General features: G+C 27.9%; 3 protein-coding genes across 4 annotated transcripts; all 3 read left to right on the top strand.

Moving 5' to 3' along the window:
• Positions 1-2,573: 2,573 nt before the first annotated feature.
• Positions 2,574-4,567, top strand: LOC119683814 (DNA primase large subunit-like). The gene is made up of 2 exons (XM_038097678.1): positions 2,574-3,092; positions 3,154-4,567. The coding sequence occupies exons 1-2, from the start codon at positions 2,689-2,691 to the stop codon at positions 4,358-4,360; spliced, it is 1,611 nt and encodes a 536-aa protein (XP_037953606.1). The 5' UTR covers positions 2,574-2,688; the 3' UTR covers positions 4,361-4,567.
• Positions 4,568-9,951: 5,384 nt separating this feature from the next.
• Positions 9,952-17,853, top strand: LOC119679254 (protein PAT1 homolog 1). Of its 2 annotated transcripts, XM_038091499.1 has the most exons (6): positions 9,952-10,104; positions 10,359-11,277; positions 12,708-14,257; positions 14,321-14,566; positions 14,639-14,908; positions 17,755-17,853. In XM_038091499.1, the coding sequence occupies exons 1-6, from the start codon at positions 10,063-10,065 to the stop codon at positions 17,836-17,838; spliced, it is 3,111 nt and encodes a 1,036-aa protein (XP_037947427.1). In that variant the 5' UTR covers positions 9,952-10,062; the 3' UTR covers positions 17,839-17,853. The 2 variants fall into 2 exon arrangements, with proteins under 2 accessions (XP_037947427.1, XP_037947428.1); XM_038091500.1 differs by lacking the exon at positions 17,755-17,853 and having other exon boundaries at positions 9,954-10,104; positions 14,639-14,924.
• Positions 17,854-49,861: 32,008 nt separating this feature from the next.
• Positions 49,862-60,041, top strand: LOC119681696 (GATA zinc finger domain-containing protein 5-like). Its single transcript, XM_038094954.1, has 2 exons — positions 49,862-51,228; positions 59,574-60,041. The coding sequence occupies exons 1-2, from the start codon at positions 50,046-50,048 to the stop codon at positions 59,648-59,650; spliced, it is 1,260 nt and encodes a 419-aa protein (XP_037950882.1). The 5' UTR covers positions 49,862-50,045; the 3' UTR covers positions 59,651-60,041.
• Positions 60,042-71,609: the final 11,568 nt, after the last annotated feature.

Genomic DNA, 71,609 nt, shown 5'->3' with positions numbered 1-71,609 from the left:
AAAAATGTATCTATATATAAAACCTTTCCCATTATACCTCTGTTCTCCCACCACTCTACCATAGCGCCTATATATATCTATCCTATATATAAAATAATAATTTATTTATATTGTTACATATATGTATATTGAATGTGATATATATGCCAGTATATTTATCCGGTATATATACATATTTTGTCTGTTCTTATAACATCGAAACTGTTTTAAGTTTTATTTATTTGCAATTAATTTTTGTTATTGTAAAATTCTTATTTATTTTTAATAAATATCACATCACATAAGCAGCAACAAAAACGTTAAAAGCTACAACAAATTGAGAAGGTTTTTTAGCATCTATTTTATTTATAAAATTATTCTACTATTTACAAATATCCAATAATTGTTTAAACAAGTATACTTAGTTTATAAAATGTAAATAATTTATTATAAGCCGCAGTTAAAAACAAAACAAAACAAAAAAATAAAACTACATGAGTATGTAAATTTAGTATTTAAGTGGAGATTTTAAATGAGACAATGTGTGAAGTTTCTAATAAGAGTCAACAACAACAACAAAGTTTTATGAATATTAAAAATATACAACAAAACTAAATTCAAAAAGGATCATTTTTGAAACTCAAAAATTATTTGTGTTTTATTTTATAATATAAAATATATTATTTTCTAATATCTAATATAAGATCTGAGATCAATTATTGCTTAGTCTGATGAAGTGATAAACAATAATCCAGTCAAGGCGTAGAGTGGGGTTTTGAAGATACCTCGCAGTTAATAGAGAATAAAAGTGCTCAAGTGCACTGACTTAACTAGCTTCAACATAATAATATATAATCAATCATATATAATACGTATAAGAACGATTGATGACTGTTTTCATCATCGAAAAGGAAAACATTACAGTGGAACCTATAACATATATTGTGCAAAGTAATATATCTAGATAGGTAGAGATATTGATAAATAGAACTAGTTGGCTAAGATCACACATCAACCAAGTAGATTCGTAGCAGTACCATATTAGAGTTGTTGTTATCGTTATCCGAAGTGACCTACTGATATTATACCTTTCGACAGGAGTGGACGGTACGGCATGATAATCACATTTTTCATAAAACAAGATAATAAAAAATGAAATATAAAGTAAATTAATTTTTATTTGCATCCCAGACACAAGAACAGAGTAGCCTAACAAAAAATAAATTTAAAAAAATATAACCTACTGGTCAAAAAACCTCATTATTAAAAAAATTTCCTTTGAATGAGTCTTTTTGGAGGTATCATTCTAATAAGTACCACTGTTAAATATCTCGGTATGCAATTAAATATAAGATTAACATGAGAGAAAGATATGCCGCACAGAAAAAAAAACTTGATCCGACCAATTCAATATTTGCTGGATTCAAGATTAGAATTCAACCTTTATAAAAAGATTTTCTTATGTATAGGTATTATAGCACCATATAAATAAGTAATAAATGATATATTACAAAAAGAAATCCTTGTTTTTTAAATTTTGCAGCAGATCAGCTGCTGTTGTTGTTGTTGTAGCCCGCCGAAATCTGCTTTTGTGAACCGTTTGGAGGATGTTGAACACCATTTGGTTGTCTTCGACGAGTGGCTCATGGCGACTAAAAAAATTCTTTGCCCAAAGTTCAAAATAAATAAATAATATGCTAATTTTTTTTCAACATCAGAATTATTTATTGAATTCTCTTTCTTGCAGACTAACAATTCATATTTAAATCTTAAATCTTTAAGAACTATTTATATATAATAATACATTAGAAAAATTAGACCGTTACAAGTTAACTATTATAAGTAATTTCCATTTTATGGGCCTCAACTATTTATAATTGGGCTGTAAATGTAAAATGGTATATGTTACATGAATAGATTGTTTAGGAATTAAATAATTTCGCTGAAAGAAGGGGCAAGAATTAATGAATAAGAGAGAAAAATGCGTTCTACCAGCAAATTTTCGAGTAAATGACAACATCTAAAAGAGCGTAGCAACCATATTGAAATTTGAAAATGCTACACAGACTTTACTGGTACATTTTATTTCAAGTAAAATTTGTGTTGATGGGTGAATCAGCTGTTTTGGTTTGGATTTAAACTTTTGTATTGTTTATTTGCGCGGCATTGGTGTTCTCATCACACTTTACGCAAAGCTCTTCCATGAAAATATGTATAGAGCGTAATTTAGCACTTTATTTCTGTTACGCTCTCAGTACGTACTTTATTTGTGTTTTACTCGAGTTTTACTATGAATAGCTGGTGGAACAGACCTAATAAGTTTTAATATGACTTTTGACGGGCGATTAATATATTAATGATTTTAAAAAGTTGATATTAATATGCATTATATATTACATATTATATTAAAAATAAATACAAAATTTACACTATTTAAAATAAAATTAAATATATAATATTGTAATAATAATATTAAATATTATTAAATTAATAATATGATATATAATAGTATTTTAATAATAATATTAATATTATAATAATATTAAATACTTTTTCTTATCAGATAATTGGTAACGCTATTGTGGCTATTGTGGATTGTAATTTAGGAATGTGGAATGCAAAACGAACTTCACAACTGTCAAAATAACCGCCAAAATACATAAGCAAAACAATTTCGTGCTTAGACACAAGGGAAGTAAATATATTGAAATGGATTTTCGACGTAAAACTCGGCAACGTGTGGAAAGAAAAGCAGAATATGAAAACTTGGAACAAAAGTATCCACTTAATGTCACAATATATAAACTACCACCAACTGAAGATATTAAAATACAGGAATTCGAAGATTTGGCGCTGGAACGTTTAAAGGTCTTGCGTATTTTTGATCTGGCCGGAAAGAAAGGTTTTCGTTTACTTTCAGATGAATGGAAAGAGTTTATCAATGCTGAATTATTACGTGAAGGCTTAAAAGATTACTTAAGATTATGTGATGGTGGATCGAGTCATACAACTTCAAGCACCAAAAAGGAAGCAGAACTGCAAGCAAGACGCAGGGATTACATATCGCATTTCATATTACGTTTAGTTTATTGTCGCTCCGATGATTTGAGACGGTAATATAATATCAATATTTAAATAACAGTTTATACAGAGATTTTATGTTTCAATTTGCAGTTGGTTTCTATCGCATGAGTTAGAACTTTTTAAATATAAATTTTCATCTCTGAGCAGCAACGATATAAAACAATTTCTTGAACTGAATAAGTTAAATTACGTACCGCTCACAGAAAAACAAAAAGATGAGGTAAAGGATGGTCTGTATGAAAGTACCGCAGGACATAGTGTTGCTAAAATAGAGTTGCTGGATTTCTACAAGGTGCCATTTACGCAGGTGTATGATTTGGTGCGTGGTCGACGTTGTTTCCTTAAGGATGGCTATGCGTATGTGAACACCAACGATTTTGTGTCAATTGTTGCTGTAATGCAATTGAATGAAATTGAACACGGTTTGGAATCAGCACGGAGGCGTATAAAAGAAATTGAAACGGATGAGCGAATCCTTTATTTACTCAAGTCGTTGCATACATCATACACTGGCAAAGACTATACATTGAACAAAGAAGCCAGCGTGCCGATCGAATCACTTGATCAGCTTTCGAAAAAGTCATTTCCACTATGTATGCGCGATTGCCATGATCATATACGAGCTAAGCATCACATAAAATATGGTGGACGTATGCAGTATGGCTTGTTTTTGAAAGGAGCTGGCGTAACACTGGAAGGCTCATTAAGATTTTGGCGTGAAGAATTTACGAAAATAATGGACTGTAATAAATTCGAAAAGAATTATGAGTACAACATATACCACAACTATGGCAAGAAGGGTTCCATGATCAATTATTCACCATATTCGTGCAATAAAATAATACAAGACAGTATTGCTCCCGGTGATGCACATGGTTGTCCATACAAAAAATACGATCCGTCAACGTTAAAAACAAAATTAATTGCCAATGGGGTTTCAGCGGCACACGTCCAAGAGATTATGAGCTATGTGACGAAGGGGCATTATCAGCTCGCATGTGGCAAATACTTTCAGATCGTGCATGAGAGCTTGGTTGATGTGGGTATCAACCATCCGAATCAGTATTTTGAAGAGAGCCAAACGCTAATGGGTAATCGCACAGAAAAGAAAAATGATAAATTAATTCAACGTAAGGCAATTAAACGCAATGCTAATGATAAAAGCATGTTTCCTGCTGCTAATGATGATGATGAGTTGTGGAATATTGCCGAAACGCAGGAAAATCAATATCGAAGCCAGCAAGCTGAGCAAACTGCTTGGGACGAAGACCTGGATCTAACGGCAATTGATTGTTAAATAAGGAAATAAATTATAAATTATTTAAATTATTTAACTTAAGAACATCCTACAATATATAATAAATTATTATCAAGTACTCTTCACTCATTGCAAGTAGAGTGTTCAATATGTTAGCTAAAAGATCAGAGGTACTCTCATTGTAAAAGCGATATTGGGTACGATAATCGGTTATATGTTGTATGGTGAACTAGAATATTTTTTGTTAAGATATGAAATTAATTTTTAAGTTAAAATAAACTTTAAAATACATGTAACAACCCAGTGTTTAAGTGCTAGTTAAAGCTATCTTTCAGTAGTTAGATATGTAAATATTCGCACTAGCCCAATTGGGTCTGAGGTAATTCCGTATGTTTCTTCGTAATAAATGTGTCATGATGACAAATTGTTTCGAAATTTTTACACATTGCGAGAATCTAAACAGATATATATTATTTATTAGGATTGAACAACGTAACATAAGAGGTGGTTATTCCTTATATTTAAAATATATATCTAGGAATTGTATGAAACTATATAACATAACAGTATCATGTAATATATATGTAGAGCAGGTATAATATATATCACAGAAAAATTCATATTTTTTAGCTAATCAGATTTTTGCATTTAAATCTAAATTCGTGTTAGATTTGATTGGAGTGGCGGCCTTGTACACCAAAGCCCACTTGACCTGAAATAATAGCTGGTTACAATACCGTACTTTAGTGTTGTTCGTTTCTACCGATTATGTTTATCTGATTAATGAACTTTTTTTTAAAAATGTTAATATTTGTTTATTTTCTTTTTTTGAAAATGTTAATATTAGCAGAATTTATTTTTTTACTAATTATGCGCAAATTATATCATACAGAAATTATACAAAATTTCACAAAAGCTCCAGCTAATTGATCGTTGAATTTTTAATTTTAAAAGAAATAAATAATTATTTTTGTTTTCTTAACGGAACAACTCTGATCTTCTTTGTAACATTGGCAGCAGAGAATATCTTTTATAGAATGGAAACTCCGCCCACCTCGATCAAAACTAAGAGAAATTGCTTAAGAAAATTCATTTTTTATAACATTTTTGTCACACGTATTATATAAGTGTGATTAAACCACATTTATGCCACTTTTACGCTCTTTCATGCTCTTTCAGGGCTGCTGCATAACTTTTTTTCAACTACTTACTGTACAAGTTTTTATATAAGCAGATATATAAATACTCATTAATGAATGAAAAGCATACATTACATATAATTTGAATATTGTTAAATTAAATGAAATTATTTACAATAACATATAATCATGCAAAAAATTTTTTTGATTGTAATTAAGTATGTTACACAATTATTTATACACTTTTCTTAGCTATTTATATATTTATGATGTGCGGAAAATACTTGAGAAGGGTTTCATATAATATGTTGAAAGCAATTAAAATCTATTTTAGCTTAAAATTGAAAAAATATGTTTTAAAATTAAATTCAGTATAATATCATATTAATAATGTTTTCCATTTAAATAGCTTTTTGGAGTTAAAATATTTGTAAATTGGGTATATTATATAATGAAAATTTAAGTTATATGACATTAATATATACCTATAACTTATTTACTATTGCATGTAGCATAAAATTCACACATCTATGCAAATAAATTATATACTGAAAAATAGAAATAATTAATTTTTATAATAGTAATTCAGTGTTAAACATATCAAAAGTGATATTATAATTTATTTTACTTATTTTCAGAAATAAATAACTGAGTATATAGCATTGTTCACTTCAAGAAGTATAATATTCCAAAATTTATTTAATATATATTGGTTTTCGTTAGAAATTTTAGCAAATTATTTCAAAATTAAATAAATTTTTAAACAATCGCAATTAATACTAATTTTATTGCTTACACGGCCACTCCATCGCAGTGAATGCATTTTTAAAATAGAGCATTGCCTAAGAAATTTTCATTCTTATTAATTCGTAAAACGAATTTTAAAGTCAGTACCGAATAAATAGTTGATGCGTGGGGGTGCGCACGCATGTCAACGAGCATGGTTCAATTTCTGCCTACAAAATTTCATTTTATGATTTCGTAAAACGAATTTTGTAGTCAGTACCGAATAGGTCGTTGATGCGTAGGGGTGTGCGCGCTCATCGTCAATTTTTGTGTTGAGTATTATTAATAAGCATTTCGGATTTATTTATTTATTATTAACTTTACACAGTCATTTAAATAACAAGTAAAGAAAAAAAAATACTTACTGCTATAGCAGTTTGGGCCTTAAGCAACTACGTAGTGATAATTTAATTATTAAATGTACTATTTTAACAGTTTGACTTATTTTATAACTTAAAATATATTTACATTAGTTATATGTTTACTTAATTTTTCCCTAAATAAGATGGTAGAAGTTTGAAAATTTTAAAAACTCTGACATCTTGGGTTAATTAATTGGATATAATAATTTTTTATGTATTTTCCACACCACCTTTGAGGTATACATAGAGGCGCGTTACCGAGTTAAGGTGCCGGTTCCCCAGGAGGCATATATACACCATTTTTATATATTTTATTTTAAAACTATAATATACAAAATATTTACATTGTAATTTAATAAATATAAGTTTTATATTACAAAAATATAAATCAAAAATTTTAAAAAATTATAAATACAAGTTTAAATATTTTATATGTTAATTTAATTGATAATTATTAATTAAAAGTAAATCATTATCATCATATGAATTTACAAGTAATAATAAATAATATAAAATTAAAAGCATAAATTATTGTACAATGTATACCAGAAAATGTATAATTTATTTAAAAAAATGGAATGGAACATTATATATATAAAATATTATTTCTATACAAAAGACAAATAAAAATATATGTAGATGTCATCAAACAAATATATATTTTAAACATAAGAGTCTTAACAAATCTTTTTAATTTTGAAATGCTATTGCGGTATTCACTTTAAAATTAGTGGATTGAAAAGTACATGATAATGCCATAAAAATTGTAAAATCTACAAATGCGTTACACGCAAAACCTTTTGTCAAAATTAGGAACGTTAAGTTCTCTATTAAAAAATTTTAAAATGAAATATATTCGCATCCTTATAAACAGGGTCAAAATACTATGTGGATTGGTCCTATTACAACAGATATAAGGGCGAATATTTTTTAGCTTCTCATATAAAAATTGAGCGATACCAACTTTGTGATAATTTTTATCGAAATATTGGCAAAATTCTTTATCTAATTTTTTAACATAATCAACGAAGGCCTTTGGTGGATGCACTAAATTGCAATCTTTGAATTGTTTCTCAAGAGTGAAAAAATAATCATTTGAAATTTCATTAACTAATGGAAGGCCTGCTTCGCAATTGTGCAACTTAAATATTTTATAGTACATCCATCCACAAACATAAGTGAAGGCATTTGTTTTTAAAAATACTTCTTCACTTATGTTTATGCTAGCATCAAAATCAAAATTTTGAATGAAGGAATGCATTGGTGAACCTGATCTTTGAGGGTCCTGCCAAGATGTGTCTATAACCAATGCATCATTACAAACACTTGCCATATTATTGGACAAATCAGTTAAGTTATTTATATTATTTGAAGGGTCAACAAAAGACGGACAATCAAACTCAACTAATTGTTCGCAATTTCCTTTTCCTCATCTTTTAATTTGAGGAAACGGTCTTTTTCCTCAAATGCCTTCTCTAATGTTTTTAATTTCTTTTTCAAAACTAATGAATCTTCTCTCAATTTTCTTTTTCTAGGAGTTGTTTCAGAAAGACTACTGTCTGTTTGGACCTCTCTTCCACAAACAGAGCTTATACTATTTGAAACTAATGTCCTAACCGATTCACTAGAGAGGTTGAAATTACTACGCTGACTTTCTACATTACTTTTATTGTCTTTTGCATTGTCTAATTTATTAATAAAACTTCTTTCTAAATTTCTGTCTGGATATGCATGTTTACATAGTTTTTTATGCATAATCATTTCTTCTGAAAAATGATTGTTGCATGCATATATAATTTTAGTCTCGCCAACTACTCCTAAACGACTCTTCCATTCAGCTCTAATTTATTAAATTATAATGAAAATAAAATATGATAAGAATAATATAAAAAATTGAAACATAGAACACAAAACACAGAACATTTATTAATTGGCCTCCAATAAATTACAAGAAAACAATTATTAGTTTTGGGGAAATTTTCTTAATACATTAACAAAAGCTGTATTGTAAATTAATTACTTCATACTTTTTTTAAGTTTTTAAAAAATTTGTGTTTTTGAAAACAATTCAATATTCCTTTACTACAAATAAATTCAAACAACATGAAATAAAATATATTAGTATTCTTTTATAGAGACACATCTTAGTTTCGTATAATTCATATAAAATTTGTTCGTTATCTTTTATGAATTAAAAAAATATACACTAAACTCATTTATTTATATATCAATTTATTTTTTATTATAAAATACACTTAATACAATTCATACAACACTCAAATAGTTATAGTTAGACAACTAAAATATAGAATATAGAATAAACATGTATATAAAACTTAATATTAAAAATGAACTAAAACAATACTCATAGTATTTCTTAATATTATTTTCACAGTAATATTAATACAGGAATACAAAAACTTACCAAACAAACATTTCATAAATAACGTACATGCAGGTTTATCTTTTAAAACACAGATTATAACACAACAAATAATAATAACAATTGTATTCTTACCTCCCTTCCCCATCGGTTGCTGGAAATTTGTATAGAGTTTTGTAAGTTGCACAGCCTCTAACACAGTGTCTCACCATCTACAAAACATTAATTTATTAATTATATACTCCACTATTTTTAAATCATAATTATTATTATTTACCTTCTTTATTATTATTTAAAAAAAAATGTATGATTAAACAACTTTGTCACTTTTTGCTTCACAATATTGGGCGCAAATAAATTTTACTACTTTTTAACAATCATTTGCGCGGTAATTATTTTTTAAATATGGCGCAGTACAATCAAATTTTTTGTCAAAAAATCAAAACAGAGAACCAAAATTATGCTCCCTGTTGCACTCATTGCCCATAAAATTTTTCGTAAGAGTAAGTTAAGGTTCGTATTCGGAGCAAGTTAAGGTCCGTATTCGGAGCGAATAAGGACCTAAACTTGCTCAATTTGGAAATAATCGTACGTTTTGAGATGGTATTAGTGCAATTTCTGAAAGTGTGTTTGTTATTTTCTGTTGTGCTCATTTAAGTTTCCGTTCTATATAAAATCTTCTTTGATTGGCAGCTTTGCCTTCAAAAATAATTTATAACAATTTACATTTCGCGCTGCCAACTTTCAATATAAAATATTTATTAATTTAACCGTTGATAATATTGCTCGATATTTTTGTTTGCAATAAAAAATATTTTAATATAATCATGTAATCATGTAATGAATATTATTATTAATCTTATAATTTTTCGTAAATATTTTAACGGTATCAACAGCAAACAGTAAATAAGAATACCATACATTTCATCTAACTGGAAAATGTGCAAATTTAAATAATTACATAGCAACCCTGTCAGCATTCGGCTGCAACTATAATATGGCGGCGGCCATGATTTAAACATATGGGCAAAGTCATGTCAATTTCATATCTAAACCAAACAAAATTTTTAGATGGACGACGACTCATTTTTTGGATTTGATACATCAATACCGGTAAATTTAACAAAAGGCATTAATTTTCTTTGTTTTTCTTATTGATTTAAGTTTTTAAACGCATAAATTTGATATGTGAGAGAAACCCCCACCCAGGGTATAAAAAACTAATTGCGTGTAAAAAAAAAAATTGGTGAAATCGGCCAACGGAGCATTTCGTGGCATTTTGTAAAAAACATACAAATTTATTTCAATAACAATTTGCATATAATTTGTTTAAAGTTTTTAGATTAACAAATTATTTGTATTTACAGTTAGACGATGATGGAGGAGGTCGCATTGAGGAGCCCTCCGAAGAGGAGTATGACGCCCTTAACGATGAAACATTTGGTGCTGCTATTAATGGCGATTGGGAGGAAGCGCATGAATCGCTTGTACGTTTAACCGATAATTTTACCTGTAGCAGCGGTGAACGCTTAAATAGCAAACAACATGGTAATAATGATAATAGACACCGGTTAGCATCGCCTACATCGTCAAGAGGTTCTTCGCCTTTTTATGGCACACGACATCGTAACCCAATTGCTGATTCTGATTTAGAATTAAATTTATCTGGCATGAAATTGGATGATGTCGATATTAATTTCGGTGATGGTGAAAGTTTAAGCGGTGATTTAAGCTCAGGTATAAACCTCGATCCTAGTGTATGGGCATCACAACCTTTGAAACCAACAAATCACACCCATCATTTAGACGCAATAAAAGGAAATAATTCATTATTTTCAAGTATAAACAATAACTCTGACATAAAAGGTTTAAATATAAATCCTGCAGATTTTTTACGCCAACATATCTCTAGCCCTTTTGCACATCAACAACAGCAAAATCATCACTTGCAACAACAACAGCAACAACAACAAATAAAAGTGAACACAAACACCAATGGTGCTTTCGGTTTAAGTCAACTTCCCAACGCTGGTACGAAACCTAAGATTTGTACTGTAGAAGACATTGAACGCAATATTATCATGCAACAAGCCATGCAAAAACAACAACAACAAAAACTAAAAGAACTCGAACAGCAACAGAAACAACAACAAATGCTAAATTCAATGTTTAAACCAGCCACTTCAAAAACACCAACTCCTGTAAATCCTCATCCAAATCAAATAATGCAAACTCAACAACAAATTCAACACCAACAGCAGCAACAACAACAGCAACAAAATAAAGGTTAGTCAGCTGAATGATAAAATTTATATAGTCAGACTATAAATAAATTCTACCATTCATAGATATATATACATAATATATTATATATGCATATATCGCCATTATTTATCTGTAAATTGTTTATTATTTTATTTAGTGTATTAGTTAGTGTATTAATAGCAAATAGTTTATTACGCATTTATATATACTTTATTAGCTAAGATAAATTGTTCCTTAGGAAGAAAAGTATTTATAAATATTTATTCTTAATGAAATGAAATTTTTTTTTTATTTTAATATAAGAGAAATCAATTTTATCATAATTTATAACTGATTATTCTTATTTTGCACTACATCCAGTGTGAACCTTGGTCTCCCTTTATAATTGATTATTCCTTTTTAAATTCGTAAAATTCATTAGCTTTAATGACGACTGTAGTATAGTATTTACAATTAATTCCTTCTTTTTGTAGGTATAAACTTAACTCTATTGGTTTCAATCAAGACTGTAGTATAATTAATAACTTTACTAATTCTTGAAGTCCTAAGTTAACTCTCTATTAGCTTCAAGCGAAATACTTAATTACGACAAGTACATAAATATTTATTTAAGCTAAAATTTGTTTTTTAATATCTCTGAATATATCCTATATTTATTTAAATCATCCTAAACAGTTTGTTTTATATATAATAAACACATATACATATTCATATAATAACTACAATTGAAAAATTGAAAGCAATGAAATTGGTAGAAAATAGTTTAAATAATTATTTTAATTCCCTTTTCCATATGTTTCTTAGATGAAGATACATTTCGAACTAGACACAACCTTCTAGAATCACCCTATAGAAAATAATTGCATTATATTTGATTAATTCATCAATTGCGTTCAACTATTGTTAGAAATAAAAATTGAAGATAATTAAAATTATTTTATATTAATATTTATTTAAATCAATATTTCGGCTTTAATCTAAAGTCGTCTTCAGAAAACTGACAAATAACAAAAAATAGAAATATATATATATATCGAAAATAGAATCAACAGTCTCCTAAATTAATATATAATTATCTTTTATAATAAAGTTAATTGAGATTAATCTAGATTTGTTGTATATACATATTTGATGTTGTTGTAGTCCATGAGGATCTGCTCGTAAAATCCCTTTGAGGAGTGATGAACGGTACTTGGTCTTCGAAATTGACGAGTGCTTCGATGGCTTAGACCTGCCCGTTCTTGGAACCTGCATATATGGTACATATGGTACATATATGTTTTAAGAGAAGAAACATATATAGCTTGTTATAGAATTATGTAATAACTGGCTATTAAATAAATTTCAATTGCAGTTTTTATTTTTGTAAAAACATTATTTCTTTTATGTATTTAAATAATTTCAAAATTATTACATATTATACATTCATTTTCGTATTTATCTTTTTGTAGGACCTCCAGGTTTTATAAATGCCGGTTCACCGCCAAGGCCAGCAAGCAATTTAATTAATAATTTAGCACAACATCCCTTAAATAACATGCTGCAACAACCAACTGCAACTGGTAATCGTTTACCGCCTGGCTTTCCTTTATTTAATCCAGGTATGCCGCCGGGACATATACAACAACGTGGTCATCTTCATATACCACCACATCCCTTGCTAAACCAACATGGCTTACCACCAAATTTTCCGCATGCAGATCCGCGCACACTGCCGAATCCACATCTTCCAATTGCGCTAAACAATTTTGCGATGCATCCTAATTTTAATGCAATGCGTGCCAGTGCTGTAACCGGAATGTATCCACCTGGACTAATTCCTCCTGCTATGGCACAATCTCGTATGCCCACACATCCACCGAATCCCTTACAATTTCTACATCAACAGCAAGCAAACTCCATGTTCAATATGCGACTTGTACAGGAAATTCAGCAAAATCATCCATTACTACAAAATGCCAGTCGACAAATGTTACAACCACAGCAGCAGCAGCAACAACAACAACAACAACAACATGCTAACGCAAATGCTAATCATCAGAATCAACAACGCGCTGGTCTTAAGCAAGCGCATCAGCGACGTGATGGCATTTCTGCAAACGGTAACTTACCACCTGAAGAATATGACGAGTATGCCAATTTAATGAGCATTCGAGATAAACATTGGTTAATAGGCATACAGCTATCCCAACTGAATACAGATACTCCATATATCGATGATTATTACTTTACCGTTTATCGTGAACGAAAATCACAGCTTAGTGGCAATGTGCGTCATAGCAAAGCACATAAGGACAACCAATTGAATCATCCGTTCTCGCAGCCTAAAGGTCATGCACAACTTGTACTGGTACAGTTAGGCAATAAGAACGGCACACGTAATGGTCAACATCGCGAGCGTCATAATTCAGAAACTAGCGGTGGTAATAATTTGAATCAAGAACAGAAAACACCTTACATTTTCACGCCACTCAAGTTTGAAAATTCCTTGGGAAAATTGCAGTATGGCAGCGTCACTGCACCACGTAAAATTATTGATGCGGATATAATGAGTGGAGAGTTGAATGATAACTTAAGCAATAACTTAAGTGCTGCTAAAGCAAGCGGTCAAGGTATTAAATTGCCAAATGTTACAACGGGTAATTTTCATGACATCACCATATCTGCTCAGCGTAAATCGCGCCACATACTACTACACATCGAGACATTATACCGTATAGTGCTTAAGCTTGATGATCTAGAAAATCCTGATGCTATTGCGACAATTATTATGAAAAAGAAGAAGGAAAGTGAACGTATCGCAGCACTGGAACAGCTCGAAAATGCCAATAAGACGCCAGAAGAGCGCGCTGCAGAAGCCACAAATCCACAAACAGTTAATCCTGTGCTTAAGAATAAATTTGCTTATGAAATTGAGACGAAGGAAGCATTAGTTGACAAATTAATTGCAGGTTTAAAACATGAAAAAGTCATGGCTATGATGAATATACGCAAAGGAAAGGTGAGTCTGAATGTGAAATACCTTATTAAACAAATTTTTTAATATATTTTTTTTTATTTCTAGAACTTAATACGTCGCATCATGCCATATTTAGTGGATAATCCGGTACGTTGGAATGTTTGGATTAGCGTATTAGCTTCACTACAAAATGTTTATAAAAAAGATCGTGAAGACACTGAGGGTGTTCTGTACGCGTTATATCCAGAATTTGAAAAGCAGATATTGGAAGCTAATTTTGATACAACAGTTAAAATTGCTAAAGCTATACCATTGAAAGATAAAAAAATCAATGCTGTCTTTTGTAGTCGAGTAAGTACACACGTGCTTTAATTTTTTTACTTATGCCTTTTAATAATTAATTTTTTTCTATAAATCTGTTAGTTTGGAATATCGTCACTGGTTTGTCTGATAATACAAGTCGAGCAGATTTATGTTAAGGGCATCGATCCTACATTAAATGAAGTTAACAAATACAATTGGCGTTCATTTTTAGATGAAGTAGCAACATCACTTAATCGCACTTTACAAAGTCAAACAATAAATGCCACAATCGAATCTTATTCGATTGAAGCTGTTATGCATCATTTTGCACGTTTCAAGGACTTGCAGTTGGACTCACTTCTGGCGCTTATAACTAAGGCAAAAGAACAAGTAAATTAAATTTTGTAATATTTAAACAAAAAACTTGATTTCTTAACATTTTATGACTAGTAAAAATTTAAATTATTTTTGTGTGAAATTATGTACAGTAGCTTTGTTTTCTTTATTTAATTAAATCTTATATGCTTATTTATGTAATATTTAAATGTAATTATACATTGAACTTGTTCAACTTTCTTCATTTAATAGAACAATTAAATTAAGAGAAGCTACTGTACAAAATATTTAAGCAAATAGAAAGAAAGTTAAGCTTTCTTAAGTTTATTTTAAAGTTGATAAAGTAAATATTTAATGCACAATATTTTGTTAGCAGTGCAACTATAACTAAACATTTATTAAAAACAATTTAATTATGTAAAACGTAATTAATTTTTTAATTTAAAAGTTACTATTAATTTTTTAAATTCATCCTTTTTTAAAATTAGTTATAATTTTTTTTTCATCACCAATTACACAAAGTATGCTTAACTCTTCTAGCTGTTAACTAAACTATTAAATAAATGTTTAAATCTGTAGTAAATAAAATAAAGCTAAAAACAAAATATCGTGCATTAAATAATATAAAACATAGACGTTAATTTTTTTTTATAAACATCAAGTTTTATTTTATTTATATATATAATTATTTAATTTAAATTTAACTAAGTTTTAATTATTTTATTTTAATTAATTTCACAATTAAAGGTTATGTTTTTTTCAATGACTTTCATATTTTCATGTAAATAATTGAAATTAACAATATTGATTAAAATTTTTTATACAAAATTTTATGAAATACAGATTAAAATATTATTAAGAGTAAAGAGCAATTTATTAAATATTGATTTTATTGAAAAAAAAAAAATAAAAACAAATTCCCGATTGATTTACATTAATCAACATTTAAAGTAAAAAAAAAACATATAAAAATATAATATAAAAATATTGGGCTTACACTGCTTATATTAAAAAATTAATAATTTGACTTGAATTATTTATTCAAATTTTTCCAAATTATAAAATAACTGTTAATATAATATAAACAATGTTGAATATCTGAAATTTGGACATTAAAAGTTAACTAAAAAAAGTTATTTTCACTAAAATGCAAAGAATATGTAAAGAAATTAATAAATTTTATAATTAAAAATGTAAATTACTAAAATCATTTAAAGTTGTACTGCATACTTGACTATTTTTAGTTAACAAAACTATATATTATTATATATATTAATATATTTATGTAACAGATATAATAATTAAAACTTATCTATTATATACCTAACTATGCGTCAAAAAAATGATTTTTTTCTATTGAATATAATAGATACTCTGTATGAAATTATCGCTTATAAAAATTATGTTTTAATTTTTGTTTTTAATTTTTATATATGTACGTATGCATTAAAATTTTTATTTTAAACTTAATATAACTAAAAAAATATAAAAAAAAACAATTTTTAAAATTAGTAATAACTGGTAAAAAGCATAAAATAAAAAATGTCAGTAAATACCGCCTTAGGCATATATGTAATGGTTTTTATTTTATAGTTTAACAATTATGTAAGCAAACAAAAAAAAAAGAAACTTAAGTATATATAAAAAAATTTTGTTAACCTTTTAATAACTTAAAAAGTTTGTTAAATAAAAAATGTAATAAGAAAAGAAAATGATTTTGTCAAACTAAAAATGATATATATGCTACAAGGATGAATATATGTTTCAAAAATCCAAGTGCATTTTTAAATATTAAAATGTTGTTACAAAATATAAAAATATTTAAAAAAATAAATAAATAAATTAAATAAGAACAAATTAAGTTTAAATTTATATAATTGTTTTGCGCAAATTCAAGTGTTTTTATATATAATATATATAGCGTTTTGATATGCTTGTCATCGTCATTCATTATCATTTTTATTATTAATTAATTTTTAATTAGTTTTTTTCTTTTTTAGTAATCATATAAAAACTAAAAAATTTTAAATAAAATGAATATATGAGAATTTACAGCAAAAATATATAAATATAAATATTTTGCAATATTTTTACGCACTTTTAAAGCTTAAACAATATAGCATATTTAAAAATATTAACGCATAAAAATATGTGCTTTTATTTTACTTAAATAATTTTAAATAAGTTTTCAAATATTTTCTATGGTAAAACTTTTTTAATTTTATATCTAATTTATGTAGCTTGTTTTTTTATTTATTAAATATATTTTAATAGTGTTTCGTTAACACAAAATTTAAATTATTTTGTTGGTTTCCATTTTGTAATTTATTTTTGTTCTTTTTTTATTTAAACAAAAAAATTAAAATTCTTTATAAAAATAATTATCTCAACAAATTACAAATATAACTAAGAGCAAAGCAATATATAATAATTTTGTAACTAAAAACTTGCAATTGTAATAAAGTGGTTTAAAATTTTTTGGCGCCAATATTTTAATATGAAAAAAAAACAATATAAAATATAAAAAATATTTAGTTAATAGTTTTATATTAGACACAAATTGCTATTGTATAATTCAACTATTTTGGCATAAAATAGAAAAACAAAAAACATGTATAATAAATTTCAACTTTCTTTTTACAAAACAAAAAAAAAAATATATATATATATATATATATATATAAAAAATTTAAAAACAAATATATGTATTTGCATATATTATATACATATATTTCAAATATATAAAAACAAAGTGTAAAATCATAAAGCATCAATATTTTAAATTTGAAAACTTTCAGTAAATAAATTATACTCACCTGCAAATATGTGTTTTAAATAAAATTTGTGTTCATTTCATTATATAAAAATATTTAAAGAAATATCTTGTCTTCTTGTTACAGCTGTTCACTGATATATCGATCCTTGGCAAACGCTCTTTGGGTTTAAAGCTCATTACTTATTTCCAGTGCTTCGAATCGATCTGAATGGTAAAAGAAAAGTTTTTCTTCTCTTTATTATTATAGACTAGCAATGGACTAGCTCTACCGTTTGTAGGGCTGTAGAAAAGTAACAAGAACGAGACACTGCTACAAGTACTTTATAAACATTGGAATACCTAAGGTAAGACAAAGTTAATATAAGAAAGTGATAACGATATTCAAAAAGCTGAGGAGGGAACTTGAGGTGCTTTTCTCGCAAGTATTATATATTGTTACTATAATCTAATATTTTTAACTTTAATATTACTTAGATAATAAAATCGGTCAATAAGATACACATTTTAGGTAGAAAAGAAGATTCCTCCTTCTCTCGATCACTCGACATACTCGATTCTGAAAATTTAAGTTCTGCAGTCAGGTGATATCTGCAAAATTTCTGTGATTTCTGCCAGGTTGCTTAAGTCATAGACGTTCTGGAGATTCTTTCAAATTTTCCTTAATCTTGCCAGGTTTCTAATTCTTCTTCCAATCTGCAGCTACTGATTTTCGGTTTGAAAAGGATGTAGAAAAAATCTAAACGGTTAGATTGTTGTATAAAATAAAATTTTAAGAATTTAGATTACACTATAAGGAGTTTTGGAATAATGAAATAATAATTTTGATTAGTCTTTTATAATCTTCGTTCATAGTTTTTAGAATAATAAATTGATAGCTTTTAACTACATATTAGAAATAAAATAAAAGTATTATATTTAAAGTTTTATGTATAGAATAAAAGTATTGATATAATCCATTTCAATAAGAGAGGCCACAGGTTTTATTATATATTTTATTGTTGTATTTTTCTCTGCTGAAACACAGAGTAGAAAAGAGTGAATTGCTGGAGGAGGCTACTGAACCTGAACCAGGATTTAAGTAAGTAAAGAAAAATAACATTAAGCTTTTACAAAGATAGAAAAGAAAGTGGTCAACAATACTACAAATCTTTTTTATTTGTTTATTTCTATTTGAGCCAGTGCACTTGAGCACTCTTACCCTTCGACTCACTTATCACTTCATCAGACTAAGCAATAATTGACCTCAGATCTGCATACTTTCCCGAAGAACCTGTAACCATTCTGAGATTTGATAACGTGGTATTGGTAAGTCTGTCAGTTTTCGCAAATAATTTCACGGCTCTATCCTTTATGTATTTTTTGATGGGATCAATCTTGAGATCCCTGAGGATGTCATTCGTCCTAATTTACCATGGTACTTTGAAAAGTCTTCTTAGAGCCTGACTTTGTGCAATTTCTAGCTGGCGAATAGTATTGTTTAAAGCTTTACTAAACAATGCACATCCATATAGAAATGACGGACGAATTATTTGGTTATATATCAGTTTCCTGTTCTTAGCATAGAGATTTTCATTTTTGAATAGCGGTTGAAAAATTATTATTAAATTTATTATGCTATTATTAAGTAAGAAAGAAGAGTTAATAAAGTAAGTGATATTGCTGTAATATACAGAAAAAGGTTTTCAATTGTTTAAAAATTCTTTTCTATTTGAATTTGTATATTGTATATTCATATTTTAAGGATCAATATCTTAAATTTATTTATTTTTTATTTCAGAGAGTGAAACATTTGATGTGTATATGAAAACAAGGATCTTGAGCAAGTAATCTGTGACCCATTGTGATATAAACAAAAAAAAAATTTTATGGCACACTAATTAGATTAAGAAATTTAATTAAAGCTATTATTTTTTGTTTACATATATAATTTAATATGTATATATATATATTATAATGTTTGTTATGTATTGTACACTATTATTAAAAAAAAGTTAATAAATATAAGTATTTAATGTAATAAATATGCATTAGAACCAATCAAATTTCTAAGATAGGCTGGGTCTTCAACGGCAACTGGTTTATTCCGACAACTAATCGGCTTAAAGCGCTCACCACTTCTAAAAAGCAGTCTGTCAACAGATCTTCATGGACTGCCACAATAACAGTATATAATATTTAATATTGCAGGTAAGTATTTATTCTTTTAATTGGAAAATTTCTTGAACTTCTGATATTAAAATATATTAGTAAATAACTTGCTTATATACTAACTCAAATTTCATTTTTAATGTACTATAAAAAGTTCTGGATTAATAAAAAATTTTTCACATACATATGGTAGTACTAAATTAGATGTTTCCTTCAATCTATCGAATGCACAGACATTTAAGAACTATTTTGGTTCCAAGAACAGCCGGTTCTACGTCCCGGAGTTTGTTCGACACCTACCAAAAGGACTTTACAAACTGTTTACTTCTGTAAACAGAACTAATTGTTTAGATAGAAACTTAATTGGCGCTAAGGCCATGTCACTAAGGTCTTCTTTTTAGCTTATACCTTAATACTTCGGAATTTCGGAATGATATTATTTTTTTAATTAATAGGTTTGCTTGCTTTAATCACAATATTTGCAGTGAATACTATGCGATGCTCTGCAACTTTTCTCGGAATAAAGTTATTTTGGTTGTTGTAGTCCATTAAGGTATTGCATCATTATAAAGTGACGCATGAATAATATAAGTATGTTGACATAATGTGGAGTCCATGGTATGATAGGTTCCCGGTCTCTGTTCGCTATGACATCAACTACTATTGTCTATTAAACCAAAGGACTGGAAGAAGAATAATGTGATATGTGAATAAAGAGGGTTAAGAGGATGTAGTTTGGGATTCGGTGAGGATTATATAAAATAATTTAAAAAGATAAATGTGGGAATTGGAAGAAGCGTGTTGCAGAGAGAAGGTTAAGAAACATGCTTTTCTTAATTAAATTAATGTTTGCAAAAAATCAAGATCAATTTTTTTAACTACGTTTATAAAAGTTATATATCCGAAATTAATTGAAAGAATTGTCTTAGTAGTAATGAAATTTTTATTTTGAAACTCAAAGAATAGAAAATAGACGTTGGACTCGTACCACATCATTGAAAGAAACCAACTTTTGTGCGATTTTGGCCCCATTTTGCGTTTTATATTTTAATTTTATTAGTTGACGGTATTTCCCCTTATCCACTGTCTAGTGTATAACGAACCCTTTTATTCCCACCACTTTCACGAGTTGTTTGTTTGGTTTTTATATGTTCAAAAGAAAAACATTAAAATTATGAACCGTTTTCATTTCAGTTTACGATTTGCGACGATTAGTCGCGACTGGGTGGTTTGATTGTGCACGAATCAGAGTGCTGGCGGCCCACTTCGCAGCCTGTGGAACTCATCCAAAAGCACGAAGCTCTCCTATTGTAATTGGGTAGAATTTTTATTCTTCAACTGTGCCAAAATACAAAGAAAGGCGCCAAATGCGTAACAAGTGGCGGCGACTCATTAAAAATTGTTGCGAGTTACCGCGTCGTCGTTGACGTGATTCTGAATGAAAATAAATAAAAAATGCGAATTAAATGAAACAAAACAAAAAGCTAAGATATCTCAGAGAAAGCACATGCAGGGCGACACTCCTGAAGTATCAGGCGACAGTGAGAGTCTCGTCTGCTTATTTTATGGAGACATAGAAGTTAGAAGCACACCAGCACGGAGACAAACTAATACAATTGGGAAAACGTAAATTCAAATTATACGCAGGACTTTGACTTAAATTGTGTACAATTGTGTGGTTGTTGGTTTTTCAGACGGTGAAATGAGTCTCTTGGACGCCGTCATCTTAGTTGTCGATGAATGTTGGTCGCCATTATTGCCGCCAGCGAATATAGTCGATGATGACAAGTAGCGGCTCTCATTGACAAATTATCGCGGAATGGGCGGTTGGGGTTTATGTACTTAGCTTTTTATTCAAGCTCATCGGAATACACTCTAAAAATAATAATTAGTTTAGTTGCTTTAAAATTTAAACATATTATACAACAATGAAGATATTAATATTTTTTTATAATAACACATGATATAACGTCATGATATAGTTAATATATAATTATAGTTTATTGATTTTATCCATATGTAGGCTTAATCGGCCTGAAGTCTTGAAGTCTTGATCTCAATGGATCAGAGTTTGAATTTCCGAGTGTGAGAATATATAAGATCAATACTAACTTAAAAGTCCTACTGGTAATATATAACTGCTTTACAATATGGGGACACTATGTACCAATGCAAGAAGTTGTTTTCTGAAAGCGATTACAAAGTTGGACCAAATTAATTTCAATTTTCACAGAAAATCTATAGAAACCAAATGTATGTGTCCCAGTATAGATAGAAGATATTTGTGTATCTTTTAGAATTATAGTTACAGTAGCTACGACATCAATTTAACTCTCAATCTCCGGACACAGAAACAGTTTACTACAATCTATAAAATTATAATAAGACTATTTGAAAACTCTTCTCAGTCAAAAGCCCATGAAACTCATTATATATCGTCTAAGTGACTCTAAATATCTGTTGGTACCAAAACTAATAGTTGAAAAACAAATAAAACTATTGATGCAAGAGTTTTCGACATCGGAATCAATTAAGTGCATTACATTTTTTCACCTAATCAGTCCATATTGCAGTTGGAGCGGCCGTTGGGTTTTACTGTCAGCGATAATAAAACCGGGGAGGTATGGTGGTACCGAATCCTCTCGAAGTGAATCGAAGGAGTGTACAAAAATATATATTTCTTCTCAATATTAACGCATCACGACAGGACTAAATAGTACATGCAGCGTGTTATGTGAAACCTTTGGAATAATAATTTACCACAAAACTCTTTTATATAGCTCTCATACGGTCAGGCTAAGTTCTTTCACAGTTCTCGATTCTTCGACTGGGTTGATGCTTTTTAAAAGGATTTTGAATTTTTAAACAACTATTTACATGTGCAGTGATTAAACAGCTCTACTGTAGTTCAGTTGAAGAGTATTGTCACAAAACTTTATTACTTTAAGCTTCAAATTGGCTAAATCGGTTAATGTTTAATCATAACCCAAAACATTAGATGTTCTTCTATAAGCTCTTATTTTCATCTCCCCTGATTTTAACTTTCACTCTCATTCCAAAGAGGTGGATTAGTGGGTTCAGGTCTCACACGGTGGCTTTCGACGCTTCCAGCTACTGCAGAAAAAAAAAAATAGATGTTCTTGTGAGAATCTAATTTTAGACAGGAAAATATTTTTTGAGTGATGGAATAATTTTTAAAAGATCTTGTTTTCTATTTATTTTATAAATTTTTAAATATTAAAAACCCATTTTCTCATTGTTCGTTTTCTAAACTCTTATTTTTATCATTTTTTCAATATTTTGATGCTGTTAGCTGGCACTACTAACTTTTTTACTTTAATGTATGTTCAGTTGAGTGTTCTGTACATAAATGAGTAAAGTACAGGAGTTTAGTTCGTATTTAGTGTGATGTTTTTAATGTAGGACTTAGTTTTTTATAAAAATTTGTTCAAGTGTATCGTTGGTTCATTTTTTCGACATTTACCGATTTGTTGTGCTTGATTGTTTTTAATCGCTTTGAAATTGGCGAAAATGCAGGAACCATATTTATAATATGATTATGTGATGCCTTTAGACTCTGCGCCAAAGAAAGGAGCAGAGAATATTGGCTGATGATGGCACTTGGCTTTTGGCTGTTGCCTGATAGCTGCTGGCTGCTGGCTGATGCTACCGTTAACATTTCTAATATGGCATTTTCCATTTTTGTTTATTAGTGGCTGTTGTTGGTGTGATGGTTGTTGCTATTATTGGCGGTGGTGTTGTTATTATTATTATTGTTATTTAGATTTGGTGTCTCCACTTGTTCATACTGAATTGTTTGGCTCCAAGTTGTATGACGAACAATATGCGACGGACGACAGACGTCGTTTACTTACAATTTTATTGAGATTTTTGGGGGAACATTGAGGTTTGTTAGCCGCTATATGTCGGAGACGCAGCAGCCGCCGTCGCCGTCATTTGCGTTGCCGCTGTTTGTTGTTATGATTATGTTCCGAATTGAGCGCGAAACGGTTTGGACAGAGACAGTCAGGCAGCCAACATTTGAAACTGCGAAACTGGGTAGCTGCTTCAATACTACGGAATAGATTTCGTTTCGCTCGACACCATGGGGACTAGACGGCAAATGTCGCCAAGTGAGGAATTTTTTGGTGCGGATGGTACATAATAGTTGCCATAATTATTTCAACTACCAATGCTTGTAATGTCTTGTTTATACATTTTGTGGCTGTTTCTCCCATTGTTGTTGTTGTTGCTTTTTTGTTTGTTAATTTGTTCTTAGCTGTTTTTGTTGTTATTGTTTTTGTTGTTGTTGTAAATTTTATACAAAAGAAATGAATGGCGACTATTTTTGTTTTGCACGACTCTGTTATTCTTATTCAATAGACAATTGGGGTTGACTCAATTTATCCGTCCGTCCGTCTGTCTGTTCGTCTGGGTATATGATAACGTGTGAAGAAAATCGTACACACAATAGACGTATTCAAATGGTATGGGAGAGATTCTCTAATGAAAAACTAACCCGCCGTCCATTCGCTAAAATAGTTTCTTTACTATTTTTTGTAATCATTTGTGATGAATGAAATATTGTATTGCGATTGTAAAAAAAGTAACCGAATTTCTAGATGTAAAAGACACAAAAAAGGTTTATGATTTTTTAAAAAATAACATAATGTAAACAATGTGAATAAAATCGGGTAATATATTTGTATAATCTTAAGAACTAAGCACCAGTAATAAAGATGATATTACCGGACGGAGTATATTAAACAATAACGTTTAATAAACTAACAGCTTTTTTGCTCTATCAGTTCTTTACACCCAAGAGACCCATTACTGCTTCCTATGAAAAATCGTTAATCAAAATGAATACTTAAGTAAACATAATAGATTCATATGTAAAAAGAATATATATAGTGAATATAGAGAAAAGTGTAACGGTGAAAAGAAAAAGTGATCCACTTAGGCCTATAGACCTATTGTGCTACCGTATTATTAAAAACCAAAGGATTAAAACCATCTAGAACCTCTGCCAAAGCTTATGATGCTATTCTAAAGGAAGTTCTGAAGTTCCTCAAGATCCTTAAAAAAGAAAACTCCTAAAGTGTTAAGGCGGCGCCGTGCATGTCCCGAACAGAAGCAAAGCAGGTGGGTGGCACTTTCATCGTCGTCGCCACAACTGTGGCAGATATGGTTGCAAGAGAGATTTAGTCTCCTAGCATGGATACCTAGAATACAATGATCTGTAAGTAAACCTACTGCAAGACTAATATTTCTATGGGGCGTCTTTGTGGGAGAGTTCGATTTTCTTCTATTGGTGTGTAGCTAAATTGCATACAGATGCCTACATATGGTAGAGTCTTCCCATCTTTTATTAATAAGTTTAGCACAGGAAGGATAAAATACCATTTTGCATGATGGCAACGATATGCCCAGATTGTTTATGTGCCGAGTGGTATCCGAAAGCACCCAGTCTAGCTAGCTCGTCTGCTTTGCAATTGCCGTATATATCCATAAGACCTGGAACCTAAATTAGAGAGATATTAAACTGTGTCGACATCTCTCACTTAGAGGTGTGTAGCAGTCAAAGACTGTCCTAGATGAAAATTGGACATACGCATGTTTTTCTAAAGTACAAAATTATTTTTTATTTTATGAGATTTCAGTTTTCAGTTTAGAAGACGGTTTAGAAGACATATCATTTCTCTAAAATCTGCAGATTTTTTTAAGCAGTCGATCAATTTTTTTTCTTATACTTACTGTAGGTCAAAAAACATTCTAAGATATTAATTATTAGACAAAAGTGTTGCTTTTTAAATATTTTTTCAAGTTTCAAATTTCGTCCTTTCTAAAACAAATACCGATTAAATAATTTTATGGTTATTCCAATTAAATAGAATTTTCTCTATTTCTATTCATATTTTTTCTACTCTTGTTTATGACACAAATGCAACAAACAACAGAAATGACAACAACGCGCCAAATTCAGTAGTGTCCTGGCGTCAAAAACATCCTGGCAGCAAGCGAATTTGAGTCAGTTGTAGAAACTCAGGAGTCAGGATGAATGGCGACCGGCGAACCAAATGACTAAAGAGGACTCTCTGTGTACGTTAAGTATTTCTATGGGGAAAAAGTGTGTCTGCGATTTTCCCGCGCATCCAAAGTGTTTTTCCACGAATGGCTTCGGTTCGTGGAGTTCGTATATAAACAGTGGCATATGTGGACACTTGCCTTTAGTTCGTTTCAAAACATGACAGAGATAAGAACGGTCCTTGCTAGGATATTTCATAAACGCAAGAGCACGTGCAACTCAACTAACGAAACTTCAAATTTGAAATAAACTTTTCTTAAATGAACTGCAGTGTGAATTTTTTAATTATAATTATATAAAAATTTTATAAAAATATATGAATTAAAAAAATGTACTCGAATATAAATTAAAAATTAACAAATAAATTTAAAATTAAAAGAAATTAAATTGTTTTTAAAAATGTTAAAAATTTAAATGTTAATATTATTTTAAGTTTTGAGGGGATTTATTAATTTTTATGAATATAATCTATATAAATACATACAAACATAATAAGACATAATAATTTTATTAAAATCATACAATATATATTTACGTCTATGAATATCTCTTTACAAAGAGGAAGGCTGTTAAAAACTGACAAAAAAATTTCACCTGAAAACCCAAAGGTAAGTATTACCTATCACCTAAATTTAACTACAATGAATCCAGATTTATTACTGCTTACGTACACATATAATTCATTTATATTATTTTAAATATTTATATAATTATTGAATTTAACAACAAATTATTTTAAACCAATTTTAAATATTAAATATAATATATATAAACTAATAGCATAATCTAGTTATACATTATTCTAAATAATTTATAAAATATTAGCGCCATCTTGTAATAGTTTGACTTAATTAAAATATATTTATACATTCAATTTTCTTCAAAATTCTCAAACTAAAACTTATTTCTAAAAGTAACTTTATACTTGTATAAATAAAAAAATATATATACATATGTATATGTATATAATTGAAAACCTAAAAGTCTAAGAAAATATATATATATTTTAAATTAGTTTAAATTAAATTAAATTTAAATTAATAATTTTAAATAAACAAGTTCCAACTAAAAGTTCGTTACCATTTTTTAAAAAATGTTCTAGTTGCTAAGAAGTTACTATTTTGAAGTGAGGTATATATTTATTGTTAATATTCATTTATTAAAACTATATATACTATATCGTCTGAATTATCACATATCTGACTGTTAACATTGCTTCAATGTCAAACTTTTTATATTAAATAATAATAACCGATAATAACCGATTTTAAAATTTTGTTGGATTCTTCCATACTATATAATAAAAATAAAATGAGTAATTTAAAAAAAACACCAATTTTCTGTTAACAATCGTTACATCATGAGAGTAGATGATCCACGGTTATTCGAAATTTTAATTGGAATTTGAAAGATTCAATTATATGTAGATAATCCCACCATGACTAGGGTTAGTCTTGATTCGATTTTAAATATGCTAAAAACCCTAAAGATGGAGAAGAAAGTAAAAAACTTATTAAATATATAATTTACATATATATTATTTAATTTTATAGTATATAATGTATATAATTTATATTTAATTCTATAAATATAATATAGTAGACACTAATGTTCTATGTAAATCCATTTATAAAGCTACTGTCACCTAGCGTTTACCTATACTCCGTTCTTTGATTTGTTCGTTTAGGAGTACCATTGAGATTGCGGACGTCTGTGTAATATTAATTTATACTATCATTTCTTCTAACATAATGTTATGAGGCTTTGTAAGTAGATGTAATACATATTCCTATTTTTAGGATTTTTTAAGTCTTTACATAATTCACTGATTCAATCATTTTATGTCAATATTTTTTTGGAATTTTGTGGAGTCTTTTATAAATTTCCGGAAAATACAGAAAAAAATTAATATCGTTATATATGTTTGTAGTTTCATGAACCATATTGCTTTAAGCATGTATCTGAACGTTTTAGATTGAGATATTTGTATAATCTCGATATTCGATTGGTTTGTTTTACTATAGAAAAGTATTCCATAGGTCTACATTGGTTCACTTGTATTTTATTTGAGATACGAAGCTAAGACTGCTTAGTGAACAATACAGATTTGAGAAATTTATGTTAATATTTAAAAAAATATTTTTAAATAATTAATTTAAATATTTAAATAATAAATCAAATTTACGGAACTACAAAAAGATTTTCCCTATAAATCGTTTTATTCCAAAAAAAAAAATGTTTTTATTCTTAACACTGAACCCCAGTTTAAAAGTCAAAAAAAAAAAAGAAAAAAGCTGAAAAGAGCCATCGGCTTCCCCTTGCTGGATGAGTGGCTTTAAGTGTGCAACTGCTATGCACCATAGAATCAGTGATACTGTGTGAGTTAAGTGACTTTAATAGAACTGCGTTGAGTCACCCAATTCTGAGCTGTTGGCGCCGGTAATTGTCAATCGACAAGCATAAAGTGGAAGCGCACAGGAACGGAAAAAATCGTTGTATCTGCTTCATGGTTATGCAGGAAGGCGAGGTGACCGATAAATACACAACCAACCATATGTATACCTTAAAACAAACAAGTACCGAGACGGACAGACAACGGAGAGATGGACAGACAGATATGCGAGTTGGTATGTTCATTGCAGTAAAAAATGAAAATGTTGATCCGCAAGCGATCTTAGTTAAGCATGCAACAAAAAAAAGACGATCAAGTTCAGAATAACGTAATGGTTTTTAAACACTGCTTCATGTCTCTGATTCCGATCAGCACTTGGTCAGCTCTTCATCAATTTACAAGCTATTTAAAAGCTAAGAACTGCACTTGCTAATTCAACTTTATTTTCAGTAATTGATATATAAGGCTCCTAGTATATGAGCTTTCTTTAACATTTGACTGAAATATTATCATGTCAACAAATTTTGTTAAGTCAAGGGTATTAATGCGAAGGCGGTTTGATAACTCAGTAATAAATAAAAAAAAATTGATTTCTGCTTGTACTCATGTTTAAATTTATTTTTGATATAGTTCCCTCTAAGCTCTATACACTTGCTGCAATTTTTTCTACCTTCTAATAAATAGATCTTCGAGGTTCTTAAAATATTTATTAGTTGTCGAGATAATGGCCAAAATTTCATTGAAATTTCAACAAACCATTTGGTAACGAATAAATATTATTCTTAGGTGATGAGTATTGGACTTTGCTATAGCAATTGACGGGTAATTAATAGCACGTTGTTGTACCATAAGCATCTTCTTTCCTATTGTAAATTAAACCTTTTTTTGCTGAATTCATTATCTTCTCCTAGCTAATAATGGACGCTGACACATGAGATAGAGAACAGAATCCTTCTCATCTGCAGAGCCACAACAAAAGTCGTTAAAGAGTAGACTAAATCTTATTGCATGCTTTGCTTAATCTCACTACCGACCTGTTACTACCGATATTGTACCAATCTATTTTTACAAATAACTGGTACGTGTTTGCTCCAGATGAGTCTTGTATTCTCGCACAAATATACAATTACTCAGGTTTTTCATGTGAACTCCAGGAGTTCATCTTTAATAGCCACTTTATTTATATATTTACAAAAGGATAGATAGCGTAAGTGTTTTGGCAAGTTTATCTACTTTGCAGTTGCCAGATATCTCTCTCCATTTAGGACTAATGAATATGTATATATATGTATAAAAATCGTCTTACGCTTTATTTTTCCCATTGAGGTGCTGAAGCAAACTTTTCCCCCTGGCTATATGCCTATATGGCTTTATCAATTGCAACAAAAAGAACTACATTTTAGGATATAAAAGGTTTTAGTTCTCTTCAAGGGTAGTTCACTGAAATATTGTGCATCGAAGTAGTAATAAATTCTGCTAAGAAAATACAAAAAAGAAGTATGGCTTGAACTCGTAAAGGCAAATGGGATAAGTTTTATTATAAAGATGTTGAATACTCGCCAAATTTGTAGATAATTCAAAGAAAGTGGCAAATGATAGCGAATGTGGTCCAGAAATATTCTGAATATATATTAATAATTATTGAAAAAGAAGGCATAGTGCACTGCGACCTAAAACATCTATTGTGTTATAGATCTATAGTGTTTCTCCAAGTCCGATTTCTTTAATGAAAGACAATATAGAGCTTATCTTTCCTAGTCTTGGATCCTTATGATCCATAAAAAATCCTCTTAGGTGGTTCTTCCACTTGTGCATCAGTATCGGGCACTGAATCTGTAGTCTGAGTTGGATTGAATTCCTAACTTCGATAGGTCATTATTCAATCTACAGTGACCGGTCAATAACCCCGCAATAATTCTTAGGTAGAATATAATATAATAATCATTTTGCAAAAAAACTAAAGAACGCTATGATTCTGAAATTTGACAAGAATTTTAAAAGAAAAATATCATAATAAATTTACTAAAATATATATTATATATAAAACAAAATCGTCGGATAAAGTGTGGCGACTTGAAAGCAATATAGTTATGACAGGCACTTAACAGCAGTTGTCAAAGACAAAGCTCTCTGTGAAAGTTTTCAATCACTCCTAAAAATAGACTGTTATACCGTATATGATTATATCAATTTCACACCATTTATAATTATTTTCTCTGATAAGTTATATTGACTTAATCCATTTTGGACAGTTTATGTGTTCCTAACCTTTTATCGGTTTACAACAGCTAAATTCAAATATATACAATATTACATTTATTATTTTCTGATTAAATTATTATTGAAAACGAAAATGACATCAAATGGAGTAAAGTAAAAATTTCAAAATCTCGTTTGTCTCGAAGTAAAATTGCCATGTGGAAATGTCCATTGTACCTGTGCAACCAGAGGAACATGCTTAGTACGTGAACGTACCTTTGCAACCAGCGTGTAGCAATTTTCAATGCATATTTATTTTTTTCTGCGAAAACAAACAAATACATAAAATTCGTACTTACATACGTACAAGTTAATACATACATACATACATACATACATACAGGTACATGAATATTTATGTTGGTAGTCTCTTCCATAGGCAGAAATCTGTATTCATCGACTTGTTTACGGCGAGTTTTTGTACTGACATTACATGTCTTTTTGCTGTTATTTTGTTGTTGTTGTTGTTTACGGATCGAGTAGTCGTGGTATTACGAGTGTTCTTCAAAGGAAATGCGCTGATGATATCTTATTAGTTTTTGGGTTCCTAATTGTGATCATGTTGGCAGGAATGTGAAGGCCCAAATGAAATATTCAAGCATCATTGCTTTCATTTGACCACCCATAGTGGCTTATATATTAATTTGAAGCGCCAAAAAAGGCTTTAGGGTTGGTGATGATGAAATTAAAATGTTGACTGCTCATAATTTTAATTTTCAATTCTTTTATGGTAATAAACTGTCGATTTAAAAATAGCTTTTAATCATCCATGCCTATTGGGAATGTCGTAAATGAATTTTCGATCCTTGTCAAAAAATTAATTTAAATAAAACTTTTCGCTATAATTAGGTTCTCATTTGGTTTCTTCAATTCACTTTATTGATATCATAAAAGTAAGAAAAAAATCCATATATCTCTCATATATAAAAAGAAAGTTTATATTCTCTAAATTAAAAATAAAATTTTAGAATTTTAATATTTAATACTTCCAAAACTTCGCAAATATAACGAAAAGGTTCTGAATTTACGAAAGAAGTTTATCAGTAACTTTTTACAGTTCGTGAATTAAGACTCAGTAAGTCGGTAACAACTTATATATATATTTGGATCTTCGGCCCCTAAATGCTCAGTTAGTCGGTACGTACCGTAAGAACTTAAGCGAACTTAAACCAAAGCGAAATGCACAACCAACAATAACTGTGTATTTGATAGGAAGAAAATAAACAAAGCTCGCCGCTTTTATTTATTTTATGTCTATCAAATACACAGCTGTGGTTGATTATGCATTCCGCTTTCGCCTCAGTTCGCTTAAGTTCTTACGGTACGTACCGAATAACTGAGCCTTTAAGGACTGAAAATTAAGGATACTTAAAGGCATGTAGACATCCAAATATATATACAAGTTATTACACCATCTTCTAAGACTGTCCTTTAACATATATTTCTATTACTATTACTATAATAGTTGTAATTTAACATTACAACTTCTTACTTGAAAATATAGCATTTATAGTTTCCAAGCCTTGCGCGTTAACAAGCATATAACTATCAATGAACCAAATCAATAACCCAAACAGAAATAATAATCCGTTGTAATATCACTGTACGTACGGTAAACCTAAACGACCTCCTGAAATATAGAAATTTTTAGTATCTAATGTGCGAACATCGTTTCTGTGAAAACACGCGACTCCCCATGCAGGTAAATGGGAACCAATTGAACAAACTTGATTTCGCCCTCGATTTAACCAGTAAAAGTTAATAATCTATGAGGCTCTTTTCTTAACGTTCTGTTAGAACTCTCTTCCTTTAAAATCCGAAACGGAGTTAATTTTATGGACTTATCAAATTGCTTCCTCCTTCACTTGAATGGGGGCATCGCACCATTCCAAGCAAAAACTATTTGTATGCTACTTAATCCGGTTTTTTACTTATAATGGTAAAATGTCAAAAATATAAACAACGTCTATCTATAGTATAACAATGTGCAATTATTTGAGTAATTGTGACGTTTTACTTTTGGGGATGATTTTTCAGGTCAGGATTATAAACAATGTTTATCCATAGTGTGACAATGGGCAAATATTTTGAGTTTTCGATAAATATATTTTACTTTCAGTAATGGTACTTCAAGTTTGGAGTATGAACAATATCTAATCGTGGTATCGCCACGGACCATTGTTTGGGTCTTCATGCACTTTGGTATACACTCCATCTAACCTAACTTGTTACTTAACTTAAACTTGTTACTTTCAAGATTAATTAGATTTCTTACTTAATAACATTTCTAACTCTGGAGCTCTATTTGACTCTACCCAGTTAAAGAGCATTAACTCTAGTAATGTCACAGACTTATTGTTGTGTATATCATCAACACTCTCAACAACTATATGTCAAAAATATGATTTCTTTCTAACTACTCAGGCCCTTTACTGGGGAGACTTTACTGAATACAATTTAATATGCACGATTAAGACAAATACTGGAGAGTTTTAAGAGCATTGTTGTTGTATCACATATTTTTATGTTTAAACATGTTTGAAAAAATGCAACTCTAAAAATGAAAAATTTTTATAATTTAAAAATAAAAATAAAAAAGATTAAGTCTTTCAGACTTAAATTATTTATTTACGGTAATAAAATAAAATATAAAATATTTACGCTCATTTTGCTTAATACAATCTAACATATGTAATCTATATAATTTTATAATCTCTTTAATCATTTTAATCCTGTTAATGTGATGAATGTTAAACGTTATTTCTGACTAAACAAAATAAAATGGATTAGGTTGATCAAAAGATCAATCTGTCGACTTACCTTTTACTCTATTTCACTTAAATATGGTATTAATCGAGTAAACATAATTCTCAGTAGGCATAGATAAAGACATCCTACTAAATTGCCTTAAGGAAATTATCATTATCTGCTTAAGGCTAACTAGAGTTTGATCTGAGGTATATGTACATATTTTCTTAAAGTGCATATGCATCATATACAACCGTTTAATAAAGTCGAACCGCATAATTCTCGGAAATTATAACAAAAACAAATAATGAATACCTTAATGGGAAGCATCTCAAAAATACCAGAGCACACGCATCAACTCTGTAGACACATAACAAGCGCCGCATAATATGACATGGATCGGAATTTAGTCAAGAAGAAGAAGAATAAGACTAAAAAAAATTTAATATGAGAAGAGAAAAAACACGAAGGAGGGAAGCGTCATACAACCACTCGTTCATCACTGAAAACGAAATGAGGGAAAAAATATTATTTAGTTAGTGAAAACGCTGAAAGCCTTCATTGTTAAATTGAATTCACGACTCAGTTGACTCTGGTCTCTGTTACTTGGTTAGTTAGCTGCCTGGCCCAAAATGTCGGATCCAGTTCGTTATGCCTTTTGGCAATGATCTTGCTAATATTAATAACGATGCAACAGAAAGAACAACAGTGATTATGAAGAACAAAGTCATTACTGCCAAAGGAATAAAAACAAATTATCGTAAAAAATACAGCAAACGAAACTTGGTAGTACGAGTAAGTCTCCGGCATGGCGATATTAAGTTAATTTATGTATGAAAGGATGTTTACATAGCATATTAACCATTAAATAAGTATGAAGTTACGGTGAAGGATTTCTTAGTAAACTGAGAAATAAAAATTCAATTTTATTGGTTATAAAAGATAAAACATAGCCAGTTAATGGACCCCATTCCCAGCAAGCAGTTAACTTTCTATTAATATATGGTATAATGTACTCCATATGATACAATTTGAGCGACTCCAAAAGAGTCGGCGAGTGGGTTTAGTTTATATAGTAGTTGAGTTAAGTTTATGACTAAATAAATTAAAAAATCTAACGTTGTTTCAATATACACTTCAGTAGGTTATGGATACGTGTAGAATACTTGTTCTCATAATAAATTTTAATCTTATAGATTTCGTAATTCCTCTGACCGTAGAATATTTACTAGGCCCACCTATGCTCACTTATATGCGCCTCTGCTTTATTACAATATGGGTTTTACTTTATTTATTTATTTTTTAAATAATTGTGGATTATTAAGAACTGGTTTCCCTCTTTCGTATCTGAGAGTTTTGCTCTTGCAATTACGACTACACTTTTTAGCGAACAATCAACAGTTTTGTAGTTGGCGCCCTACCGTGAAGATTCTTCAGACTTGCGCGAATAAACAAAGGAGCCACATTTAAATTGGCAAATCTACCAATTTGTGTTCAGTTTAGTGAAATCTTTACTTTTATATTTGTTTTCTGGGATGTGAAGCTAACCATTGAGATGAGTTGCAAGCCTCTCAAAAATTTAAATTTCACATTTCTTATACTTCTGTATCAGAATCTTTAGATGCTTATTTTTTAATTCAGAAAGAGTACAACAGCTCTGCTCTGTTCACTCGACTTGCTATGTCAACACCTAATCCAAATTTATTTGTCATATCCACAATTCATTAACTAATTAGCGACAAGTAAAGTCAACATTTAAGGAGTTTGAAAATGTGCCCGGTGTATCCAAAAATAAATTTTCCCATTTAAGTAATTATATATATAGACTAAAATCATAAATCTTTGTAACTAGAACAGGTCAATTGAGGACTGCCAATGTAAAAGTATAAAAACCAACAAAAAGCCATTCAAAGCTTAGTGGGTTACAGCTTATTTTAACGACAAAAACTAATTTGCCTCAAGGGATCAACATTAAATCGACACTCACACACGACATTCTTACTAATAATAATCGGCAATAGCTGATTGTGCACAAAGAGGGATCAACCTTTAATTCCATAGGAACAAAGTGGCATTCAAAAACCGGGATCTACAGAAATTGAAAAACTGCTGCTATAACAGATCTAAATTCAGTGAAAAGGTTTTACTATTACAAACACATTCAATCCAAATTCAAACTTTTGTATGGATTTTGTATGAAAAATGACAGTTATAGTGGCACATTTTTGTAGAGTTACGAGTAATTGCGATACTATAAACGTACTAATATGTCTTTTTTTCTTTATTAACATCAGTTAGAAACGTGGTTATGTGAACCGTAATCCTGTCGTTTTAGTAATCATAACAATTGAACAAATAATTTGTGAATAAACAAAAGTTATATCTAGCCCAAATAAATGATCGATATATATGTATATTTTTACAGAGACCAAAAACTTATATTAATACAGGCTTTTCAAATGGATTACTTTAATAAACCCCATTGAGATAATGCTAAGAAAAACGATTCTATTATTGCTAGAAAAAAATTCGTTCAACAATTTTTTTTTATATCTTATCGAGAATTATAACAATAGACAACAGATGTCACCGAGTGAAAATTTTAACAATTATATCAGAAAATGCTTTCTGAATCTCGAAGAAAATTATTTTGAGCTACCAGTTTTGAGGGACTGAACTTCGTTCATGATTTAGGAGTGAACTATTTCGTGAAATTATAAAATGACACAGCGTAGTGTTACTAAGTGCCTTTAAGAACTTTAATCTGGTATCAAAACGGACCAGGCGGGTCAGTGGTCTCAACACGCCAGCACTGCCTAGCTACTTATAATAAACTGACTTCTAATATAGAAAATGAAGGCAAAGAAAAAATTATTAATTAAAAGAGTAGAATAATAAGAGCAAATATTGCATCTCCTTCACTCCTTCTAGAGAATAATCTTAGCTCAATTTGAAAAGGTTTTGATTAGGAAGTCATGCGCACAACTAAAGCGGCCACCATCCTGATCGTCTAACAATATGTCGAAGATAATATTTAATAATGAAATGACTACATTTTGGATTATATAAGCCTACCCAAATGGGACTGATCTATTGTAAAGGTTTACATGGTAAAAATAGATTTCCGATGGCAATGTAATGACATTTTTTTATTTAACAATAGATATTAAATTTTGTGGGCCCTTCCCCTTTGACCCATTCCTTCGTAACGCTCATTTAGGCAGTTTGAATTATAAAAATTTAATTTCGCACAGCAATAAAACCTCCACTTTTTTCAAATTATTCCGCAACTCTATTGGCTACCAGATCGGTTCTTATGATCAATGTGATAACCTAAAACTTATTGATGTGCGCCCAATTAGCCGAATGAAATTTATTTTTTATATTTCAAATAATAGCTCATTTTTAAATCTGTTCATGCAAACGCATTCATAAATTATAGTTATATTTAATTTATTTTTATTTGATTCTATTTATCTGTATTTAATTTAAACAGTAAATTGATTATATTTTTCATTTAGGTGAACTCCATTCCATTTCTATCCTACCAATTTAATTTCCATCTTCCAACATTTCTATACAAATCTATATTTATTTTTCATAATTACAATAAAATAAATTTAATTGAAATATTAAATAAAATATAAATAATTATATTATATTAAACATTATAATATTATAATAAATTTTAATTTAACGATTTTATTTTCTTTTAAATTTGAATTTAAACAATTGAAATCTTCTTAAGTCTACACAAAAACCAATTCTACACTATTGGAACAAAAAGTACTAAAATAGTTGGGAGCAAGTAGTGTTACCATGAGCATAAATTTTCAATGAGATTTGCCTGCAATAGTTCAATGTATATGTGAGCAGAGAAAACCATTGGCACAATACAAACACAAATTGCACGCATTTTTTCATACAAAAGCAATTATGTTCACACATGCAAAGCGATTACACAAAATTTATACAATTATGCGTACGAAATAAATATTGACTTAAATTTCATTATGATGCAATTTTATATACTATAAAATACATAAAATTTAATCTTATATAATCAACATATATTATTCATTTATTTATTTTTCAATAAAAAAAAAATTTTATTATTAGTTTAAAATAAAATAATTGTAAGCATTTATATATTATATAGTACCATATAAACTCTTGGTGTTTATATTGTTATTCAACTTAAAAATGGCAATATTTTTCATATTTTATATTAAAATGTAATAGTAACTAATAGCAGTATCTTTCAATGGAAATAATGCTCACGTAAATCTTTTAAAACATACTCATTATGACACTATAAGTTACAAAGATAGATACGTAATTGCTTAGCCAATTAATTAATCAATTCCGTTTAATATATAACTTAATTAAGTAATTTAACATAAATAAATTGCTACAGTTATTAAACAGGTTAGTCATATTTAATTGTTTTTACAGTCCGATAAAAGTACTCATTATGAATCATTTCGTCCATTATTAAGTTAAAAAGCGTTTATAAAAACTAATATTTATTTCGGCTCGGATATTGAAATTTGATTGGATCTAGTTTAATTTGTATAATTTTTTGGATTAATGTGGTTTTTAACTTATTTTTGTCAACTCTGTGTCTAATCAGATTCAAATAACTTCACAACAAAATATTAACTTTGGTATGATATTATTTTTGGTAAATTTTTGTATTTCTTCTTAATTATATCTATTATAAACTTTTTCGTTAGTGTAAAATACTTTTCACCAGCATAAATTCCTTTTATAACAATGAAGCACCGATTATATTAAGCAAATAGTTATTATTCTTATTGTAAAAAAGGAATTAGCATAAAAAATACAATAGCAAATATGAAACTCATCTATTGGTGAGACTCACGGGGGAAATTTTGTGACGGAAGTAATATATTACAATATTTCATAATGGAAATATTTAGCATGGATAATAAATGGCAAATGACAAAGATTATTTATAGGCAGTTATGTGTAATAATTAAAACCAGATTTCTTATTTGATAACGAGATAAGGATATACATATGTTAATTATTTTAATATAATATGATTTACTCTTGCAACTCCTCCCCAGCCGACTTACTTGTTAATTGTGAACTTCTTAAATTATTGTTCACTTGTACCGGCAGGCTATATTTAGGAATTGACAAGTTTTTTTACTGGTGATGTATGTATTTCAAATCGTATAAAATATAATTTTACTAATTATTTTATTATTATTTATTTATTAATTATACCAATAATATTTTTGTTGTTTCTTTAAATTACTTCAAATCATATTTTTAGTATTTTTTTTTTCTAAAGAAAAATTTTTTTTAGAAAAAAAATTATTACTCATTCATTAATTTTTTTTTTAAACATTACACATTCTATATAATGGATTTACTGAAAAAAATGTAAAAGCTTAATTTTTGTAAACTACTATGTACTAATTATGAACTTTAGTTGAAATATGTCTTGATATGGTATTACTCTAATTTTTATTAGAAATTTTAGTTACCTTTTCATGATTTGCCTATGGTTTTACACATAATTGCAGTGCGTTGAACAAGTTAGCGCACCAAATGAATTTTTGTAAATTTTTGAATGTTGGTAGCCCTACCGGTTTGCATGCTCACGAAAATTTCTTATTGTATGCTTATTCTGTGTTTTCCTTTCGCAGCGGTCGGAGGTGTATCGTTCGTCGTTTGGCGAATGAACGAGAGTTTTAATTTATAGAAATAAAAATAAATATTATTTAATATCTGTTGCTAATTTGTAATTGAAAAATATTTAATAAATTTAGTTTTGCCGTTAATGTGATTTATTAAATAATGTAAAGTGCTATATGTATACGTTAAGAGGAAAATGCATAACAGATGATAAATTAGTTAAAATATTAATAAATAAATTATCACAAGAGTGAGAATACATATAAACACACACTCATGCCAGCACATGTTTATCGACTAAAAAATTGTTTCTTCTCGGCGGCGGCGCTACGCTTTTATAAACAAATTGAAAGATTAATACACATTCGCGTATCAAGGTAGCACATAAATTTTATACTCGAAGAAAAAAAATCGCTGAATAATGATTTTGTATTGGAAAAAAGTTAAGAATTTAATAAAAATTATTTAAGCACATTAATTAATGTGTATGTTTTTTAATAAAAAAAAAACAACGATTCTATAAAAAATATTTATAAAAACATAATTTTGCAATTAAAAAAAATGAATTCAATTAAAATTAATAAAGAAAAGAAAATAAATTCAATTAAATAAAATAAAAATAAAGAAAAGGAAAGAAATTACTCTGCACTGCCGCAAAACAACAACGTCGCGCTGACGTCGGCTGTCTGTCTTATCACTGTCGCGAATCGCGGATTTTTTTTACTTTACACACAAAGTAGAAATTTTAAAATTGAAAACAAAATATTAAAGAATTCAAATGAAAAATTTAAATTTAATAAAATAGAATAAATTAATATATGAAACGGTATTTGATGCCAAAAATAGGTGTAGTGACTCTAACACAAACTTGCACATATCCCAATTTGAAACACATAATTAATTACATATCTAATAAGTTATTAATTATTTATATAGTTAATACACAATTGTAAATAAATATATATATAGATATATGTTAATTTGTATGCATATAATTTATACATATCAAACAGCATTAAAGCAACGCCTTTCAATTCAAAGGCTATAAATTGTAAATATAGTTTCGCAAATTTAATTGTACGTGAAAGAATAAATTATTTATAAATGTAGTAAAACAAGCAATAATACAAATTATTAAATGTATAAAATATTTTAAATATTGCCCATGATTATAAAAATATTTAAATAAGTTAAATAAATCCAAAATACAAAAAGGAATAAACGTCAGGTTGTACTTTTAAAACGAAGAACAAGCAGAAACACAAACATATCGATAAACATATTGACATAGCAGCAGGTAAATCTCATATCAACAACATAAAATTCTAATTGGAAACGGAAAGTACGGGAAGCGCATAGAATTGCCAACCAGCTGAGTTTAATGAAATGTAAGTAGACATTGTGAGCTTGGCGAATACACGCTCCAATTAGGAGCTTTCAAGCTAGTAATAAATAATTATGTTAGTGGTAAAAATTAAACTAAGGAAATAAATAATAAATTACTAAAAAATTTTGCTAAACTTAACGCAGTTATTTTGGTCTAAAAATGTACAAAGTGCAAATAATTACCCGGCAATATTATCAATTTAATATCCTCACTTCAAGTTTAAATGAACTTATTTGAGGAATAGATAAAAAATTGAATAAAATTTTGAACTTTGAAAAAGTGTGGCTTACATTAAATGGATGCGACTAGCAGTCATGAGTAAACTCACGTACACCTTAAAAGTCTACCACCCAGAACAGCTGAGCTCAATTGTGCATACTAAAGCAATTATTGCATATAGATCAAATGTGTTCAAAGATGGATTGCTGAATAGAGCAATTAGTAAAGAAATGTGTTTCTTTTCTGTGTTGTTTAGTAAAAATAAATACTTTTTATTCTAATTACTGCAAGAGTAATTAAAACTAAATTACTTTATAGCTGTGGTTTTTTATGATAATGCTACTCCATCGACCATCCATTAGAAAACTTCAAATGTCAAAATATTGTCTTAAGATGTGGATGCTCAGTAATTGATTTGTTTGATTCTGTGGATGCTCAGTAATTGATTTGTTTGATTCTGTGGATGCTCAGTAATCCAGAACTGCACTCTATTAAATCAAATGCGCTATATATGCTGTCAGGAAGAAATACTAGGCTTACAACTATACTTCTGTAAATACACCTAAATAACTTATTATCATAACTTAATAGAACACTTGTTATAATGAATCACATACACTATTGAGAAAATGTACTATATGAATTAGGCAAAATTAAACTGATACATATTTATATTAAAATTATTTTAAAATTGAAATTGTTTTATAAGGACCTTGTATGCAAGTGATCAAATAATCGTTAAACACATCTTTTCTTGTTGCTTTCAATGCTTTTAATTTTTGAAAGACCCGACGATAGATCTAAATACAGTGTTCAACATTGTAAATGTTTATACAAACCGTCCTTTTCTTCATATATTTGGTGTTGTTAGCCAGTATATTTCAACTAAGTTGAGCACTGATTGCTTGAATAAGTGAAGTGAAGTGGTTTACTTTCGTATGTGAAAGATTCAATTTAGTAGAGTTGTTCGTATATCGTGTTACATATTCATTCACATTTAATTATCGTTATTTATGTTTTTGTTCTTTTTGCATTCACTATTAGTAGTGATTCAATCACAGAAGGTACTTACACAATAACTTGTTATTGCTTTAAGTTCTCTAGATATTGTGTCGTTATATTTGTACATATGTATATATGTTTGTATGCACAAGTATGACTAACTATAGATTTGGCTGAGAAATAAATTAACTGTTTTCAAGAATTATTTTTGATTAAATTATAATTAAAACTACAATAAAATGCTACTGCAAGTAAAATATCTATTACAACCGCTGCCTTTTAGTATTAAAAATCTTTCTTATTTTATGTTAAAGCACAATAATAATATTAGTATTAATATCTAATTTAAATACTTTAGTAAATGATGCAAAAGATGTTTTTTTATTGCTCCTAAGAAATCTACACAACATATTGTATATGTAATATTAGGAATTCTCCTGATGAAAGCGAAAGTGAATTAATAATAGTTAATATTCTTAAAAAAATAAAACAAAGCATCGACTTTAAAATAATTTCGACTTAACAACTTAAAAACTAAAAACAAAATTATACTGTATATGCCCACTATATATATACATGTGTGGTATGTATACATTTTTGAAAATCGTGCCGCCTGCAGCATCTAAATCTATTGACCTTAAATATCGTGGTAATTTGTTCTATTTCTAATAGTTAATTGATATTACATGTGTCCAAAAAAGTTATGGATCTTTTATTATTATTATCTTTATCTAGCTTTCAATATGTCATCGTCCTTAGAGTTTATCATCTCTTCTTTATATTTCTAAATTCACAAACCCTTTTCTGCTCTGCATCATCATACACCTTCGGAAACCTATGTCTCCTCCAAAAAATTATTTTCAATTTTTCTCTAAGTAAAAATGGTTTTGTACTTAATAATACAAAATCTACTGTCTGCTTTTCTAGACCTTAAAATCTACAACAATGCACTTGGCATTAAGCATATCACCTGATATTCTATTAAAACGTTTATTCATAAAATATTTATTCATAATATTAGATAATTTTACATAATAACCGAAGTGTTTAATTTTTTTCAGTACTCGTAAATTATTTATAGGTGTATACTTCAATTGCATTAAGTCATAAAAATTTGGCAATGAGTCGGCTTATATACGAGTATTTTCCCCATTGTACAATAACCAAATGCCCGTTTCTTTACTTAAAGTTTCTGCTCTCTCGTGTTATCTTTGCGAATATCGTTCATATCTAATCTCACATAATATATTTAAATGAAAAAGTAATGTATTTACTTATATAGTAACTAAAAAACTTATAATATTTAAAATTTATAAAGACAAGTATTCATCTTCTTTTATAAGTGTAATTTCATTTGTTATTTGTTACTCGCTTTTATCAAATCACTAAATAACAACTAATAGTTAAAGAATTATTTAGTAAGAGTGCAGCCTATTATGTCAATTATTTTCCGGTTAAGATTAGTTTAAGAAATTGCAGCTCAACGGCGCGGCGCCGTCATTATAAATAGAGCAATAAACATTTCTACTTTTGAACGATAACCTATTCCGAAACAATATGACTATAAACCATATTTGCCATATTCTCAAGAAGTACGTACGTAATTTCAAGGCCATATAATCTAATAATAATTGTTTTAATGATAAGTGATGATGGTAATAGCATTAGTAAAACGTTATTTAGATGTCAGAGTACTGATTTTGAATGATAAAGTTATATATATAATATATTGTCCAAACATAAAATTGTATTATGTCAATTAATGTTATCAATTTACATTGTAGTAATAATCAATTTATAAATATTTTATTCTGGTATAGAACAAAATAGAACTTTAAATCTATTCTAAATAGAATATAACTTACGAAGTTGGTTAGAACTTATGGTCTTTTATTATATTTTTATTCACACAGTGATAAAATCTCTTATACTGCGACATATCTGTATGTTCTATATGTTAACATCCAGTTGCAAATCTCTAGCAACTGTAATTATTGGATACTTATTAGTTTATTAGTTCTCGACATATGGTCATTTTAAAACCAAGTTCTAACACTGAACATATTTTGAATCTACCTTGAAAATAGTTAAAATTAATCAAATATAAATTATTTTAAAATATCAGTGAAAAAAAAAACTTTTCAATAAGGATTACTTAAAAAAGGAATAGATACTAGAAGTTAAAAATAATTTATATTATATTTTTTTTAATGAGAATCTAAATTTACGTTGTGAAGCTAGATAAACTATGCTTAATAAAGACAGAAGAAAACTTTTAGAATTTCATCAAAATTTATACACCAACATCACTCAGTTTATTCCTAGAAATTTATTCTTAAAATATTTTAAAACACATTTTTCAGTAAGTGCTAAAAGTTTTTCAAAAGAAATAATAAAAATAAAATTTCTTTATAAAATTTATAGATATTAGGTATGTATAATTATAAAGAAACTAACAAATCAAATACTAAAATCGTTTTAAGGTTATTAGTTAGCTCAAACGCAGGGACTTACCCTATGTTTTTTATACATTTATAAATCATAATAATTTTTTTAATACCAAAGTCCATGAAAGTCTTAATATAGTATAAATTTGTTAATTCGAAAGAGTGTAAAGTATTTTTAAGAAATTTTATTCTTGATTGAATTAAATTTTCAATTATGTTTTAATCAAACACATAATGTATTGTTTAATCATTTCTATCGTTATCATTTATATTGTCAATAGATAAACGAATTAGGGCCTAAATAAACTGTTCCGGTAAAATGTTTATCATTAGTGTACACATTAGTATATTGTAAAGTTTTACTTATTATATAGTCACAAATAAATTGCTACCACTATCGATTAATTACAATAATCATCCAAAGCTTAATCCATTTGATGATAAATATGAAAAAACAAATAAAATATTTGACACATCAGCAGCTAAATCTTAATTTATATACTCTTAATAGATAAAATAATTACATATAGTTAATTATGTACTTTATATTGCAAAAACCTATTTTCATATTGAAATATCACTGCGTATTAGGATGGCATGCTATGAGACTGGGTCTACCATATAAGGATTTTTTTCGTGATTGTGGCTTTAAGTATGAATAGGAAACTCTTGTGTCAGTCTCCATCATTGTCTAGACAAAATATTTAAAATCCCTTTTCTTACCGAACTAGCAGCGCTCTCATCCTGCAAAATTATGGACTTGGCCCAGTTGATAGACATGTAAGGTTTCGTTTACTTTCACTTGAATTGGGCAATTGTGCCTTCCAACATTGTTTGAACGGTGATCTCTTAGCTGCGTATGAAACAACACTATCAAAACAGGCCATTATTTGTATCAAGTGAGCTTTGGGCACTCTAACTACCTAATCTAACTATAATATATTGTTCTGACAACCTTCTACGAGATTCTTGATTGCTCTCATTTCGAGTCAACTTGGTTATTATCAATTAGAATCTAGTATAGATTCTATAGTATAGTATAGAATCTAATTGATAATGTTTTTTAGGATCCGTAACTTTATTAAATGCATTTGAAATATATTAACTATAGAAAAGATATACGTATCTGTCTCTAATCTAAGTTGGGCTGTCGTAAGTTATATATAACGTTATAGGAAAATAAGGTCTATAAAACGTTATAGGAAAATAATCATTTTATTAAACTCTGTATATATTAGCCATTTTTATTGAATATTTTTTGAACGTTTGTTATTATTTTTAATTGTCGTTTTATTATCTTATAATAATTATCAATTTTAAACAACATAAATCAGTAGTAATTAGTTTTGCATAGCAAACTGTGACTCTGGACTCGTCTGTCAGTCGTCAGTCGTACGCTAAAACATTTATTGAGGTACGCTAAATTTATAAAATTACAATGAATTGACTACACAAATAACATCAGAGGAGCAGAAGCAGTTCAAATATACAATATTACGTCCGATCATAAAATATCCATAGTTACACCACCGATGCATGCATTCGGTCGGTAGGCACATTATGCTAGCATGCATGCAGGCATATTTTCAAAAATAGTTCCAAGTTAAATGTATAAAAAATTCATGCACATATTTTATTTATTTTCTTGATATTATTTTTTTTTTCTTCTCTCATTTTGTTTACAATGGCAACACTTTCCGGTTGTTGACTTGGAGCACCTCACGTTCGCCTCTTATAAAAGAGAAAGAAAGTCATTCCAATAGAGCATGTGTATATATGTAAGTGTGTGTGTGTGGCTCTGAAGATTGTATCTACAAGAATTTTATGTTCATAAAACATTAAAACACACAAACATGCACTGCAAACTGAACACGGAACTCCGTACTGAGTTTACTACTATACCATCGATCGCTCGATCGTCATATGCGTATGTTAAATTCCTATAAGCTGGTGCGCTCTCCTCTCAGCATGCAGATCAACTTATGTGTACTCATTTTTCTTGTTGTTATTATTTATCTCGTGTACATACAAACATTTCTACTTTTTTTTTGCCCGTGTGTTAACTCTACCAGCAAATTGTTCAAATGAAATTTGTCATGTGTATGTTTGTGAGTTTCGTGCTCATACAAATTATAATTTGTGTATAGATGTGTGTGTGTGTGTGTGCGTGTATATGCATTGGTGTGCATGCATTTGCGTTGGAATTAGTCTGTCTGAGTGAGTTTGAATTGGTGGCGCCACTGTGCCGACTGACGACGCCGACTTCGTTACTATTATTTCTTTTATTACGTCAGTGGCGCCCACTGGCGCCTGATGGTAAGCTGCTGCTGCCTTTCGTTGCTGTTAGCTGATTGCACGCAAAGCCAATTGTATCGCATGTGTGAGATAAAGAACGCCAGAAATGTTTGCAATGGTTGAACCAGCCAGAAAAACCACAAAATACAAAATTAAGTTGGAATAAATAAGAAATATTTTGTTGTAACGCCATACAAACACAACTATACATCGTACATGTTTGTTGTTGCGTGTATATGTTTGTGCAGATATACAATGATCAAACATAATAGCAATACCAAAAAACAGAAAACTGAAAACAAAAAAAATTTATACAAAAATAAATAAATAAACTAAAAACCGCTTTGACTTCTGGCTGGCGACGGCAATACATACAACAACAGCAGCGATTAAAAAAACGAAAAACAATATTAAACAACAACAATACGTCGCGACGTTGTCGGCTGATGAAGGCAACAACTTGTCAAGCTCAGTCAGTTAATGTTTTTTTAATATATTATCTTTTTCTCGTTGTTGTTGTTGTTGCCGCTGCTGTTCTGTTAAATATGCCAGTAAAATTTATTATTTTTTTTGTTTTTGGTAGTTGTTGATTCATTACTGTCGTTCTTGTTGCTGGTGGCGCTGACTCTGCCTCTGCCGGCAGTATTGTTGATGCTGATTTACTCTGTGAGGCATGTGTATTATTGCACTTGTGTACTTAGTACTTATGCTTTGCAGTTGCAGTAGCAGTAGCAGTAGAAAACTAATTGTGTAGTTGTGTGTGCGCATAAGTAATTTCAATTTGCAATTATCAACACTGCAATTTCTAATTTCAAAAACAATGCAGCCTGCTGTTGTGGGCTGCTTTTGTTTTTTTCTGCTTCTGTTTTTGTATTTGCACTTTTCTCTGATAATAAAATTGTTTAATTATTTTGTTAATTACTCAATATATTACTTACTGATAATGAAGATATAGACTTAATTTCTCATGCCTTTCAAAATTGATAGGATTCCAACTAACAATTCTATCAGTTAGTTGTGAAAATTTATTTGGAACTTTATAATTATATTGGGTACAATGGAAAATATTATTTTTTTGTACATTTTTTTCTTTAATTTTTTTTTTTATAAATTTTTTTATTTATTTAATTTAATTTTTTATTTATTCGAAAATAGTTTAAGAACTTTTTTTTTATATTAGTTATTTGTTTATGTTTTTATATTATTTATTTTTTTATATTAAAGAGGCTTTTTCGAACAGTAGTGAACTACAACAACAAAAAATCATTTTATATTAATTTAATTAATTGAATTTTTGGCTTATCATAAAGCTTTTTCAAGTATTGCCAAATACCCATTATCAGAAATCTTGGAAATAATTCTTGTATTTAATTATTTTTTTATGTTATTTATTTTTTTATGTTATTTATTTTTTTATGTTATTTATTTTTTTATGTTATTTATTTTTTATATATATTTCTTTATGTTATTTATTTTTTTATATTATTTAATTTTTTTATACTATTTAATTTTTTTATATTATTGATTTTTTATATCATTTAATTTTTTTATATTATTATTCTTCATATTTTTAATTTTTTATATTATTTAATTTTTTTATATTAATAATTTTTTTTTATATTTATTTTTTTTATATTATTTATTCTACTGATGTTATTGTTGTTTTATATTATTGAGTAGATATAATTTTTTTTAATATTTTTTTTAATATTTTTTTTATATTATTTATTCTTATTTATTTTTTATTATTATTATTTTTTTTTTATAAATGAAATGTATTTATATATGATTTAATTAGTTAATTATATTAGGAAATTTACACATAAATATTTTCTGTACCATTTACTAAAGTAATTAATTCAGATATTGAATATCTTATTCTTTTATTTGTGACCAAAAATATTATATAATATTTTATTAGCGGGCTAATTGCTCATTTGAATAGAAATTAAAAAAACTTAAAATTTATTATTTATATTTAAAAACAATTTATATTTTATTAAAATATTTTTACGACATTTCGACTATCTTCGGTAGTAATCTTCAGGGGAAACAGTTTCCCTGAAGCTGACGAAACACGGCTTACATGTTGACCTACTAGTTGAATTTCATTAGAATTATTAAGTAAACTTTTCCTCAAGTCGCTAAATTTACTGCACTAAACATAGACAAACAAACCAAGCACTAAAGACAAAATAATAGTAGTTTCACAAAAACTAGTAAAAGTGCTAGCTTTTGCAGCGCTAAAAACAAATAAAAGTGCTGATTAACAGTCCTTAAAATAAACAAAACTCAAAACTCTTCAGTTACGTTCAAAAATTTCTAAAATAAAATGTCGAAAAATATTTTCAATTGTAAGAACAAGTAAATAGAATTCAGAAGGTTACCTGACAGCGTTTATAGTTAATATACTTTTACATAATATGGATTAGTCTTTGATTTGAAGTATAAAAATCCAAATAATGAATAAAATCACAATTTTTAAATTTACACTTTTATAGTGTTGGACACCTTTTTGAAAACAATTAATTTTTGATAGTTGTAAAATCAAGCATTCATAATCGTTAAAAAATATTTTTGTTTACAAATAAACAATTTATTTCTTTTTACTTTTTTTTTGTAGAGTTTTTTCATTAAAAATAAACAATCATTCCATTATTTGGTGACTAAAGTTCCTTTCTAGACCTATGCGTTAACGTTTAGCAAAAAAAAATTATAAAATATAAAGAAATTATTTAAAGTCAACCATAATAGTTGAAAAAAAAAATGTTTGCAGATTGCATATAGTATTATATATATTATATATAATATGGCATTTGTTTCTTGTCAAATAAATTTTATATATTTATTAAATATCGGTTTTGTTATATGAAAAACTACTATTCTTGGCAAATAAAATTTATATATTTTTTAAATATCAATTTCCGAATATTAAAGAAACACGCTCGCGTCACACAACTGGAATAGAGTAGTTTTATAGTATCTATATCCATACTTAAATTTGACATTTTTCGATATGAAATAACGAATTAATTTTTTGCATTTTGCAAACATATTTTTGACACTATATTATATTTAACTTTTAATTTATCATAATTCTGTATTTTAGATTTAATTTATTTTTATTTTTTATTTTCAGCGCCTTAAATCGGTTTTTTAACGTAAATACCAACACATATCGAAAGTTATAAAAACAAGTGATAAAAAATATAATAAAAATAATTATTTAATAGTGCTTTTAGGCATATATTGTTAGTATATATGTTTGATTCGACTTAAGTTTCTAAAATAAGTGTTACCATATTAATTTATTAGTAAGCTTTATATATGATACAATATATAAAAATTGAAATAAATAAGAGTTGCGTTAATTTAACAGAAGGAAAAAATAAATAAATAAATAAATAACATACACGAATGTTGTATTCAAATTAAAGAAATAATTTTCTGTTCATATGGCTTTAAACGTAAATGTATTTAATTTTAATAATAGCTAAAAAGTGAATGTGTGATTTGAATTGAAAATTTGTACTATTTTAAAATAAAAATAAATTTAAAATTTTCAAAAGTAGTATTGCATAATAATTTTAAAATTATACGTTTGCCGAAAGAACGCGCGTTGTACCTATTTAACGTTCAATTGAAATTGTGGCGGAAAAACGGGTCAACGGCAAGTAATCAGCATAAAAAATTTGTCGGAACAAATAATGCGAATACGATAAGATAACATCGATGTTACCAACACATTTAATGTCTCTCCATGGTATTTTCACGCAAAAAAGAAAAACTATGGCGTTATGCGTCAGAAAATATGCAATTTGCAGCAAATGCGGATGGGACGAACAATCAGCCACCACAGCCGCATCGCCTTCAACCTCTACGCCACCCTCAATACCATCAAGAACAACAGTTGATACAACAATCCAGACAGTCATACAGAAATTGTTGCTTAAATTCGAACAGTTCGCCATTGGCGATAGTGTCGAATATATCACAACACCGCCAACAACAGTCAAATACTCCCCTGCCACCATATTCATCCGGGCCTTATGGAATGGACTGCTCCGGATCATCCGAAGTTCATGCCGATTACCTTATGTCGTTTCGTCAGCAATCACAATACACAACGGATGCGGAAACGGAAATTTCTGCATCAGCAACGGAATCAGAAGATCAAATAGCAGCAAATTACAAAATAACTGGCTGCGAATACGAAAACTATGGCGACAATATGTCCGTCGACATATGCGAACAATCCGACAACAGCAGTTATTATCAACTAAGTCAAAAATTACAGGAACAGGAACAGCAACAACAATTACAACAACATCAACTACTACAACAGCAGCAGCAACAACAACAACAACAAGTACGTCGTCCAACACTGACCAGTCAAACTTCAGCAGTTATAACATCGACTGTAACAACAATTGCAACGACCGCTTCGAATTTGGTGCGGAATTGTTGTGGAGGCGTATTTTCGTCACAATCGCGTATCGATATAACATGCCCGAACAACAACAATGCCAGCAACAACAATATGAAAAATCGTTACGAACAACGGCATCGCATGGGAACTCTAACCAAAAAGTCTGCTCTCACTTCAACGACTATGGCCAAAGAGTATTTCAATGCTCTGTTAAAGAACATGAAAAAAAGTCAAATATCGGCATTGCTGACAGCAGTCACGAGTCGTCGATCCGATCAATCGATATTAACATCGGACGCGAGAAATCGTTTAGCCGTGCACCAGCAATGTATTCTGGTAAAACGTGGTCTTATTATCGACGAAGAACCGTTCGTAGTCGTGTGTGCGCTTTTTCTTTGGCAAAATTTAAGAGACGCATCCGAACTGAAACGCTTGCCAATATGTCCAACAGAGTGCGATCCCGTCTATGTGTGTTGCAATCCGTTGCATTGGTTTCGGATTACAGAAACAACAGGTAAGCATTATAAATTCAATAATATTCGATATATGAATTACCGTATCTTTAATATATATATATAAATGATTATGTTCCTAACTAACGTTGTATTTAGTAACTGTGTATTCAGTAACTGTGAATTTTGTAATTGTGAATTTAGTAACTGTGAATTTACTAATTATTGGCATATTATTGTTTTTTCTTAACAATTTTTATGTAATTGATAAGGATTAAGTTATTTCTCTATAATGAAGTCTAGTTATGTATGGCAGTATGGCAGAAACCAAAAAATTTTTTAAGAGCACATATGATATATATGTATGTATATATTGTAATATTATGTATATATATAATTTACATTTTCGCTTATTGTTTTAAAATTTTAAATCGGTACTTTAAATATTTTTATATAGAAACTTATAACTTCTGTATATTATAGTTTCAAGATCATAGTTTCAAGATCACAGCTTTATTAGTTTAACTAAAGTTCCAGAAAATTAAAGAGTGAGAGAAGACTTAATATAACCTACAAGTTGTTTCTCTCTTAACAACATGTAATATTTAAATGTTATTTTTGACTGCTTTTAACTATTAATCATATCCATTAATAAAAACGTCCTTATATATTTCTATATGCATATATATACTACTACTGTAACTTATTAAATACAAAACTAAAATGTTAATATTCATGCCTGAAAATATTCAAACAAGAAAGGAAATGTCCTTCTTGTATAATTAGAAAATTTTTATTGTTGTATTCTACTCTTCCAACAAATTTAATATATTTTCTTAATTTATTTTTTCTTTATATCTTATTTGATATCAAAAATCTACTTCCGTTTCAAAGTAACCTTTTTTGACCATTATGAGAATATGTCTAGAATACTTATTACTGAAGACATGACTGGCTTATTTCCTTTTTTTTAATTTGAATTATTCATTCCATTATGTCGATCAGGTGCAAACTTGTAAAAGGTGTTAATTTTAGAACATAAATAAATATTATTTGTCATACAAATTAATTGAACCAATAACGATATGTATATGTACATACGCACAGGTGCATACCCGCAAGATACTTGGCTCATATCTTAACTTATTTATTTAATAATTTGACACTTAAATTTTATTTAAAGAAAATGAAATATATTTTTAATTTAATGGCTAGCTACCAGCACTGAAAGTAAAATAAAAAATTATTAACAATTGCTTGAAAAATAATTGGGAATGTAATTTGAAATTCGTAATTCCGTCGCCAACAATAATAATAACAGCAACAGCAACAACTACAACAACAACAACAATAACAAACAGCAACCAGCAACAAAAATTAACGAAAACGACGCGTAGATTATTTCCTGGCGCCAGTTTCTAAATTTACGCAAATAATTTAAAAAGAATTTCACCGCCATCACACACTTTCAAAATAAACTAAACGAAGTATTTTGCTTGACGAATAAAAAAATATCAGCGAAAAATTCACTAATGCTAAATAAAAGCAACAACAACTTACAATAATGCCACTATCAACAAACAGCAAACAACAAACAACATAAAAAATTCAAATTATTTCTGCTGTTCTTTCTAATGTATATACAATTTTGCAAGTAAAAAATGTTCGAGTATTAAAAAGCCCCAGTACTCTCACTCGCATTCGCATTCGCACTCGCACTCGCACCCATCCACTCACTAAACGAGCTAAGTGAATCTGTGAATAATTCAGCGCGAAAACCAATTCGAACGCATCAAGGTGCGAAGATTTTTATGTGCGAAAAATATGTTTTACTAGCGTTTAACAGAAAATGAATTTACATGTGAAATAAAAACAATCAAAGTTTTCATTTACAAAAACCAAAGGGTAGCTACTAGCAAAGAGTATATATACATAGAGTGTGCATCACTCAAAAAATCTTAAAAATGAAGTGATGGCAATTTCACAAAAATCGGTCGCAGAAATCGGGGAAATAGTATTTGAGTTATTTTTGTGTCATATGGACTAGTGCTCTTCACATTATTCGAAGTTTTTAAAAATTCGAAGTTCTTCGAATATTCGAATATTCGCATTTCAACGAAGTCTTCGAAGTTGGAAAAAACTTCGAAGTTTTTGTGAATTTTTGTTCTCGAAGTCTTCGAAGTTTAAATGTAGTGAAAAACTTCGAAGACTTCGAAGACTTCGTAAGCAAAAGGTGAAGTGAGAGCGCACAATGCAAACAAACGTGCATCACACAAATTATTTGAGGGATGAAAGCGTTTGCTTTGTTTGTACGGTTTTATGTTTTTGTTGTTATTCTATGCAGAAAATTAAAAACATGTTTTTTTGTTTTATTTTATTACATAAAATTTATTTTTTTATTTTATTATTAAATATGTATTATAATACATATTATTATTAAATATGTTATTATTAAATATTTTTTATATTAAATAAAAAATTCACATTTTAAATAACTTATATTTATTATTTATATTTAAAAAATTATATTTATGAAAATTTTTAATATAATATAAAATACATGAAAATTTGATGGAATTTCTTTTATACAATTTTGCTTATACACTAATTTACATTTTATTTAGATACTTCCTTATAATATTATGTATTTCTTTTCCTAGAATAAGGGATTTAAAATTTTTCCATAAACAGTAAAATAACTGTAACTACAACAAAACATTCAAAATTTTATAATGCAAAAATAAATTTGCGCTTGCCTGCGTGATCATCACAGCTCATACAGGTCAAATAATTAGGCATTAATAAGCAAAACTCATTTTTCCATAACTAATTTTCAAGATTTTAATTTGTGATTTTATTGAAAAGGAAAATGAAAACTTTTATAAAATTCCATTACTAATAAAATCCATCAATATCAATATTTTCATATTATTACGTATATATTTTATATTATATTAAAAATTTTCTCAAATATAATTTTTTAAATATATATAATAAATATAAGTTATTTAAAATGTGAATTTTTTATTTAATATAAAAAATATTTAATAATAACATATTTAAAAATAATATATATTATAATACATATTTAATAATAAAATAAATTTTATGTAATAAAATAAAACAAAAAAACATGTTTTTAATTTTCTGCATAGAATAACAACAAAAAACATAAAACCGTACAAACAAAGCAAATGCTTTCATCCCTCAAATAATTTGTGTGATGCACGTTTGTTTGCATTTTGCGCTCTCACTTCACCTTTTGCTTACGAAGTCTTCGAAGTCTTCGAAGTTTTTCACTACATTTAAACTTCGAAGACTTCGAGAACAAAAATTCACAAAAACTTCGAAGTTTTTTTCAACTTCGAAGACTTCGTTTACTATTCGAATATTCGAATTTCTTCGAATACTTCGTAAATTCGAATATGAACAGCACTAATATGGACTCGTTGTGACTCAATTTTTAATTTTTCAGCTTTAACATGCGGGAGAGTTTGGAGTGTTTAAGCATTTTATACTTAATAAGTTTTAAAGAAATTTGTATTGCTTTTCTGCGCTCTGAACTACAGTTGTTGGTATTTTTATGTAGAAAGGTGCATTTAACAATATATTGAGAAATCAAGAACAGCAACTAATGAAAATATCAAAGCAATAAATGTCTGCAAAAATACCAAAAAACTTATTTTTTGTCCACAATCCGTTTTTTTTCTTCATTATTATATAGAATTTTCTGTAAATCGAAATTTTTATTTTCAAGTTTAACTGAAACACATTTGTATAGAAGTAAAGAGCACAGTATATTTTGTAAATTATTGTATGTTATTCGCAATTGTATGAAATTTTGGCAAAATTGAGATTTCGTACAATTTTGGCGAAATTTGAACCCTTATAATTTTATATCTACTAATTGAAAAATTATTATTTTTTATATTTTTTACAGCTTAGGATATTGTTACCATTTTTAAATAAAAACATGTTTAAATTTTATTAACAGTTAAATTTAAAAGTGAAAATTTGCAAAAATCCCTCGTGTTTTTACGACTTTTTTCACTACAATCTAATACAATCGATACCCAAAAAATGTATACAAGTTTTCCATAAAATTTTTTCACTAATGCTAATGCCTAATGCTTAAGGATCACAAAAATTTGCTGTTCCCAGTCTATGTTTTGTATATATTTCAGATCTCAGAAATTACTGAATAATTATGCAAAATATGAGCTTCAGTAAACTTCATAAAGTTTAACAAAAAATTCAATAAGTAATAATATAAGGACAGTTATTATATTATAAATATTGCTTACGATGGCGACTATGATAATATAAGTGCAAACTACCTGTTCTTGTTGCGCTATAGACCACCCTGCTAATCCTTCTTTTATTGCGGTTTTGTTTTTAATTTTAATAGTTTATTGTTTTTTACTATTAAGTTATTTTTATTTTATTGCTTATTATTTATTGTAAAGGTTTTTAAAAAACAACATATTTAGGTAAAAAATTGCACCATATATAAATGGTGACTTATAATATCATATACATACGCTAAAAAAGTAGCCAACTGTGAAAAAAGTGAGGATAATGATAACAAGTGCCTTGATGATGTGCTTTCTTCTTCTTTGATAGAACTCTATGAAAATAACTCTAGGGTGTCTAGTAACTGTGCAGTAGAAGCCTACTCTGATCTAGAGTGCAATGACATCGAAAATTGCATTATATCAGATGCATTTTCCAATTCAAAGAACATAAATATTGATTTATTGTCTTTAAGATACACAATAGGGTACGTAGCTAAAAAATACTTTCAAAACGAAAGTATTCTTAGAATTAAATTAAATTGTAATATTGTAAATATTAGTAAAATAATAAAGAACAAAACATATAAAATAGTTTAATAAACGAAATATAAACATATTTAAATATACATACAAATTAAAGAAAACGAACATAATATAAAATGCATATATGTATATACATATGTTTTCATATCCAAAAGAGCATATTTATAACCAAAAGAGCGGTTGAGTGTGATAATGTGCACATATCAATGAAAATGCAGTCTCTTTGCACACATATAGTAAAAGGACTCAAATATTGAGTAATTCCTGGGTTTTTAAAAAACCAGTAGAACAAAATTTTTGTGACTGATATTTTGTTCGACATGCACACTCTATGTGTATATACTCTTTGCTACTAGTTACTTATCACTAGTTTCTTTCATGGTGACTAGTTGATTTAATAAATCCAACTTTTTAATCGTTTCTTAAATACTCTTCTTATAGCGAGTAACTATTAACATATACTTCATTATTTAAGAATCTTTATCTAACAATTGTAATCTATTATTATGGTATTAGTACTCGATTTTTTAAGTTCGCAGTCCATCTGTATTATTTAGGCATACCTATTTTATTTAACCTAATTAAGTGAAAGTTATATATAGCTATAAGTACAATAGTTAAATTTTCTCACCAACAAGCTACTTACTTGGATCTTAGACCCATCAGCCACCTACTCTTGTAACATAAAAGCCAACGATAAAGGTGTTAGTATCTAATATATGAAATGATTTATAGGTTATCAGAATTATCTATATTTTCTACATGCATTATTTATTCTATTACCAGTGTAGAATAATTCCTTTTGTATTATTATTTTCATATATATTTTTATTATTATATCATAATTTTTGTTTTGTATAATTAATATTATTTTATATAATATATTATAATTTTTTTACTATTTTTATACAGTTATTTTAATTATATTATTGTTTTATTATTATTTTTATTATTTTATATTATTATTAATAATAATATTATTAATTTTAAATTATTTTATAAATTTATTTTATTATTATCTTTCATATTAAATATCATTATTTCATATTGCATATTATTATTACCATATATTTATTCTTGCGATATTATTTTATATATTGTTTATTATTATTATTTATTAAATTATTATTTTTAAAAAATTAGATCTTATATTAATTTTTTTATTTAATTATTTATTATAATTTATTAATTATCTTTATTTATTTTAATTTATTTATTTATTTTATTTTAATTTATTTATTTATTTTATTTAAATTTATTTTAATTAATTTATTTATTTTAATTAATTAATTTATTTATATTAATTTACTTATTTATTTTAATTTATTTATTTATTTTAATTTATATATTTTTTTATTTATTTATTTTTTACATTTTACAAAACATTATTTTTTTATACATATTATTTGTGTTAGTTTTTTATTGTAATTGAGTAGTTTAATAACGTTATATGTAGATGTATTTCAGAAAATTCTATATTTAGATATTGACCAATTAACAGTTATTTTTAATTTCATTATTATTGTTATTTATTCAACATTGCTATAATTTTTTTTTAAATATTTTTACATTGTTATATTTTTGTTAACCAATTTTATTATGTTTTACTGTATATTGTATATATTTTTTTTCTATTCTATATTTAACAGGCTTTTTATTATGGTTCATTATTATTATGGTAATATGTTATTAATGGTTTAATGAATTTTTGTTTTAACATAGTTTTATTATTTTTTTATTTTTTTTATCATTTTTTTATCATTTTTATCATTTTTATTATTTTTTTATTATTTTTTATTATTTTTTTATTATATTTATTATTTTTTTTAATTTTTATTTTTTTTATTATTTTTTATTATTTTTTTATATTATTTACTTTTATTATTTTTATTATATTTTTACTTTTATTATTTTTATTATATTTTTACTTTTATTATTTTTATTATATTTTTACTTTTATTATTGTTATAATATGGTTTGTTTTTTTGGTGCAAAATATTTGATGATATTTTTTTAGTCACCATTAAAAATATTTGTCCTACAAAAATACCATACATGAATGAGTTCAGTAATTATTATTCTTCATTCTCCTTAATGTGTGTAATCCATTCATATTATAATAAACCCAGTTGACTCTTTCTTAATACATCATATATCCTTAGTCCCTAAATACTAATAACGTTGTGTATGTTGTGTATGTGTGTATGTTTGGTGGTGTCTCTGAACAAACATTCCCGCATTTTCTTACTTCTTTGATGTAATCCAGAGCAGATGTTTAAAAAAAAATGTTCAGAAATATTTTTAAAAATTAAAAAATAAACTTTTTAGTATATAAAAATGCATTCTTAATAGCTCATTTAAATCAAACAGAATTTAATACATATGTATGTATTTCGTATAATTTATCTACAATTTAAAATGTATATTTGTAAATAAAAAAAAAATCATGCTCAAAATCCGAAGTATCTTTTTAACTTTGTACTTGTATTTCCGGTTCAATTTTTGTTATGACAGGCATCTTAACATCTTTAACGTTCATTAAAATTGAAATTCGAGTAAAAAATATTTTCAACAATAATGAAAATTCTTTATATCCATTGTGCAGAAGAAAAGAAAAAAATATTAATAATTAAAACAGAAATCCAATTCAAATAAATTTTGTATCTAATCATGTTCAGATATTCATAAAAGCATAGTTAGTACGCTATTTGTCTATGTTTACATAGCGAGTTAAGTAGCTAGCAGCTAGCAGCTAGTAGGCTAACGAGCAAGTAAGCTGTTTCGCTTCGTTCATCTATAAGCAATAAAAGCGCTCTATAATAAAACTTAATAGCGCATGGAATAATAGAACGTGTGGTCGATGGCGCCTATTTGCTTGGCGCCACATAATACATTTACAAATATACTTCGCTTTGGTTTGCTTTGCTTAACTGCAAATGTGTTTGAAACAAAAATTTGTGCATTTCAATGTGTTCGTCGTATCTATACACACGAAAAAAAAACAAATAAATAAATAAAAAAAAAAGTATCTCACTCATTCACTTTGTACGTGGATTAAAGCGCTATTCAAAATATTTGAAGTTAACGAGTTGAGAGAGAGCCTATATTATTACGGGTACTACTGTCACATATACACACAAATATACTATTGTATATAAATTTTTTTTTGAAATTAGCATGTGCATGAGAATATATGAATTTGTTATCATTAAAGCACTTTCTGTACAAACAAAAGTGATTTAATTCAAACTTAATAACACATTAAAAACAAATAAAACTATTCAAAAATATAGTGGTTTTTTTTCCTATAAAATTCCTTTCAAATCAATATTTATTTCCTATTTAAACATGTAAGACTCCTCGTGTACGTAGGCTACTTAGTTAACACACATTTAAATATACTCGTGTAGCTATTCTTATATACATTACAATATTGTATGAAAAGCAAGTAGATATGTTTGTTGCTTCTTCTTGTGTTTTATTAATTATGATGGCGCAGCTGTCGCATCACGGTCAAGAACATAAACATAGTTAAGATCAACGTTTAATATTTACTCTTTCAAAACTAGCATGGGTAATGGTAGCGCAGGCGTTGAAAATCCATAAGTGGCGATATCATCGTCTTCATCATCATCGCAATCATTAGCATGAATAATACAAAACAAAGCAGCGTAAAACAATATTAACTATACATCCTACCTACCTACCTGTTTTTGAGCCGAACGAACAGCTATATCAAGGCATGCGAATCGAAGCCAATGCAGTGAATGTTGCTGTGGAATCTCAACACCACAAACGTAAGCAGTCTCAGCACAGATACCGGCGCATGCGTAGTTAGTTCTTTTAACCAGAAAAAAACTGTCTTCATATTGTTACCTTTAAGTAGAAGTATCGGAACAAGACAAACGCAAAGTAACCTAAACATATAACTAAAGATAAAAAAGTCAGAAGTATCTTTGGTTAGAACAAGTTTTCTACCACTTGTATTGTTGGTTCGAAGGGTTACACTAACGTTGGGAACCCTTTTTTTTTAAACATGTGATAAACTTCTTAGTAAACTTCTTAGTAACTATTTATAAATGTACATAATTTTACACATGAAATGAAGTAATAAAATAATAATTGTATAAATTATGAGTCTTTATATAATTGTAATAAAAATATTAACAACAAATTGCATTTTTTATTTAACAATATTTTGGTGCTGTATTACGAACAAAAGCAAAAAATAACTCTCCTATTAATCCTACATTTTCCATTTATGTACAAATATGTACATAATTGAATGTATCAATTAATTTAGTTATAACATCATTTAATTATTTAAATGATATTGTATTATATCGGACCACCTGTTACGGCACTGTCCAGCGTTATCCGGATCCAGCACATGGAAAGCTATGTTTAACTAATTCTACAATTTCTCAATCAATGCGCGTGATTGTTTAGACGACAACTGACCCTGCCTCTATCACAATAGCTCGGATGAGGAACTTAGAAAATTGTACTGTATATAATAAATAAAACAATGTCAAGTATATATGATATAAATTATATTATATATTTGACGTACAATGACTTGACCACATTTTTAATAAATATAATTAGCATAGCAAAACAGAAAATTACAAGTTCCAAATATATGAAATGAGAGGTTTATGAAGACTTCTGCTAAAGTTAAAATATTTAATATTTTCGTAAAATCGGTGCTACTTTACGGCTCTAAGACTTCATGACTTGTTACAGTAAAACCGAATCCTAGTCAAAGCTATAATGTTTTATAAACAGATGTTTGCGAAATTTTTTCCAAATATTGTGGTCTAGAATAATTTCCAATGAAGTACTGGTGAGTATTACCAACTAGCAAAAAGCATTAAGCGTAATTGAATCGATCATAGTTTACGAGAGTCCGACTTATGTTAATATTTTTTATGCACGATTACGTGGAACTCGCAAGCTGCAAGAGATCGTGGAAGACTTCAAAATACCGAAGAAGAGTGAGTGAAACAAAAAATCGTATGTTTTCTTGTAGAAACGAAGATTATTAAGTTCAAGAAAAAATTTAATTTTTTTTATATTAAAATTTTAATTTATGTTTAACTTTTAATATTTATTTTTTTTAAGAAAGTTTTTGATTTATATAAAGCAACACTTTTTGAAGTGATATAGTGTATCACCGAAAATAATAATATATCTATAAAATTAATAATAAAACATTAAATATGCGTATTATATATTAATTACACATATTTGCAATAAACTCACCTTCACTTTGCTAATCATATACATAGTATATATAAAAACATATCAATTTCATATATATTATATAAAAATATGTCTTGAACTGTAAGATAGTTACTGAATTTTTTATATTGCAATATGTGTTATAGTTATAAATATGAAATAATTCTTGAAAACATTATTATACATACAGTATAAAATCTTTAATTATAATTATGATAATTAAATTGTACATTTGCGCGTAGCTTGAAAGCCGGCGAAGGGAAAAACTCCGAAACTTTTCACATGAAGAATAAAGTTCTTTTCAATGTGTTTGCTTACATCTTTTTTTTTATAAAAATAAAAGTTGGATTAAAATTAGGAACTTGGTTTTGTACTTGCTACAAAGCATTGCCTGCATATAAACATATTCATACCTTTTCCATTAATCAATCATATTTTGGACATAATACCCCATGGGTGTATAATGATACTTTTCATTATAAAATATTATTTTGTGCACACTTTTATTAGTGATACTACCCTGCCATATTCTTTCCCTTGACTATGCCCATAATTCCATACATTAATTAGTCACGACAAAAATTAGTAAATCGTAATCATTAAATTGGATTTTTAACATTCATAAAAACTTGTGAGTTATCCAGATTATATAATTACTAATTTAAATTTTACATGTAAAGAAACTATAAAAATATACATAAATATTTTATTCGCTAATTGACTATATAAAATCGCCCACCACGATTATTCACACTAATTACGGTTCCGAACCCTTTTCTTTCCGCATTACTTTTTATTTCACTTCTTTTATTGTTATTTGCTCACGTCTTCCATTGATGATGGAATCTTTTATCTTTCTTCTTTGTTTTTTTTTTGTTGGTGTGTTGCAAAAGCTCCTATGGTGAAGCGGAATACTTATATACATGTTGTGGCATCATCATAAAATCTTTACCTTTAGCTTTGTTGTTTTTCCCCCACAAATCGATATAAGTTTCGTGATGTCGTTGTGTTCGCGCATCTACAATGGAATGCGTTTATTTAACAAGTTGTCTTGCCTTTGAATCGTGATTGCACCATGAAAAAGCCACTATGAACCAAACAGCAAAGTAACTGCAACTAAAAAATTCGTAGAACTAAATAAATTAACTGCACAAATGCGTTCCACCAGTTTAATTGCGGTTTGTGAAACGGTGGATTTTTAATAGTTAATGTTTGTCCGACAATATCTTACCAATCACCGATTTAAATTACCCTAATTAAGTGATTATTACATAAAATAATATATATACCTATATATATATCCAATTAGCATATACTAATTTGTAATTATTTACTCATATTCCTAGAAAAAATAAAATCCTGGACTAAACTGTTGGCTTAAATACAATATATGTAGCAGTTCTTTTCAATTAACAGTACTTATTAAAAATAAATATTTAGTTTTTTATGATATATTCTTGTTACATAAAAAATAATAAATAAATGATAATTAAAAATTAATATTTTAAGTTAAACTTATTTAAATTAAATTGTTATAAATTAAAAATGAAATTATAAATTAAAAACCAATTTGTATGATGTCAAGATTGTTTTGGTGATCCGAGTGGTTTCCCTTCTGACTAGCTCGTTTGCTTTGCAATTGCTGAAAATATCTCTATGACCTGGAACCTCGATTAGAGAGATATTGAACTGCGTCGACATCTCATTTAGAGATATATTTAGAGATATATAGATATATTTAGAGATATATAGATATATTTAGAGATATATAGATATATTTAGAGATATATAGATATATTTAGAGATATATAGATATATTTAGAGATATATAGATATATTTAGAGATATATAGATATATTTAGAAATATATAGATATATTTAGAGATATATAGATATATTTAGAGATATATAGATATATTTAGAGATATATAGATATATTTAGAGATATATAGATATATTTAGAGATATATAGATATATTTAGAAATATATAGTCCTAGATGTAAATTGGACTGAACTCTCAAGCACTTTAAAGCAGCTTGACTATCCGTTAGTATATATATATATTCCTTTTAAATATATTATCTTCTTATGGACAAGCTAAAGCTTCCTTTATGACAGTCACTTTTGTCTGAAACACACTATAGTGATCTGGAAGCCTATAATGAGAGCATATATTCAACCCTTTTGAGAAAACTCCACTACCTAAGCCACTCCCAGTTTTCGAACCATCGGTGAAAACATTTAACTTTAAATAAAATTTTGTCAAAAACTTTTTGATTCTTTATAAATTTTTGATTCTTCAAATTATCATTATTAAATTGTATAAATATTTGAATGTAAAATAAAAATAAAATAAAAATAAATAATAATAGCGCAATATGGACAATAGAATATGTAACATGACAATTAGATTAATGAAATCTGATATTATTAATTTTTAGTTTTATTAGAACATGATCCTGATGATGACTCTCAAAGAGAATCGAAATATAGAATTATTTAAAAAACATCGATAAACGATTTTTTAATTTTTATTGAAGAAAAAAAATGTGACCTATAGCCAGCTAAAAAATAAATACAAAAATCATTATAAATAAATAAATAATAAAATAAAATAAATAAATAATAAAATGAAATAAATAAATAATAATAATGAATAAAAATAATAATGCAATTAATATAAATATTTCAATGTAAATTTGTTTAAAAAATTGTAAATACATAAATAATGTTAATATAACAAACTTTTACAAATCAAATAAAAAATTGTAAGAGAGATTATAATTGCCTAAAAAATTATTATTAATAATATAAACATAAATTAAATTAAGCTATTTTAGAAAATGTTAAATTAATGTTTAAATTTAATTTTTTAATTTATTATATCGGAAATTTTAAATAATTTTAAATGTATAAAGTATATAATTTTATATTATATACAATAATTTTTATTTTATATTGTATACAATAATTTGGATTGCATATTATAATGATTTTGCCTATATAAATAAAACAATATTTAGCAATTTTTTAATGTTGAACATGGGTAGGGTCTATGCTGTAATAATGTCAATGGTACGTAAATTAACCTGATCACAACTTCGTGATCATAACAATTAAACTAAAATAACCACAACCACAGATTTACTCGTATATACCAAAAACAAAACAAAAAAAAAATTAACTAAAAAGTAGTGACGATTTAGTATCTGATGGCTATGAAAGGTAGTCGGGTATTTGGTAAAAAATTAAAAAAAAAATTCAACAAAAAAGGTTATAAATACTGCCCTTTTAAAGAGCCTGAAACTAATGGGGACTACTGAGTATCGCCAGCCTAACAACTGCAGATAATATATGACCAAATAATTATGGAAACATGAAACCAAAAGCAAATAACCGATTTCGTGTGCTTGTGAAGATCGAGTGTATCACCACAACTGATGCTGCATGATGTCTGCAATTGGAAATACACAGCACACAACAATTAAGTTAACATAAACATGTCTAAATGGTATCTGCAGAGCAAGCAAGCAGCAAAAAGGCATGGCGTTGAAAGTATCTTACAAAAAAATAAAACTAAAAAAAGCAAGAGTCTTAACAACAATAAGAACATTGCAGAAAGGAAGGTACGGCCATAATATTGTTTATTAGCCTGCGGCTCTTCTGAGTTGTTTGGTTTGATAAGTTCAAATATAATGGATGAAATCAACTTGTTTTATTACAGTACAAAATTGCAAGCGCAGATACAATGCAAATCAAGGCATTCATGATTTGCTTGCATTTCTGGTACGGAAATTGGTAGACGACTGACTTTTTGAGCAAGCATGAGATACATGATATATCGACTTAAATTCCCAATGTATTTGCTACTCGTACATACTTTGTAATTATTTATAGGCTTTTTATGCTTTTATGTATTTTTAGCAATTTTTAGTTTTTAGACGTACTTTATTTTGCATTTACATACCTTTAGATTTATACGTAACTTAAGTTTTGGTAGTTAAACTCTTATTGAATACAAAAAGTAAGTGGGGAATATAAAACCAAAAGTCATAACCATTAATTCTGACAATTCCACATTAAGACGACGGCGAATTGTCAGTTACTTTTGATGTTTTCAATTTCCTTTTCATTTCGTATACAATTTTGTTTTGCTGGCTGGCGTGCAATGGCACAATTCCTGGAATTATGGTAGTATGTGGTCGGAATGGTATTACGGTTTGGTTAAATGGGTACGGCGCCATAAGACAAAAAATCCCAAGAAACAAAAAACAGAAAGGAAATTCTAATTACCTGTCGTCTGTTGACTTTTGTGTAGACATTAAAATAATGTACCATCGTATATACCATATACCATATATATTTTTTTGGTTAATGAATTTTTTGTCACATATTTCAGTTCTTGTATATTTTGAAAGTTGAAGCTTAATTAATAAAATTAATGCAAGGTGAAGAAGTTGTTGTGCACATTAATTTTAAAACTTAGTTCAAATTAGTAAAGGTGAAGAATCCCATTAAATTAGACTAAGACATAACATGCATCACTACACTGAATCCATTAAAATTTTGCAACAGGTTTACTTATTTATTATATGAAGTGAAAATACTTTTTCAGTTACCTAAAGCTATATTTGTAGGATTTTGAGTCAGAACTATGGGTCTTAATACACAGTTTTTTTTTCTAGTGAAAACGTGACTCTCGCACTTCGGTAAGAACAAAGCAATGAAAAAAGAAATAATTATCAAAAGGTTGTATTGTATAAAAAAAATTTTTAATTTAATGTTCCTTTCTAAATGTGACTCAAGGTTCTACATATGTTACCATATATTTTTTCAAGTATAAATTCAAATGATATAACTCCATTATCATTGTAAATATATTTTGGGAAGCTGTGTTTTATTATTTTAGTTCCTGTTTTCCGTACAATGTGAATTGTAAATAAAGAGCTAACACCTCTTGGTAATTTATTAGATAAGCATGTATAAATTTACTATTATAAAAGAATGATTAATATAGGAAAATATTTTTTTTTCACACTTACATTTAGAAGCATCTGGTTGAGCTATCATACCTACTTAAAGACCACACAGTGGTATAAATACATAAAATTAATTTCTTTTAGATATGTCTAAATATTTGCAATGAGTAAGTGCTTATCTGCAACATACAAACAGAAAATGTGTTAAGAATAAATATAAATCTTCAAAGAAAAAAGTTGTGAAAAATAAATACCTTCCACAAATATTATAAACTAAATTACACAATTAAATCTCAAAATTTCTGGAAATGCTACTCCAAATATATCTGCAGGTAAAAGCAATATTTATTTTGTCCACAGTAAACTCTCTTTTTAAATATAAATTTGACTTGTTTTATCTAAGTTTACTTATAATGTACATATAAACATTTGATATCACAAAATCTACTTACTAGTGGAGTACATCACTTGAAATATTTGTCCGATGTTAGTCAATGGGTGTGGCGGAATTAAAATACAAAATTTTTAATAGATGTAATGATGAAGAAACTAAAGACTAGTATTTAGTAAAATATTGACTTAAAATTGAAGCAAATGCAGTAAAGTAAATATCTTATATTAAGTCTTTATGGATAATTAATATTTATAAATTCCGATTTAGTAAAGTGCTGAAAAAATAATTACATTAAGAAAAATTCCCAAAAAATATTAAATTATGTATATTTATTTATATATCTATATGTCTACTCTTCAATTGTATAAAGTTATAACTCAAATTACCGTGCTCTATACGGGCCACTTTTATGTTTTTATAACTATTTACACCTTCTTGCCATTGCAATGAAAGAGTGTTTCAATGAGAGATATCTCTTAAGTCTTCCAAAATCCTCAGTTTTATTTGAAGGAGCTGGAGCTAAAAAGTTTATGAGCTTGCATATTTTATTAGTTTAAAAATAAACATATTTTATTCAAGGAACATCTGGATTTTTATGAATACTGTAGATCAGAGTTGTCCAAAGTAAGACCCGCGGGCACTTGCGGCCCGTGGCTATGTTTGTGCGGCCCGCGACATATTTTTTATCTATTACAATTTCTCAAATTTTCATTTGGTTTACTAGTAGAACTTAATTATTTTTAAATTTATAAATTAATAAAACTATATTTAATATTATAACCGTATTTATAATGTTATAATGTATGTATAATAACAACTATGAACGTATGTTGTTGTTTCTGCGGCACTCCAATCTGCACAGTAATTTATATTGGCCCGCGATCGCATCTAATCTGGATAGCCCTGCTGTAGATAATCACATACCAAAATGCCTGTATATTTAACATAAACCTTTTCGATTGAAATCGTTGGAAAATTTTTAAATTAGAGTTAGTTGTTGTGTCCCATAACTATATTGCACATATATAAATATATAAATTATATATATAAATTATTAAAATCGGACAAATAAAATATTCAAAAATAAAACAAAATTCTAAATTAATAAGATAAAATAAACTGAGAAACTTTTATGGAAGATAAATTTGTTATTATATTAGTTATAAGAAGATGAAAGATATGTTATAGACTAACCGTTACTGAAGTGCAGTGATTTGAAATGTATCTATGTAAAAGAAGAAATTAATGAATTGATTAACAACTTAATGCAAACATCACAAATAAAGAAATCAAATTGTAGGTTATAAAGGAAATACCAGCACAACGTAGTGCGCTTATTAAAGCAATTTGTGGATAAGTAGCATTATTTATGTTGTTGAATGCCCAGTTTTTTATTTAATTATTCTCATTTAATTAAGTACCTATTTTAAGTAATGAGTAAAATCAATTGTTAGTTCAAACTTCTTGGACTCAAAAAAACCAAATAATGTTGTCTTGATTATTAATTTTTATTATAATTTATTTAAAAAAAAGTATGGTATGAAATATAGAAATATATTCCTATATAAAATATAGAATGTATAATATAGTATATTATTATATATATTATTAGAATCAACTCAACTATGGTTTGAATCAAACTAAAAATTCAAATCAATTATGTTAAATTTTATGTTATTTTAATTGATATTTAAATTACATTAATTTTACAATTGTAAAACCTTTAAATAAAATTATTCATAATAAATTGCAAATAAATGACTTCAACTTAGTAGTCACTTCATAAACAACATAATTACTATCATTTAATTAACTATTCTTAACTAATCTTAAGTAAATATATTGTACAATTATTACAGTTATTGACACAAAATTTGTTTTTTTTGTTTTAGAAAATCATAAAAATCATAAATACATTTTATATATAAAGAATCATCATTCGAAATGAAATCAAGTTTTTCGAGTTCTACTTTATCTGCGCCGGATCATCAAAAAAAAAAAAAGAAAAAATTAAAAAAAATATATATTCAATAAATAAACAAATAAATAAGTGACTTGTGCCGCTCGCGCAGTCCCGATCAGTTTTGTTTCACTTGAGGCAACTCACAGCGCCGCCGCTGCTGTTCGTTCATATGATCCATAAACATATAGCGCGGCATGGCGTTATGACTTCGTTGTCGTAGTAATGATCATATGTAGCTTCAGTTCTGTTCACTGTGAACTGAACGCTTATAAAATTCGCTTTTACTATTTTTGTGCTGTATGATCTCATCTTATATTAATCTTGAATAGCTCTTAGCTCTTCCCAAAGTGCTGTTTGCTTGATATACCAATATAAGCGTATAAATATAATAAACAATCTATCCGGACAGTATTTTTATTTAATAAAATTTATTTCTAATTTCACATACAGCACTTGTATACATTTTTATATTTAAGTTCTTTATCAAAGAGCTCTTTAAATTTTAATTAAAGTAAATAATTATTTAGCATATATTTCAACAACAACAACATTTTTTTTTTAAGGATATAAATCGATCTCTATGCACCACTGTAAGCATGACCATCTATAGTTCTTTTATTTTAAAGTTTAGCAACTGATTCATTTTGTATATTTTATTATATTCCATATAGTACAAATTTTTGTCCTTATTTATTGTCTGATGCTTAATTTCACAAAGGACTACATAATTTTCAGCCCATAGTTTACTACTTTATCAAATCTAAGATAATTTTTTGTTATCCTTATGGTTTCACAATACAACTACACTTCACATACAAATTTGTTTCATTTATTCTCATCAAATGAAAGGTTTTTGCATCATGTGGTTGAATATATATTTTATAACAGAAAAATTTGTTTCCTTTATTCAATTTGTTTTCTTCAAGGTGCATCTATCCATCTCTTCTTGTGCTATTTCCATTTCATATATCTTTAATTAACCCTTCCTTTATAACAAATTTTACTATAACTTTAAAGTGTGCAAGGTAAATATCGTCCATTGTAATAAAATATAAGAATATCTGTGAGAGAAAAGATTCTCTTTCTCGATTCTATTTGTCCTTCTCTCACATATTAAAAACAGATTTTTTAGTATTTCATTTAATTAAGTTTTTCTTAAATATATATCTTTTATATGCTAGTACGTTTAAGCTGATATTAATATTATAATTATAAATAGAAAATATTCTGATTTTTTGTGTAGATGGTATTTCATTTTGATGTATTAAAGAAATCTATATTTTTATTTATAAATATGTATATTTTATGCTCCACTCAAACTAATTTGCTCTATATATCTTTTTCCTTAAGTATGTTTAATGTAAAATTTAGATATAACTGCATTGTAATTGTCATTAATAGATGTTGATGTTTCCTGATTATAGATCTATACTGCGTTATGAAAATAAGATGGTTGCCTAAATTGAAGGTATATCTGCTCTGGCTGGAATGGAATGAAACTGCTCTATCTTTTTCGACAATCCGATTTTGATCTTTGTCCGAAAATACTTTGTCGCGAGCCAGTGGCGTAACTACAGGGAAGCAACTGGAAGCAACGCTTTCGGGCCCCCGAATTTAGGGGGCCCCACTATAAATGTTTGTAAACGTTTTTTTATTGGAATAACTTCATATTGCATTTTATAAAAGACACGTAAATTTTAAATTTAAAGTACATAATATGTATGTACTTCAAATAAAATATTAAACCTATTTATAAAATAAAAAAGTTTTTCTAAGAAAAGTATGTCTCGTAATCGAGAGTTTATATGGAAGCTATATCTAGATTTAAACCCATTTGAAAATAATTTTGTACGTTGTCTTTTGCAAATATCAGTACTGTATACACCAAATTCTATTTAAATACCTTTATTAAAAACGGAGAAACCTCATATCCGATTGTTAAGTTTATATCACAGCTACAAGAAATAGACGTCAGATTTCAATCAAATCAAATGGTGAACAGGGTCGGCTAAAAGTATGTGTGTAAAGTTTCATTCGAAGAGTTCAAAAGCTGAGAGAGTAGTTTGAACTGAAAAAGTATATATATACTGTACTGATATATACTTAATGGTATTTCCGACGTTTCCTTTAATGCGTTACGAAAATCTTGACAAACCTTATATACCCTTTTCACATTTTTCGTGTAAAGAGTATAAAAAGAGGGGCTCCTTAGTATGTTGATAGGGGGCCCCTTAGTTAGAATTTGCTTACAGGCCTAAAAAATGTAGTTACGCCATTGTCGCGAGCTACTAAGTATTTTAGTATTAGAAAATCCTTTCTGAAAGACATAATTTCTGGCTTTCATCCGAAGAAGTCTGCATATCTTCTGTTTGGTAAATGCCATGTTGTTAATATAAAAAAACACCCACTAATATCACAAAGCTTCGCTCTAGTGAGAGGTCAGACCATTTATTTTATTTATGTGTAGTGGCAGTTTTATGGGTTAGTTGTTAATGCCCGTATTCTTGCATTAGTAGTTAACTCTTTAAATCTCTACTCTATAAGTTTTTAAATTTTGCGTTATTTTCTTACTAAAAGTCTTAAGCTTAAAAATCCAAAGGTCGTAGAAAATTTCCATTATTATATAAAACACTACTTATTTAAATCAATTTTGTATCCAGGCGTAAGTAGTACTCTTAAAAAGTTGAAATTGGATACCTTATATATATTTATATTTCAGGTTTAATTCCTGAATTCCACGAAATCAGCCTTTAAATTAAAAAAGAGTATTAAAAGTCAAAGAAATACATATATTGAAAATTAATTTTTTTATTATTTACAAATTAAATTTTATATCGATTCGCATGCCACATTTATATGTAACTCAGTAAGTCAGTAACTCTATGACTATATACAGTGAGGTGAGGCGATAGAGCGAAATCACTGATTGGTATATCGGATATGTAATTAAAAAAGGTAGAAAAAAACTTAAAAGCTTAAATATTGTGGCACACCTTTCTAATGGATTAAAATATCAAAATGACA

The sequence above is a fragment of the Teleopsis dalmanni genome, chromosome 2 (genome assembly GCF_002237135.1).
Source record: "Teleopsis dalmanni isolate 2A chromosome 2, ASM223713v2, whole genome shotgun sequence".
Taxonomy (NCBI): Eukaryota; Metazoa; Arthropoda; class Insecta; order Diptera; family Diopsidae; genus Teleopsis; species Teleopsis dalmanni.
This window is presented reverse-complemented; position numbering and strand designations above follow the sequence as displayed.

Bases quoted from the DNA above. Each gene is read 5' to 3' on its own strand.
- LOC119681696 (XM_038094954.1), top strand. From the start codon at position 50,046: ATGGTATTTTCACGCAAAAAAGAAAAACTATGGCGTTATGCGTCAGAA. The intron at 51,229-59,573 runs GTAAGCATTATA...TTTCAAAACTAG, and splicing joins TCGGATTACAGAAACAACAG to CATGGGTAATGGTAGCGCAG.
- LOC119683814 (XM_038097678.1), top strand. From the start codon at position 2,689: ATGGATTTTCGACGTAAAACTCGGCAACGTGTGGAAAGAAAAGCAGAA. The intron at 3,093-3,153 runs GTAATATAATAT...TTCAATTTGCAG, and splicing joins CGCTCCGATGATTTGAGACG to TTGGTTTCTATCGCATGAGT.
- LOC119679254 (XM_038091499.1), top strand. From the start codon at position 10,063: ATGGACGACGACTCATTTTTTGGATTTGATACATCAATACCG. The intron at 14,258-14,320 runs GTGAGTCTGAAT...TTTTATTTCTAG, and splicing joins TGAATATACGCAAAGGAAAG to AACTTAATACGTCGCATCAT. The intron at 14,909-17,754 runs GTAAATTAAATT...TTCTTGTTACAG, and splicing joins TAACTAAGGCAAAAGAACAA to CTGTTCACTGATATATCGAT.